At 38.5% G+C, this 72089-nt stretch overlaps 1 protein-coding gene, 1 long non-coding RNA gene and 1 other non-coding gene across 6 annotated transcripts; 1 reads left to right on the top strand and 2 right to left on the bottom strand.

The window, feature by feature from the left end:
• The first annotated feature begins 28550 nt into the window (after window positions 1-28550).
• LOC110916650 lies at window positions 28551-34496 on the top strand. Of its 4 annotated transcripts, none has more exons than XR_004880873.1 (11): window positions 28551-29056; window positions 29213-29300; window positions 29372-29648; window positions 29723-30165; window positions 30262-30351; window positions 30461-30539; window positions 30610-30782; window positions 30946-31113; window positions 31253-33929; window positions 34019-34104; window positions 34177-34496. It is a non-coding gene; the product is annotated as an uncharacterized LOC110916650 (long non-coding RNA). The 4 variants fall into 4 exon arrangements; XR_004880874.1 differs by having other exon boundaries at window positions 28552-29300; window positions 29372-29415; window positions 29541-29648; XR_004880875.1 differs by having other exon boundaries at window positions 28552-29300; window positions 30012-30165.
• A 2070-nt stretch (window positions 34497-36566) lies between these two features.
• Window positions 36567-38189, bottom strand: LOC110916668 (transcription factor MYB52). The gene is made up of 2 exons (XM_022161366.2): window positions 37880-38189; window positions 36567-37366 (listed from the first exon to the last, which is right to left on the bottom strand). Exons 1-2 carry the CDS (start codon window positions 38022-38024, stop codon window positions 36669-36671), a joined length of 843 nt encoding a protein of 280 aa, XP_022017058.1. The 5' UTR covers window positions 38025-38189; the 3' UTR covers window positions 36567-36668.
• A 30174-nt stretch (window positions 38190-68363) lies between these two features.
• Window positions 68364-68470, bottom strand: LOC118490033. Its single transcript, XR_004888041.1, has one exon. It is a non-coding gene; the product is annotated as a small nucleolar RNA R71 (small nucleolar RNA).
• Window positions 68471-72089: the final 3619 nt, after the last annotated feature.

The following is a 72089-nucleotide window of genomic DNA, read 5'->3' as shown; positions in this document are numbered from 1 at the left end:
AGGATTACGAGTCGCAAGAAGGTTACGAGTCACAACTATGGTTTCGGCTCATCATGGTCCAGTTACGAGTCGCAACGGAACTCGCAACCATGGTTTCGGGTTATGCTGCTTGTGGTCTCGAGTCGAGACTATGGGTTTCGACTCGCAACAGTGTGTCGCAACCGATCATGTAACGGATTATAACAGTTTCCTTATTTCATTTAACACAATCCCGTAATTCCAGCAAACAGATTTGGCAGTTTCAATAACAGATCAATCATGGCAATTATCAGATCAATTACCAACATTTATCAATTTCATAACATGTTCATATGATCAACTCGTGTAATCAACATCAAGAACAGCCAATTTCTAATAATCAAACATGTAAATAACTAACTTATAGGCTAGCATGCAATCTAAAACATCACAGCCGGTTACAAGCACATGCAATTCAACCGATTTAACACTAAGAACATCGACTAATCAGCAACATATGATCCGGTTCTGTTCTATCATATCAACATATATCACCGAAAGTAAATATATAGATTCTGTTGTGTCTTGCTAGCATGCACCCTAATCGGTTTAACCTACACATAGAGTCATAACATCATACCAAATCATCATCAACATACCGAGCATATACAACACACATCAATGGGTAACATACTAACCGGAAGATAGGATCAAACACAAGAAAAGTGGGCCGAATGGAAGAGCAAGATCTCCGATCCTCTGAGTTATTCGCCGTCGGGTTCTAGGCAAGCCGAGAGAGAGAGATAGAGAGCAAGTAGGGTTTGTGTGTGTGTGTGTGATTTGTAACAACAATGAGAATCAAACCCTTACCAAAAGGTTTTGTGGTTGCGAGTGGGGAGTGGGCCGAGCCCACTCGGCTGCCTAATGGATCCGTATACAAGGTGTGGCCCAAAAAGGCTTGTGTGACCGGTTATAATGTGCGGTTTGGGTTTGGCTCGATTAACATGTAAACATATAACACACAATGCACATAATAACACACGTACTCACATAATTATATAATTAAGTTCACATAGTACGTAACATCACAATATTCGTTAACTCAAAGTGTCATATAAGCACACATAACGTTCCATTTAGGCAAGTCTAAAGTCCGAGTTGTCACATTATCCCCAACTAATTGGAAATTTCGTCCCGAAATTTGGTATGCACTCACTGAGGAAGCTAGGTAAACTGTATTGTTCACTGATTTTCCTGGGGTGTCACATCCTCCCCCCGTTGATCTGGAATTTCGTCCCGAAATTCCGAAGTAGTAGCTTCAGCGTCGGTAGTGGTTGCATTGGTTTCGAATAACTGGGGGTACTTTTCTGTCATCCTGTCTTCGCGTTCCCAGGTGTACTCTGGGCCACGTTTGGAATGCCAACGAACTCGAACAAGAGGGATTCTCTTGTTTTTGAGGACCTTTACATCCCGGTCCGTGATTTCAACTGGTTCCTCGGCGAACTGCAACCGCTCGTCGATAGTGAGTTCCTTAAAAGGAATGATGAGGTTTTCATCTGATAGGGACTTTTTTAAGTTCGATATATGAAAGACATTGTGAACTGCCCCGAGTTCAGCTGGTAGGTTCAACTTGTAGGCTACTTTGCCAATCTTTTCTATGATTTCGAACGGTCCGACATACCGCGGATTTAGTTTGCCCCGTTTGCCAAAACGAACCACACCCTTCCAGGGTGAGACTTTTAGTAAAACCCGGTCCCCGACCTGAAATTCCAAAGGCTTTCTACGCTTGTCCGCGTAGGCTTTCTGACGGTCGCGTGCTGCCGCCATGCGTTGTCGTATTTGTGCAATCTTTTCTGTGGCGTCCACTACAATCTCTGGACCCGTGATCTGACTATCCCCCACCTCTGCCCAACAGAGAGGTGACCGGCATTTACGCCCGTACAATGCCTCGAATGGTGCGGCTTGAATGCTGGTGTGATAACTGTTATTGTACGAAAACTCCACCAAAGGGAGGTGCTTTTCCCAGCCGTTGCCGAAATCGATAACGCATGCCCGAAGCATGTCTTCTAGAGTTTGGATCGTTCGCTCAGACTGCCCATCCGTCTGAGGATGATATGCTGTACTCATGTCTAACCGTGAGCCGAAAGATTTGTGCATTGCTTGCCAAAGCTCTGACGTGAATCGTGCATCGCGATCCGAAATGATGGATGTGGGCACCCCGTGCCTCGAAACAACTTCTTTAAGATAGACGTCTGCGAGAGTGGAGAACTTGTCCGTTTCCTTTATAGGTAGGAAGTGTGCAGACTTGGTGAGTCGATCCACGATCACCCATATGGTATCATTCCCACGCTGGGATCTAGGTAGGCCTGTAACGAAATCCATGGAAATTTCTTCCCATTTCCACTGTGGTATCTTAGGCTGCTGAAGTAGGCCAGCTGGTTTCTGATATTCAACCTTGACTCTTGCACAGGTCAAGCATTTTCCAACATACGTAGCGATGTGGGCCTTCATACTAGGCCACCAATATGTAGTGCTGATGTCGTGGTACATTTTGTCCGACCCTGGATGTACCGAGTAGCGAGACTTGTGGGCTTCGTCCATCACAAGCTCTCGTAGACCGCCATAAAGTGGGACCCAAATACGCCCCGTTACATAGTAGGCGCCGTCCGCCTTCTGTTCCATTTGCTGTCGTGAGCCGCGTAAGGCTTCAGCCTTAATGTTTTCTGGTTTCAATGCTTCTACCTGAGCAGTTCGTATCTGTGCCGGAAGGCTAGACTGAATCGTAAGCTGTAGCGCTCGCACGCGCCGTGGTAGAGTGTCCTTTCGACTGAGGGCGTCCGCCACAACATTGGCTTTGCCTGGATGGTACTTGATAGCGCATTCGTAATCGTTAAGTAATTCAACCCATCTTCGTTGACGCATGTTCAAGTCCTTCTGCTTAAGGATATGCTCGAGACTCCTGTGATCGGTGTAAATCGTGCACCTGGTACCGTACAGGTAGTGTCGCCATATCTTAAGCGCGAAAACAACAGCTCCCAGCTCTAAATCGTGCGTCGTGTAGTTCCGTTCATGAACCTTGAGTTGACGAGAGGCGTAAGCGATAACCTTGTCGCGCTGCATTAATACACATCCAAGTCCCCGAATGGATGCATCACAATATACCACGAAGTCACCTGTGCCCTCTGGCAATGAGAGGATAGGTGCACTGCAAAGTCTATCCTTTAGGTGCTGAAAAGCAGTCTCCTGGGGCTCTCCCCAGCGATAGGTGACACCCTTCTGTGTCAGTAGCGTGAGCGGCTGCGCAATCTTTGAGAAATCCTTGATAAACCGTCTGTAGTAACCCGCCAAACCCAAGAATTGGCGTATTTCTGTCGGCGTACGCGGTGCAGGCCAGTTCCTGATCGAGTCCACCTTGGATGGATCAACATGGATCCCATCCCTGTTTACCACATGGCCTAAGAAGTGGACTTCACGAAGCCAGAAGTCGCATTTAGAAAGCTTGGCGTACAGCTGTTCCTTCCGAAGGAGTTCCAAAATAAGGCGAAGATGCTGCTCGTGTTCCTCCTGACTCTTGGAGTAAATCAGAATGTCGTCGATGAAAACTATGACAAACTTGTCGAGATAGGGTTTGCACTGTGACACTCGAGGTTTTTCCGAACGAACACCTTGTAATATTTTGTGTATATAAATATTATTAAATGAAAACGTGATCCTTTATGCATTTTATGTGTTGTATGTATTATATATATATATAGATATGAGAGCCGAAACCACGACCCGAGACCACGACTCGCAACCACCCGGTTGCGAGTGGGCCACTCGGTCTCGAGTGGGCCTTTGAGCCGAAACCATTTGGGCCGAAACCCCTAGCCCAACTCGTGACCCCTTGGTATATAATCCCCACCTTTCCCCATTTCTCCCATTTGTTACCAAACAATCCACACATACACTCTTCTATTCTCTCCCACTAGAAAACCCCAACAACACCACTTTCCTTCTCCTTGATCTCGGTTCAAGCTTGGAGCATTTCGGACAAGACACTCGGTCAAGACCATCACTCGGACACTTCATCTTCTCTCATTTTCTTCCTTTCTTTCGGCTCATCCTCCTTCTTCACAACCGGTTAGTGTTGAGATTTATGTTTGTTGTATGAACTAGAAATGCTTGGTTAGAATGATTATGCATGACTCTTAGGTTGATTTGTAAAGTTTGACAATATTTGGTAACATGTTTAAGAAAATGGTAGTTTAAGAATGATAATGCCTAACCATACTATGCTTCATGGTTTCCTTGTAAAATAATGATGTTAAACTTAAGATTTCGGATATAATGTATGTCTTGCATGTTGATCTTGCTAAAACATGTGATTTTGGTTCATAAATATATGATTATGTTGATATGAAAACCCTAGAAAATGATGAACATAAGATGAACTTGTTTGAATATGACTTGAAGATGTAAAAAAAAAAAAAAAGGCAAAGTTTGATCTATTTTTTACTATTAGTCAAATGGGGAAAAGTGTTAGTGAAACCTTATTGGTTGTTTCCTAATCTGGGTCTGAATACATGGTACAATTTCGGACTGTTGCATCTGCATCATCACGTGAACGTGAAAGGGACAGCTTACGACTCGCAACCGCGTCGTTGCGACTCGCAACCAAGGCAAGACAACTCGAGACCACGTAGTTGCGACTCGCAACCACTGCATGACTACTCGAAACCACAAGATTGCGACTCGAGACTACGTCAGTTGCGACTCGCAACCACAGCATGATGACTCGAGACCACGGTTACGACTCGCAACCATAACGTGACAAGCCGAAACCACCTGGTTGCGACTCAAGACCAGCTGGTTGCGAGTGGGCTGTTCATTTTGGTTGTTGGGCCATTCTGTTAAATAAACTATGTGTTGCTGTTGACTGCTTAATTATTTAGGCCGGCCCATTAACCCACTGTTTACTTATATGCTTGATACGTGTTAGTTATGTGTAAGTTTTACGTGAATGCTTGTATACCGAACCTGACCTATACCGGTAACCATGTTAGGACGTGGTGACCAACGTGATTGACAAGTAACCTAAACCTACCGAGCAACCCAAGGTGAGTTCACAACTTAAAAGCATGCGTCCCGGTGGTTTGGGACACGAGACTAACAACCCTATCCCCTGGTAAAAGGGGATACCATTTACATACTTTCCCTAGTTATTGGGAACAAAACTTACTTTTCCTTCCCTGGTATTGGGAAACCTTTTGGACAATCCTATCCCCTGGTAAAAGGGGATACCATTTACATACCTTCCCTAGTTATTGGGAACGAAACTTACTTTTCCTTCCCGGGTATTGGGAAACCTTTTGGTTAATTACTGTTTATACGGATTGCAACTAACGGCACTAAACGAAACTCTATCACTCAAGTCCCTACTACAAATACCGATTAGTCGCCGGGTTAGGCGAGCGGGTTATTAGTTGATAGCGCTATTTAGGTGTTTACCAGCCTCACACCGTGCCCTGGTTTGGGACGGGCGTGAACTAATAGACTCAGAAATCCGTCAATGATGATAGAACATTGACATCGGGGCATCCTGCGGATACGCAACGGTTACCTAGTGTTCGGTATTGGAAAAACAGTTTAGTCGCTAACTTTTGGGGTAGCTCCCCAGGGCAAGTATAAACGGATAAATTAACCGGTGAAACAAAGTTTTTGGTAATTAAAACTGGACAACTAGTGAACTCACTCAGCATTATTGTTGACTCCTTACTGCATGCTTTGCAGGTAACCAATGATTCAGGAGCTGCTACTTGGGGAAGTGTAGTGTTCGTCAAACCCGTGTGTTGGGATAACTGTTTTGATCAATGAACTGTCTTTAAAACTATTTTGGTTTATGCTTCCGCTGTTTTGTTAAACTAATTACCGAATCTAAACTCTAATGTTGTTAATTACTTCGGATATTAAATATTTCTACTATTAATTAAATGCTCAGTATAATTGGTGGCTGGATCCTGGTCAGTCACGCCCTCGAAGCGGGTGTTATCCGCAGGTGGATTTTGGGGGTGTGACAGATTGGTATCAGAGCCATTGGTTATAGTGAACTTGGTTTTAAAAAAAAGGGGTAAATCTTTTTGGAGAAAACCAGACTATAACCCGTGACTTGTGACGACACTACGCTCCAAGTGCAAGGCTCAACACTTTTGACCTCATAGCTCGGACCAGTGTTTACTTGTTTGCTTACTTTATGTTTCCTGATTCGCTATACGTACTAGTATGCCTAACTAGTGAAAGCCCACATACGATATTGCATGTGATTGCACGTTAGCACACCAACATGAATTCATGTACACTTTCTCGTATCATGTGATTGATAGGGTGGTAATTCCCTAAACCTCCATGACTTACACTACTTGATACTCTTTGAAATCTACTCGAGTGTGGGGAACCATTTGACATGAGTTAAGAGGAGCTGAGATGAACATGCAAATCACAATATTATTGTGGGTGCACACATAATAATATAGTGGGGTGGATGTGAGTCCCAGTGAGGCTTAACAAGTGAAAAAGGGGTTCCGTTTCGTTATCTGTATGATGAGAGACACAACAGTTCATAGGAGCCGTAGCAATGATTGCCTCCTACTCGAACACGATCTTTTCACTTCTCCCTGCACCCCTTTCGAACCTCGATGCTATCGAGTATTACCTGAACACCCATATGAACGCCTAGCGAACTGTGTAGAACATTAGGTGCTTGTACGAACATCCTTGGGATGGATGTTGAAACGACAATGATTGGTCTATATCCTTCTCACCTTTCTTCGCTTGCTGGAACTTAACGTGTTGACGTCTTAAATCCCGAAGTGTGATCACTTCTGCAACACTATCTCAACATACCGTGTATTACTCAGTCAAGAGGGTAGACGTAGTACCCTACTGGCTTCAGCATTTGAACGACCCTAGTCACCGACAACGAGCATCAGCGAATTGACTCCAAACGAACCCTTAACCCTAGTCAGCGGCTCATAGGAGCCAGCTCTTACGAATCGGTCGTGCCATAAGCAATGACAATTGACAATGGTGCGGAAATGCGTGACGGCCAGCTCAATAAGTACACCTTGGGACGCGGCACGAAAACGTGACAAGACGGACTTGTCAGTGAAGGATCGTAGCGCACCATTTCAAGCAACGACATCAGAAACAACAGTCGCGACAACATCAAGGTCAACAACCAGGGGAATGATGAAAGTAATGGGAATCCTCGCAACCGTAACAACAACATTGGAAATGATGCTCGTGGAAGGGCATTTAGGATTGGCGCAGGCGACGCCAGGCATAGTACCAACATGGTAGCTTGTATGGGTAGTTGTTTGCTTCATCTCTATTCTGCTTGACCCTGATACTTCTTGAAACCGAACCAGATGTGGAATCGACTGATGGCAAGTCAAATAGAATCTCAAGAGTTCGTCAGGATGTAAACACGACCTTGTGGGACGAGTGTCCGATGTCGACCTTCCTTCTACCACACTCGATGGTTACAACGCAGTAGTTAATGTGAATTGGTTACCCAGGAATCACGCGAATATACCCAGTGAGGAGAAAACTTTGTGTGGAGAATCGGCATTTGTTCTAAAGCATCAGAGTAGTTCAATAGTTAGCGCCATTTCAGCTGTGAAGGCCAGAAGTGTCTACAGAGGGATTACTCCGCTGTGTTAGCAACCGCTACGGATGTTAAGGCTAAGGAAAAGTGGATCGAGGATCCACCAGTTGTTCGTTGTTTCTCTCGGCATGCTATCCGAGGAACATTCAGTTTTTCTTCCGAAAATTTGTTAAGCGGAATCTCAGTTTGATCTCGCGTCTGAGGCAGCCCTGATTACATGTACTTTTACCATTTTGCGCCAGGAAGATCGCAAGATCTATCAAAGCAACTACAGGAACCGTTGGACAGGAGTTTTGTAAGGTCTAGTTCTTCGCTTTGGGGGAGCCCCACTTATCCTAGGGAAGATGGGCCTTTTCGTGTGTATACTGACTATTAAGAACTCATCAAGGTGACAGCCCATAACCATTTGTCTCGATCCCGTATTGACAACCTGTTGACCAGTTACATGGGTCATGCTCCTATGTGAAGATTGAGTAGCGAACGAACTAACATCAGATGGAAGTCCAAAGGGAGGATGTTCCTAAAACGGCATAGTGAACGCAATGAGGCCATTTCCAGGAGACACCGGATGAATTATTCCATGACCTTTTGGGATGAACAACCCACCAGCTGCTTTATGGATCACACTGCAACTGTGTTTATCTAGTACGTTTTGAATCACTTCTAGGAGAAAGGGGCACCTTGAACAACCCTTGTATTCCATTGTAGAGCTTCTAGGGGAGGAGCGTCTACGTGCGAAGTCTACCTAAGTATGACTTCAGGATTCGGGAAGTACACATTTTCTTTTTATCAAACAACGAAGTGGGAATACACATGGATCTCGCTAAGATCCATTTGGTTAGGAACTGATCAACATCAAAGATCCCTTCGAGGATACAGGAGTTTCTTGGTCCCACTAGATACTATCGCAGCTTAATCACAAGATTTTCGAAGGTCGCACAGCTTAAGTCTCGTTGGCACAGCGGGGTGTTGTGTTCGTGAAAGACCAAAACAGGAGGACGTCTTTTCAGCTTTCGAATCCCAAACTTTGTAATGCACTGAGCATCATCTTCACCCTAGGGTACGGGTAATCTAGCGGTATACCATGATGCTTCGAATTAGGATCCCAGTTACACACGGATGCAACGCGAGAAGGTTATTGCTTACGCCTCTCGACAACTTAGGACGCACGAAAGGAACTACACAACGCTTGATTTGAAACTGGGAGCAGTGATCTTCGCACTTAAGTTATGACGGCATTACCTATACGGAACCAAGTGCGCCGTCTACACCGACCGCAGAAGTTTAGAACACATATTCAAGCAGAAGGAACTGAATATGCGACAGCGACGATGGGTCGGACTGCTGAATGATTACGAGTGCTCTATCAGGTATCCCCCGGGCAAGGCCAATGTAGTGGCAGACGCCCTCAGTCGGAAGGACGCTACGCCTAAGCGCGTAAGAGCTTTACAACTCACGATCCATTCTAGTCTACCTTCGCAAATACGAGCTGCTCAGATAGAAGCACTGAAACCAGAGAACGTTAGAGCTGAAGCCCTATGCGGGTCAAGGCAACGCTTAGAACAGAAGGAAGACGGTGCTTATTATGTAACGGGACGCATTTGGGTCCCACTCTATGGCGACTTACGAGAACTTACGATGGATGAAGCGCACAAACCTCGCTACTCAGTACACCCTGGTTCGGATAAGATGTACCACGATATTAAGACTACGTATTGGTGGCCTAGCATGAAGGCCCACATAGCAACTTACGTCAGCAAGTGTTTGACTTGTGCGCGAGTCAAGACGGAATATCAGAAACCCTCAGGCCTACTCCAACAACCAGAGATACCACAATGGAAATGGGAGCAAATTTCCATGGGTTTCGTTACTGGCCTACCTAGATCACAGCGCGGAAATGATACTATCTGGGTGATCGTGGATCGACTAACGAAATCCGCACACTTATTGGCAATCAAAGACAACAGATAAATTCTCCACTCTGGCGAAGATATACCTCAAAGAAGTTGTTTCGAGGCACGGAGTGCCCACCTCTATCATCTCTGATCGAGATACACGTTTTACTTCGGAACTGTCGCAAGCAATGCACAAGTCTTTTGGCTCACGTTTAGATATGAGCACAGCGTATCACCCACAGACGGACGGGCAGTCCGAACGCACTATTCAAACATTAGAAGACATGCTTCGCGCTTGTGTAAACGACTTGGCAATAGCTGGGAAAGGCATCTGCCACTCGTGGAATTCTCGTATAATAACAGCTACCACACCAGCATTAAAGCTGCTCCGTTTGAGGCATTGTACGGACGTAAATGCCGGTCACCTCTTTGTTGGGCAGAGGTGGGGGATAGTCAAATCACTGGTCCAGAACATGTGGTAGACACTACTGAGCGGATTGCTCAAATACGACAACGCATGGCGGCCGCTCGTGACCGTCAGAAGGCTTACGCCGATAAGGGCAGGAAACCACTTGAGCTCCAGGTTGGGGAGCGGGTATTACTCAAAGTTTCACCCTGGAAGGGTGTGGTTCGTTTTGGTAAACGAGGCAAACTCAACCCACGGTACGTTGGACCTTTCGAAATCTTTGAGAAAATAGGCAAGGTGGCCTACAGACTGAACTTACCAGCAGAACTCGGTGCAGTTCACAACGTTTTCCATGTGTCGGATCTGAAGAAGTGTCTGTCAGATGAGGCGCACGTAGTTCCTCTGAAGGAACTCACGATCGACGAACAGTTGAAATTCGTCGAAGAACCTGTCGAAAATCACGGACCGGGATGTTAAGGTCCTCAAGAGCACTAGAATACCTCTTGTTCGAGTTCGTTGGAACTCACGTCGCGGCCCAGAGGTTACCTGGGAGCGGGAGGGCCAGATGAGGTCCAAGTATCCCCAGTTATTCCCAAACGAAAACCCCAGCACTGAAGCTACAACCGAATTTCGGGACGAAATTCCAAACTAATGGGGGGATGATGTGACACCCCGTTAAAACACGCTAGCTTGGCAGTGGCTGCTTCAACTTTCGGGACGAAAGTTCTTAAAACTTGGGGATAATGTGACACTCGAGGTTTTTCCGAACGAACACCTTGTAATATTTTGTGTATATAAATATTATTAAATGAAAACGTGATCCTTTATGCATTTTATGTGTTGTATGTATTATATATATATATAGATATGAGAGCCGAAACCACGACCCGAGACCACGACTCGCAACCACCCGGTTGCGAGTGGGCCACTCGGTCTCGAGTGGGCCTTTGAGCCGAAACCATTTGGGCCGAAACCCCTAGCCCAACTCGTGACCCCTTGGTATATAATCCCCACCTTTCCCCATTTCTCCCATTTGTTACCAAACAATCCACACATACACTCTTCTATTCTCTCCCACTAGAAAACCCCAACAACACCACTTTCCTTCTCCTTGATCTCGGTTCAAGCTTGGAGCATTTCGGACAAGACACTCGGTCAAGACCATCACTCGGACACTTCATCTTCTCTCATTTTCTTCCTTTCTTTCGGCTCATCCTCCTTCTTCACAACCGGTTAGTGTTGAGATTTATGTTTGTTGTATGAACTAGAAATGCTTGGTTAGAATGATTATGCATGACTCTTAGGTTGATTTGTAAAGTTTGACAATATTTGGTAACATGTTTAAGAAAATGGTAGTTTAAGAATGATAATGCCTAACCATACTATGCTTCATGGTTTCCTTGTAAAATAATGATGTTAAACTTAAGATTTCGGATATAATGTATGTCTTGCATGTTGATCTTGCTAAAACATGTGATTTTGGTTCATAAATATATGATTATGTTGATATGAAAACCCTAGAAAATGATGAACATAAGATGAACTTGTTTGAATATGACTTGAAGATGTAAAAAAAAAAAAAAAAAGGCAAAGTTTGATCTATTTTTTACTATTAGTCAAATGGGGAAAAGTGTTAGTGAAACCTTATTGGTTGTTTCCTAATCTGGGTCTGAATACATGGTACAATTTCGGACTGTTGCATCTGCATCATCACGTGAACGTGAAAGGGACAGCTTACGACTCGCAACCGCGTCGTTGCGACTCGCAACCAAGGCAAGACAACTCGAGACCACGTAGTTGCGACTCGCAACCACTGCATGACTACTCGAAACCACAAGATTGCGACTCGAGACTACGTCAGTTGCGACTCGCAACCACAGCATGATGACTCGAGACCACGGTTACGACTCGCAACCATAACGTGACAAGCCGAAACCACCTGGTTGCGACTCAAGACCAGCTGGTTGCGAGTGGGCTGTTCATTTTGGTTGTTGGGCCATTCTGTTAAATAAACTATGTGTTGCTGTTGACTGCTTAATTATTTAGGCCGGCCCATTAACCCACTGTTTACTTATATGCTTGATACGTGTTAGTTATGTGTAAGTTTTACGTGAATGCTTGTATACCGAACCTGACCTATACCGGTAACCATGTTAGGACGTGGTGACCAACGTGATTGACAAGTAACCTAAACCTACCGAGCAACCCAAGGTGAGTTCACAACTTAAAAGCATGCGTCCCGGTGGTTTGGGACACGAGACTAACAACCCTATCCCCTGGTAAAAGGGGATACCATTTACATACTTTCCCTAGTTATTGGGAACAAAACTTACTTTTCCTTCCCTGGTATTGGGAAACCTTTTGGACAATCCTATCCCCTGGTAAAAGGGGATACCATTTACATACCTTCCCTAGTTATTGGGAACGAAACTTACTTTTCCTTCCCGGGTATTGGGAAACCTTTTGGTTAATTACTGTTTATACGGATTGCAACTAACGGCACTAAACGAAACTCTATCACTCAAGTCCCTACTACAAATACCGATTAGTCGCCGGGTTAGGCGAGCGGGTTATTAGTTGATAGCGCTATTTAGGTGTTTACCAGCCTCACACCGTGCCCTGGTTTGGGACGGGCGTGAACTAATAGACTCAGAAATCCGTCAATGATGATAGAACATTGACATCGGGGCATCCTGCGGATACGCAACGGTTACCTAGTGTTCGGTATTGGAAAAACAGTTTAGTCGCTAACTTTTGGGGTAGCTCCCCAGGGCAAGTATAAACGGATAAATTAACCGGTGAAACAAAGTTTTTGGTAATTAAAACTGGACAACTAGTGAACTCACTCAGCATTATTGTTGACTCCTTACTGCATGCTTTGCAGGTAACCAATGATTCAGGAGCTGCTACTTGGGGAAGTGTAGTGTTCGTCAAACCCGTGTGTTGGGATAACTGTTTTGATCAATGAACTGTCTTTAAAACTATTTTGGTTTATGCTTCCGCTGTTTTGTTAAACTAATTACCGAATCTAAACTCTAATGTTGTTAATTACTTCGGATATTAAATATTTCTACTATTAATTAAATGCTCAGTATAATTGGTGGCTGGATCCTGGTCAGTCACGCCCTCGAAGCGGGTGTTATCCGCAGGTGGATTTTGGGGGTGTGACATGCACACCCTGTTCATAAGATCCATAAATACAGCAGGCGCGTTCGTTAACCCAAACGGCATGACAAGAAACTCGTAGTGACCATAACGAATTCTGAAGGCTGTCTTGGAGATGTCCTCATCCCGGACTCTCAGCTGATGGTACCCCGACCTCAAATCTATCTTCGAATAGTAACACGACCCTTGCAACTGGTCGAATAAGTCGTCGATGCGCGGAAGAGGATAACGGTTCTTCACCGTCACCTTGTTGAGTTCACGGTAGTCGATGCACATCCTGAACGTACCGTCCTTCTTTTTCACGAAAAGTACTGGAGCTCCCCAAGGCGAAGAGCTTGGACGAATGAAACCCTTTTCCAAGAGCTCTTGTAGCTGCTTTGACAGTTCCTCCAATTCTGATGGAGCTAGACGATATGGTGCGCGAGCTATAGATGCTGCTCCTGGAGCGAGCTCGATTTGAAATTCGACCTGACGATGAGGCGGTAAGCCAGGTAAGTCTTCAGGAAACACCTGAGGAAAGTCGCGTACAACTGGTATATCCTCCAATTTCTTTTCCTTCGTCGATGCATCCGAAACAAGAGCCAAGATGGCTGTGTGACCCTTACGTAAGCATTTCTGAGCCTTCAAGAAAGAGATGATGCCGACCACTGCACCACTCTTGTCACCTTGAACTTCTAGAGGTTCTTGACCAGAACGAGGGATACGAATTATCTTCTCACTGCATAGAATTTCTGCCTGGTGTTGGGACAACCAATCCATCCCAATCACGACGTCGAAGCTTCCCAAAGCTATGGGAATGAGGTCGATAGAGAAAGCTTGACCAGCTAGGAAAAGATCACAACCCTGAACTACGTGCGTGGCTTCTAGACTTTTACCGTTAGCTAATTCTACTACATGTTTGGTGGGTAAAAGTGTTGGTGCACGTTGTAGCAATTGACACATTTTCACAGACATATAGCTTGTATCCGCACCCGAATCAAACAAAACAGTAACGTAAAGATTGTCGAGGAGAAACTTACCCATAACCACATTGGGGTCGTTCACTGCGTCTCCTCTTCCCAAAACGAAAGCTCGACCTCTTGCCTCGTTGCCATTATTGTTGTTGTTCCCGCCGTTGTTATGCCCATTGCCCTGGTTGTTGTTGTTGTTGCGGTTCTGGTTCTGGTTCAACTGAGGGCAATCGCGTTTGTAATGACCTTCAGCCCCACACTGGAAACATCCCCGGTTTCCACGCTGTGGCTGCTGTTGCTGCGGCTGGTTCTGTGGAGCTGGTTGCTGAGGCTGCTGATTCTGATTCGCAGGCCGTGAACTCCTAGAGTCTTTGGCCTCGTGACCCATCTTAAGACACCTTTGACAACGACCCTTGCTACACGGGCCATTGTGATGTCTGTGGCAATTGTAACACTTAGGTTGACTTCCCTGATATCTCCTCTGTCTGTGACCACCAGAGGATTGCTGACTGGGACTCTGATAGTGGTCAACCTTCTGCTGCTGAGCTTGTGGCTGAACAGTCGCTGAACCCCTGCTGGAATCTCCATCCCATTTTCTTTTGCTTTCGCTAGTAGTAGCAGGAGTAGCTGAAGGAGTGACTGTAGCAGTAGCGTTAACACGCTTAGGCAGTTTATTCTGATCCAGTGCCTGGTCGGTGATACGGTGAGCGAGACGCTGAATTTCCTGGATGTTGTCAAGATTAGCCGAGGTAACATGGCTCTGGATCTCTGGCGCCAATCCCTTGAGATACATCTCAATGCGCTTGTATGGAGGGTCCACCATAGTTGGACACAGAACGGCCAGCTCATTCGACCGTTTCGTATACGCTTCGATCTCTGACCCAACCATTTTCAGATTATACAGCTCGTCTTCCAGCTTGTGAATGTCTTCACGCGTGCAATACTCACGCTTGATGAGTTCCTTGAAATCGTTCCATGGGGTGGCGTTAGCAGCTGCCAACCCCAGAATTTGCACCTGCGCGTTCCACCAGGTTAGCGCGAGTCCTTCCAAGGTGCCGGTGGCAAACTTGACCTTGCGAGCCTCAGGGCACTCGCACATTTCGAATACTGATTCTAGCTTTTCAAACCAATGGAGGAGTCCCATTGCCCCCTCGGTGCCACTGAAAGAATTTGGACGACAGTCCATGAAGTTCTTGAATGTGCAGACAGGCTGCTGCGCGTGTTGACCTATTGTGTACGAATAGGACGAAGTTAAATACGAGTGTTAATGTAGGATCTAAAGATCCTAGTGTGTGCCTATACTGCAGGATATACTACCTGCTTGAGCTGCTGCAACTGCCGCAGCAACTTGAGCTTGAACAAGAGCCTCTAGCTGGGCTTGTGTCATGTTGATTCGTCCAGACATGATCTTCATAGTAAAAAGTAACGTAAATGAGAGTGGTTCGCGAGTAGGGCGATGACAGAAAAGTGTAAGCGCGTAGGGATTCTCATGCTATAGTATCATGTGTATCTAAACGTAATGCGAGCAAAGTTCTAAGCAGTTCTAGCAAACAGGCAATAAACATAAACCTTATTACCTGGGATGTCGAGTCTTGCACGTGGAGCGAAGCGTCGTTGTGGATCGTTGAGAGCACTGTTCTGGTTATAGTCTGGTTTTAATAAAACGTTTTCCCATATTAAAACCAAGTTCTCTATAACCAATGGCTCTGATACCAATCTGTCACACCCCCAAAATCCACCCGCGGAGTACCACCGCTTGGGAGCGTGACTGACCAGGATCAAGCCACCAATCATATCAAACATAGCATTTAATAATAAAAGTAATTAATGTAAATCATCATGACATGATTGATGTTTCAAAACCAAACATCGTTTAAATAGCGGAAGCATAGTATGTAATCTCAAAATAGTTATAAGTTCAGATGAAGTTCATGATCCGTATACCACAACGACCTGCTCCTCCCTGTGCAAGCTCCATAATGTACCTAAGGTCCTGCAAGGCATGCAGCAAATAATCAACAAACTAGTTGAGCGAGTTCACAGAAAGTAAGTTCATATCATAGTGCATAAGTATAACCAGTGGGGGCTTCCCATACTAGTGTGTACTAAAGGTGGGGGCTTCCCAAACCTTGTGTTTATATTACTGGTGGGGGCTTCCCACGTTTATCCTTACTAATGAGGGCTTCTCATCAGTGGTACTTACTAGACTAACTTCCGACCATGTGTTCTTCTTTACCGAGAACAGGAATACGTACTGGGTCACGTAGGCTTTACGTGACGTGCCCTTCCCCGAGGACAGTGGTACGCGTGGGGGCTACGTAGGCTTTACGCAGCGTGTCCTTCCGACCCGGAAGACAGTAGAAGGTATTGGGTTACGTAGGCTTTACGTAACGTGTCCTCCCGACCCGGGAGACAAATGGCAAATACTGGGTTACGTAGGCTTTACGTAACGTGTCCTGACTATCCTGAGGACGATGGTCTATAGTCTAGTGAATGCGTAAGTACGAGTAACTCTTTCAATATCAACATATCCAACCCAATTCCCAACCCGGGAATCCCATGCCTTGGCTGTGTGAACTCACCTTGGTTTGCTCGGCAGATACACAAAGAGTACAGGTAGCAAGTAAATGGTCAACCACGTCCTATCATGGTTTATACAAGTCAGGTTTGACTAAGGTAAAACACATATGTATCGCATAAGCTAACACGTTTCTAACACGAATATATCATGGTAATCTTAGACAGTCAAGCAATACAACTCGTACGGTTTAAACAGGTAGGCTCAATATTAACCGGCCCAAGTAATCATAGCAGCCCAAACATCAATTGTGAAAACAGTCCAAATAGCAGTCCAGTACATAAGTCCAATCACGTGGCCCAATCGATTGGACCCGTGACAGTGTAGGCCCAAAGACAATGTGCGTGTAAAACTGATCTCGAGTCGCAACGGGCGATCTCGAGTCGCAACAGAGGATTACGAGTCGCAAGAAGGTTACAAGTCGCAACTATGGTTTCGGCTCATCATGGTCCAGTTACGAGTCGCAACGGAACTCGCAACCATGGTTTCGGGTTATGCTGCTTGTGGTCTCGAGTCGAGACTATGGGTTTCGACTCGCAACAGTGTGTCGCAACCGATCATGTAACGGATTATAACAGTTTCCTTATTTCATTTAACACAATCCCGTAATTCCAGCAAACAGATTTGGCAGTTTCAATAACAGATCAATCATGGCAATTATCAGATCAATTACCAACATTTATCAATTTCATAACATGTTCATATGATCAACTCGTGTAATCAACATCAAGAACAGCCAATTTCTAATAATCAAACATGTAAATAACTAACTTATAGGCTAGCATGCAATCTAAAACATCACAGCCGGTTACAAGCACATGCAATTCAACCGATTTAACACTAAGAACATCGACTAATCAACAACATATGATCCGGTTCTGTTCTATCATATCAACATATATCACCGAAAGTAAATATATAGATTCTGTTGTGTCTTGCTAGCATGCACCCTAATCGGTTTAACCTACACATAGAGTCATAACATCATACCAAATCATCATCAACATACCGAGCATATACAACACACATCAATGGGTAACATACTAACCGGAAGATAGGATCAAACACAAGAAAAGTGGGCCGAATGGAAGAGCAAGATCTCCGATCCTCTGAGTTATTCGCCGTCGGGTTCTAGGCAAGCCGAGAGAGAGAGATAGAGAGCAAGTAGGGTTTGTGTGTGTGTGTGTGATTTGTAACAACAATGAGAATCAAACCCTTACCAAAAGGTTTTGTGGTTGCGAGTGGGGAGTGGGCCGAGCCCACTCGGCTGCCTAATGGATCCGTATACAAGGTGTGGCCCAAAAAGGCTTGTGTGACCGGTTATAATGTGCGGTTTGGGTTTGGCTCGATTAACATGTAAACATATAACACACAATGCACATAATAACACACGTACTCACATAATTATATAATTAAGTTCACATAGTACGTAACATCACAATATTCGTTAACTCAAAGTGTCATATAAGCACACATAACGTTACATTTAGGCAAGTCTAAAGTCCGAGTTGTCACAGTATGGCCAAGATCATTCCCTCTTTTCCAAGAAATGATCCTAACGGTTTGTGAAAAAACTATATAAGGCCATGCCCTCATTCCATTTTCCTCACATTTGATCTGAGATTTCTCTAAGTGGTTGTGATTATTCACTACCTACCTGAGAAAACTTGGAATCAAATCTATTTGGAACCTTTGTAAGTCCACTTTCATTCTTTTATGCGTTTTTAGCATGAAAGTCAAACTCTGTTTGACTTTCTACTTTGACCACGAGTTGGTCAACAAGAAATTCGTTTGAACTTTGCAACGTGAGCGTAATCACGATGCTTATAGTCCTTAGCGACTATACCTACTGATTACCACATTGACTAGGCGTAGTGACGAGTCGTAGTTTCGGTCAAAATGCGCATTTAAGCGTATTTTGCAACCAAACTACTCTTGGGTATCTAAACACTTTGTTTTGGTATAAAAAAAACCTGTTTTCTAACTTAGTTAAGCATGTTCTAACATGCTTAGCTCGTCACTTTTAGTTTAGTGCTTGTTTAGAGTCGTAAGTCAAGCGGTCTAAACCACCGCTTAGACTTTCGAACTCGGCCCGTTTGGTTGATCATTAGGATCCGACCAAGCATGTTTAGTGACCATAGTTGTATAGGGAATAACCTTCCTAGGTTATACCTTATGGTCACCTAGTTTAAGTAGTTGCATGATAGGTAGTTTATATGCCTTAGGTAAATGACCAAAATGCCCTTTTCATGCATAATTGGATTTTCAGCATATGTAACCCAAACATTTGTCACATAACTGATTATGCAACACAGTTAAACATGTTAGGGCATATAATACTTGTCATAGGACTAACGTCTCGAACGCGTTTTTACGCAAACAACGCGTTAAAGTAGCGTAAGCTACCTAAACGGGTCGTAACGGGTCGAAAGCACTTAGGTTAGGTTCCAATTTAGAATGTAGGCTTTGTTAAACCATATCACATGAGTTCCTACACTCATTTAGTTTACGAGACCTCATTCTGTCCGATCTTCCGATTTAGGTATCAATTTATTTACTAGTGATTCGATTATTAGGTGCTGCTTGAGTTTCCTTGGTTTGATTGAGCTTGTTGTGTTCTTTAAATTGAGGATACTTTGCACTTCAATGTGAGTACATAGTTCCCCTATTTTACTATTTTCAATTGTTTTGGGGTGATTCATATGTATTAAAACGATTTCAAGGTTTTAAACGATGGTTTCAAAAACGATTTAAATGGTTTATATTAAACTAATAACGATTTCGATAATGTGAACGAACTTGTTGGTTGTAGTTACATAACGAATGACATTCATTAATTTTGACCGAACCGACCAGTATTAGGTTATGGTACCATAGGATATGACAAATCCCGTTATCAGACTACACCCATGGTTATGTGTGGGGGTTATGTAGGTAACGACCGAATCTGATGATTGTTAACTTACCCTTTGGTGGTTTGTTAATGCGAGAAGCGAGATAGTCGAGTCCCGAAGGTTTGAATGTTATTAGCGAGACGACCATAAGTAGTTTCACAATTAAAACGAAAACGATTTTGGGACGAGTTAAACGATTTGATATGACTTAAACGAGATAAACGAGTTGGATAAACGATTGATTTTGGGTAGTGATTAGATAATGGGACGGGTGTAGCATGATAAAAGCATGGTAGATACGCTGCTGGTACATCTTATATATAAGTGCTTTTATCATATTACAATTCGTATCATTATTTAGTTCACTTGGGATACGATTTTGAAACGATGTCACACAACGAGGTTTTCGAAATGATATAAACCATACGAGTTTTATTAACGAGTTTTTACGAGATATCTTACGAATTACTTTACTAAAACAAATGTTTTTGGGTTAAGAATCATGGCTACGAGATTTTATAAACCATAACCAACTTGGCTTGAGTTGGTTAATCATGTTGCAATACACTTTTCAAATGAGGTTTGTATTTGACTCTTGTGGTCTAACGAGGTACTGCAACATATAAACGAGCCATGAATTCGATACTCTCCTAAAACCTATGTGCTCGCCAACATTTCTTTGCTGACTTTATTTTTACATATGTTTCAGGTGGTATTGCTTGATGTTGATTGCTAGGAAGCTTGTGTCACATAGGACCTGGACGAGGCCTTAGTGACTTAAAAACAATTATAAACAATGTGTAGTTGTTTGTTTTGGTTTAAAGACAATGTACATTACACAATAATTCAATAAAACAAAACATTTGGTTACCATGGTTGTAGAACAATAATTCTGTTACAACACTCCCCGACGTTTCCGCCACGGTTTGTTGTTTTAACGTGGTCGGGGTGTGACAGTACAGTGATCTCGATGAAGAAGAAAGAGTAGTAAAAGTGAAGTGAAAGTAACTTGTGAGATCATACCTGCAACCTTCTATTTATTACCGTTTTTTGGCAGGAAATTGAAGTGATGAAGAGAATAACAGAAAGCATTTTCCGTTGGTGTTTATGCCCTTTTCTGTCAATCACTAACGTCACATCCATGCACACGGTTCGTGAGCGTGATCGACGGCTGGGGAGATGCCACGTGGAAAGTGGGTTTGTGTTGATCCTTCTCCAAGTTAGTGCTATCATCGTGACCTAGATGAGCGTTTAGGATTATGCCACGTCACCTTTCAGTTGCAACCGAATGGTTGTGCACGATGAGCATTTGGAAAGCCTTCTAGAAAATCTACAGTTGTAAACCTTTATGTTTTTGCCACGTGTCTATTCTGTTATAACAGAAAAGACACTTTTGTTTAAGTCTTGATTTTAGGCGCGCGGAGATGTTTTAGGTTTTTATCTTCAAGTCTAACTGTACCCTTGCGCGACCCCGCGCAAGGGTGTTAGTTGAACGTTTGTTTCTCCTTTTCTCCAGCGCATGGTTATCGAAGACTGTTTTCTTTTATATCTTTGTTTAGAACTATTGTGCAGCCACGCAGGGTCTTTATTCAAGATGTTTTTTTGGGATAAGGTTGTGACATGGTCCAATACGCCTGCGCAAGGTTTTTGGGACCATACCCCGTCAGATGTGGAAGCGAATAACCCGTTGTTTGAAGAGGGCGTGGATGCAAGAATGAAGAAGGGTTTTACATCGTTGCAAAAAGTTACATCAACTATTAAACAACTTGTAACTGGTAACCTCCATACGAGAACAACAAGTATTTACATATGGCGGAAAGTACTTCCCACGAGTGTCTAGATTATTTCTGCGAAACGGTAGGTAAAATATACGCTCCCGAGTTCTTACATAGACCAACAAGTCACGACATGGCGCTTTTGTAGTAAGCTCATGTGGACAAACATCACCTTCCTAGTATGATCGGTAGCCTTGATTGCACCCATTTCGTTTGGCGAATGTGCCCCATAGAGTTTCGGGGCCAATATACGAGAGGAGATCACCAATACTCAATACCTGACAATTATGATCGAAGCGGCGGCCTCTCAAGATTTGTGGGTTTGGCATGCTTTTTGCAGTCCTCCAAGTGCACAAAACAACATCAATGTGCTTCAGCAATCTCCATTATTTCTTACTGAACAAAATGGAACTGCACCAAAATGTCCATTTTACATTAACAACCACTTATACAAACGTGGTTACTATCTTGCAGATGGAATCTACCCTACATGGTCCGTGTTTGTCAAATCATTTCGATACCCTCACTTAATAGACAAAAAGAAGTTCAAGAAGCAACACAAGGAGGAAAGAAAATACATGGAAATGGGGTATATAATGAATCGACCAATGCGTGCTAGGACTGTGAAAAAAATTAGGTATGTGGTGTATACTTGTATTGTCACACCCCCAAAATCCACACGCGGAGTATCACCGCATAGAGGCGTGACTGACCAGGATCAAGCCACCAATCATATTGAACAATGTATTTAAAGTAAGTAAAAAAAATCTAACCACACAATATAATTGGTGTTCAAAACAAGTTAACCAAGTAAGTGATCAGCGGAAGCATAAAGTGTAAAACCAAAACATGAGTTTAATTGTTTGAATGTTTAACATGGAACTCAACAGTCCATGTCCCACAACGACCCTGCCCTCCATGCAAGCTCCTGCTAGTACCTAACGACCTGCAAGGCATGTAACAACGAGTCAACAACAAAGTTGAGCGAGTTCACAGTTGGTTGTTTAGTTATAGTATTCGTTTCGTAAATCAAATATTCGTTTTGTAAACCATGTATCGTATTAATTCGTATCGCGGTCTTCCAGACATGTGTGCGAAGATTAGTGGGGGCTTTCCATGTGTTACTAGACCGAGTGTATCGACTGCTACGAAAATGTAAGAGGTGCCCTAAGTCAATGTCTATCAGCATTGACCCTTTGCCCATAGCCCATTAGTACACGCCCGTTCGAACGACACGGTGTGAGGTTTGTTAAACCTAAAAGCGCTATTAACTAATGACCCGCTCGTCATAGGCCTCGGCGATTAAGTCGATATAAATGAGGGACTTCATGATAGAGATTTGGTCCAGTGTGTATTCTTGGCATCCTACCCACGGAGGATGGTTGTAATTACCGTTTAGTTCATTTACCCATTCCCAACCCTTGGGAATCCCATGCCTTGGAAAGAGTGTGAACTCACCTTTGGTTGCTCGGTTGAACTCTTAAAATAGCTAACGGTCAGGGTTGGTCAATCACGTCCTAGTATGATTACCATTTAGTCAATTAGTGGTTTCAAATAGAGCACAAAGTTCCTACACGTATTCTAACATGTTGAACATAAAATATTATAATGTATATATGTACACATGCATGCAATGTGTCGCTATTAGAATTAGCGACCACATATTCGTCACAAATCACAAATAAATCTTGTCACAAAATTTCAGCTTTTAAGTGCATTTTCGGACAATTTGCGGTGCGTTAATCGGGACCGTTCGGGCACCGAATAGTTCCCGAAGAATTACAGAACGTTTCAATCGAACGAAAAACCATTGCATTAAAATTTGGTGACCAAATTCCTTACGGATTTTTCGTGAAAAATCTTGCGCCAAACCATGATCAGATTTGACATAATCTGGTCAGGTTTGCCGAAAAATTTATTTAAAAATATACGTTTATCCGATTGATGAAATTCCAGTTGGAGGTTTGCATGGCCACTTAAGATCATCTACGGTAAAAATTTCAAGTCTAAACTGTAAACACATATTAAGTTATGGCACGAAACGTGAGCTGCTTTTTCTGCAGAAAATGACAGCTTGGAGCAGTTTTGCGATTAAATTCGTTAAAAATACTTAGACCTGTCCGAACAATATGAAATCACTGTGGTTTGAAAGCTACTTTCGAATACTTGATTTTAGGCTCAGAAAACATAGAGTTTCGATAAGTTTAAGTTCCAAAAGAGACTCCGGAAGTTGGCGTATTTTCTGCAGAAAACGCAACTTTAATTGCTGAAACAAAATAATTTGTTTAAAATAGCAAACGACGTCCAAAAACCATGATTCCAGCGCCATTAGAAGCGTATTTTGAAATAACACGTTATAGACTCAAGAAAACCAAATTTTCGTTAAGTTATGGCCCGGTTACAGCCGATTACAGTCGGCTGTAACTGTTTGGCAGCTTACCGTTTTCATTACCCGAACCCCGTAAACACTCCTTTAGTGAACCCGATCAGTTGCGAGATTAATCATATTAGTTTACAGATTATCTATGTCCAGTTTAACACTATAATTTGCTAAATTATCAAGTATTTCAATCCTATACTATCATACCTCCACATAAACATATTCATGTCACAACGCATAATATCTCTTGTTAAACCCTTCCCCACAACTGACCTAACACAGCCCCTAACCCACGAGATACACCCTTAATATTCAAATTTAACATACAGCCATGCACACCCACATCGACAACCCCGACATACGAGCTGATCGAACTATAATCACACTTACAAGCAGCCAATGCACCAACAGAACGATATGATCATGTAACACAAAAACCATAGTTTATGTTATAAATCTCATATGTTTTTGTTTAAGAATGTTATGAGTAAATTCTCATGGTGATTTTGAAAAGAAAAAGATATGTTTTACTAAACATGGCAAAATCCATATTTTAAAGGAAATATGGCCAATTTTTCTTAGAAATCATATCTTATAAAAACTATCATTTTTGACAAAATCTTTACTAGATTAAAAAGATTTGAAAGAATGGTTTTTATAAAAGCAAAACTAGATATAAATATATATTTTTGAGAAAATACATATTTAGTGATCTTAACAACTTATGTGATATGTGTTATTTGATTGTATTAGTTATATATATGGAAGTTAGGAACTTGAATACAATGACACAAATAAACACAAGACACATTACAACTAAAGTCTTACAAGACTACACATAAATACACCTTAAAAGCAAATTACGGACGGTCCGAATATTCGGATACAACTTATGGACAAATCGGACTTACGGACAAATAAACGGACTATATAAGTGTTTCGGACTATAATATGTAATATATCAAAGACTTGGTAAACTATGTTTTCTAAACCGAACAAGTAACCATATATTTTCTACAAGTATACAAAATATATTACTTATGGTTTATCTTAAAAAGGTATTGTTTTTTTGAAATGTATATATATATATATATATATATATATATATATATATTTCCTAACATCTAAAATATATTATTTTAGCAAAAGACTAAAATTATATTTTAGAACTAGTCTTAAAAATAGTTTATTTTTAAGATGATTTTTATACCTTCTACCAAGCATAGATTATATATTCTTATGGAATATATCTTAAAATATATGTATATACATTTTAAGGATACAAGATCACGTATAATGAACACGAGGATATACGTATTCCTATACGCACAGCTATATACTCACTCATATCACCAACACTTGGTGAAAACACAATTATACAAGTACAAAACAACTCACAAGATACAAGAATATATATATTTGGCAAAATATATATTAAACAGTTATCAATTAATACATCTAAGACACAGTTCAACGAATAACAAATACATACAAGTCTTAACACATATTATGTATATATATATATATATATATATATATATATATATATATATATATATATATATATATATATATATATATATATATATATCCTAACATCTAAAATATACTATTTTAGCGAAAGACTAAAATTATATTTTTAGAACTAGTCTTAAAAATAGTTTATTTTTAAGATGATTTTTATACCTTCTACAAAGCATAGATTATATATTCTTATGGAATATATCTTAAAATATATGTATATACATTTTAAGGATACAAGATCACGTATAATGAACACGAGGATATACGTATTCCTATACGCACAACTATATACGTGTCATATCACCAACACTTGGTGAAAACACAATTATACAAGTACAAAACAACTCACAAGATACAAGAATATATATATTTGGCAAAATATATATTAAACAGTTATCAATTAATACATCTAAGACACAGTTCAATGAATAACAAATACATACAAGTCTTAACACATATTCAAGATAAAAGACTTGTACATGAGTCATTACAAAGACCGAAGTGTCTAACAAATATAGGACGTTTGTAGGTCGTGACACTGTTCAAGACGACCGCACGTTAGATCATAGTTACTTATAATTCACGGACGCAATTCTGTGAGTTCATGTCCCCTATTGATTTTAAATGCTTTACAATTTTACAACTATCGGGGAAAATACATGTTCATAGTATGATATGTCATGGAATGAAACACCTTAGATCATGTGCGAATAGGGTTATACAACTAAGCACCATTAATCCAGTTTGGACCTAGGTACAAGGGGTTAGATCTAATGGGTTTTGGGGAGCCCCACTCTTAGTCATGGACCCATACAGAAGAGTGCGTTTGTGTCCCAGTCGATGGTAGTCGACTCGTCTAGGTTTAGATTGCTTCCTATTCCGTCACAGATATTAATGTCCTTGCAAAACATTAATGATCAACGATTTCATTGACGCTTTACATACTACATCTTTACATACTGGTTCTCATCTTATACAACTCACATTTTACAGATACATTTTATATAACCCACATTTTACAGATACATCTTATACAACTAAACCACATGAACTCGCCAACTTTTGTTGATGTTTTAAACTAAACATGTATTTCAAGGAATTAGTGGACCATGCAGATATTTCAGACAAGAAAGCAATTATCAAGACTCCAAGCAACCATTTGAAGGGTTTACCCGTTATATACCGCCTCTTTGCGGTGATATAGTGGTCAAAGCCTTAACATTTTAGAACTTACATTTTGCTATGACAACTTATTTTCATTTGATGGTTTGTAATCAGTACATTTAACGTATGTTGTGTTCTTTTGAAACAATTACGGCAATGGCATTGGAGCATGTTTTATTCATTTAGTATGTTCACTTATATATTATGCAATGAGAACCGATCAGATCACACATCGCGCTTCCGCTACGAGCGGATGTGACATATGGATCCTCTTGCATTGATACGTAGTGACTAGTGGATAGAGGAAGAGGGGGAAGTGGGCTAAGTGGTACCACTGGTCGCACCGACATTCGGGGTTTGGTGTGGTTTCTCCTTGGTTGTGCCTGTTGTTCCACTAGTTGGTGGGGTAGTAGTGGGGCGTCATCCTATGGAGGGAGGAATTTTAGGAGGTTCACGGGAAGGTGTGTGTGGGTGTCCGGAAGATTGGTGTTCGGGGTATTATAAATGGTAAATTGGTTGTTATATATGTTCCATTCGTCTGGACCATGACATGGGGAACCATGTTATGATCTGGTATCACTGGATAACTCAATGGAGTGGTGCTCTGTTCCGGAGTTTGGCATCTATGGGTCTGAATCATCGGCCCCTTGCCTTGCCCTCGTCGTATTGGAGGCATTCTCCTGACAAATAAAAAACCGGTAACTATATAGATAAGAGTAGTCCTAGAGTCTAGACTTGGAGTTTTCTTAAGGATTCTGCGATTGTGAGTTTAGACATAGAAGGCTAGTGTCTAAATCCCTCAAATTTTGGCTCTGATAATAACCCATCACACCCCAATTTCCGGTAGTCCCGGTCGGTGGTTTTATGCGTGACGATTGATAACAGTTTCACAGTATTCAATGGAAGTAAAGAGATAAAGTAATAATGTAAAAGTTTGAAATTTATGAAAAAAATTATAAAAAGTGTTTGATACAATATCCCATAAGTAGGATCGGATATAAAGCGAGCTTAGGATATCACAGACCTTTAAGCAATGAAGTCGCAAATTCCGAAAAAAAACTGTTTCTTTGACCGAACCATTCGAGCCTATATTCAGGATTCATTACTTGTGGTTTAGTCTTTTGGAAATACGCCAGCTTTCACTGGTAAATACAATTAACCGACTCATTTTAAAACCATTTTCATAAATCATTTGATATATAATATGATAAACCGTGTGTTAATCATTTAGTCTTTCTTGGGATAGATTTCTTGTCACCAGTTTTTCATGCTTGTCAATACAGTTGGGTACAAGAAATCTATGCCGTAGTGTGATCATGGTACACACCACCTTTAATATTACGTCTTCATGGAGTATACCTACTACCCCCATTGTTTAATGTTACTCAAGCAATACAAATTAAACCAGATTCTTATATTTATGAAAGCATTTGTCCACTTATATAATACCCGCTCCACGTGGCTAATACCATATCCCAAGTTTTCAAATAAAAATAGGCTAAGAGTATTTACCTTTGCTAGCAATTAAACTATTAAATAAGTCTTTGAAGCAAAGCCGTAATTCAAGTTGTATAACATGCATGATTATCTGGAAGGCTTATGATTAATGACTGCAAGGAACACTTGAGAGCAGCTCTTAATCTCCAGAGAAGCTCCAAAGACGTGTTTTAGAGTGAGAGTGAAGGTATGAGTGAAAATGGATACTATAACATGCTATTTATACTAAGCAAAATGCTCTCAAATCATGAAAAGTGTTGCCAAAGATCGTTAGGAGCTAATTAGTGTCACAACACATGGAGGAAGGAGAGTTAGAGTTGCATAAACTGGAGCTAGGTGGCAGCCTTCTCAGGCCAGCTGCCATTTTACTGTCAGTGGCACCCCCTTACGGACCGTAAGAGTAGTGCCTTACGGTTTGTAAGGACCCTTGGCGCGTTCTAGTTTTGAAACACCCTTGCCGTCCGTAAGGGACCACTAGCACTTGAAAAATTGGAATTTTACATGTTTAGTCATTTGTCATTATTCCTTTCTCCATTTTTGACGTATTTGGTCCCTCTCCTTCTACAAGTCGAAACTAAATGGAGAGTTTTGATACTTGTCATGTTAAAATTTGATAAAATTATACGGGATGTTACAGTTAGAGAAGTTTAATTTAGGGAGTATATTTATATTTGTATTTATCTATCTCTTATATTAAAGCAAAATAATGTTGACCATTTGACCATGATGTGGCAATGGTCTTTGGCCAGAGAAATGGGTTTTAGGCGCCATATCTCAATTCTCTCAATTCTCCTTACCGCTCACAATTCCTTCATTCTTCTTTCATACGCTCCTTGGATTATATATGGAAAGTTGATTAATTCATCAATTACCGGAAGATCATATGGAAGCGTTTCCAATCTTTTGCAATTAGTCAAAAGGGGTATTTTCTACCTTGAAACCCTAATATGTTCATAGGTGAGAGTCAGAGACGCCGATTTGGGCAAGAGAGAGATAATCATAGCGAGAGAGATATGACTGTTATACAAACTAATCAGATTCGCCAACGATTTACGAGTGCCGAGATCGAGAGGTAAGAAGATTTGAAACTCATTGGTGGAAAAGATTGTTTCAGTGTTGATGTAGTCGGCATTAGGGATCTCAAGGTGAGTTTATATTGTCTAACAATTATGATAATCTAAGAACGAGTGGCTGTAGGATACTAAGAACGTTCTTCCACCACAAGGTGAGTTTATCTTACAGTTATTTTCTTTTTTAGTTCTCTGACGAATTCGATTTTGAGATTAGGGTTTATTTTTGTTCATATTATGTTATTTGAGTTGATAAGATGACAAAGAACTATAACACTACGACTTTCATGGGTGGTGATTTCCATATTTAGGATGACGGTTCACTTTTAGGCTCTCTCGAAGGACGGTTCTGTTGGCAAGAGAGTAAATGAAGGTTTTTGGATTTCTATTGAACTTGAGGTAATAGTTGCGTTACTTTTTTTTTTCTAAATTATGCCTTTCTTAAAGTTTTACACCTTGATGTTGCACAGGGAAGCAAGGTTTAGGTCGTTCTTGAATATCACAGGACTGTTCCGTAAGTATAAAGATCAGATTGAAACACATGAATAAGTTCGCCTGGACACGTTTTCTTAAAGCACTATTTTTTTTAGGATTTACATGATTATCTATTATTTGAAGCATCTTATTATTGTCTGAAAGAAGGGGAGCTCCATTGTATGGAAATTAGCAAGCGAGCGCTTCGGTCAGCAGATTTGGATGAGGTTCTGATGGCGAAAGGGAAAATTAGACACATGAACCCATTTCAAGGTTCTTTTTAACCTTGTTTTTAACTTCTTTTGATTATTATAGATTTATAATGCTAATGTATAAACACCATACAGATTGTTTGTGGCTTTGATTAACTTTCTCTGTTTGTTTGGCGGCCTAAAAATGGTGACTGAATCGTCTTTGACTCAAGAAATTGATAGAAGAAGACGCTCCAATTCGATTTGGATATAGGACCACTCTTCTTATGGATCAGTGGTGGTCCTGGTTGTTATGGCCCAGTGGTGGTCCTGGTTGTTCTTCTATAGCTTATAAAGTTGCTGAAGAAATTGGTCCTTTACATATTATGTTAAACTGTAAGCAGTTGTGTAATTACACTTAATCAAATTTGTATATCTGTTACAGTTTATGTTGACGCAACAGAACACCTTCCCGCTGACGATCCAAAACACCATCTGGTAGACGCACTATTGACAGACCCTCTGACAGAAAAAGACGCTTGCCTTGCCATCTTATCCTTCAAAACTTGCACATAAGTGTCCTTTGGATGTCTTAGCAAGTGAGTGATTTTTTTTTGTTTATTGTTTGGGCATATAGACACTCTGGTACATAGCTAGCTGATTTACTTAGTTACTTTGCACCCTTACAATTTTAGATTCATTGGTGGAGCCTTTGCAATAAACGGTAACTTCAGGCCATTGTAAAGCAAGAAGTTGTGGTTGACCTGAATCTCCAATAAACTTTAGTAAGCACATCAAAACGTATGTTAAACAACAAAGAATGTTGAAGCATGGGGGGGGGGGGGGCAGGGCTTGTAACAGGCTAAGTGACATGTTGCATCTGTATTTTTATAGGAGGAACCAAAGAATGATGACGTAGCAGCTGAAAATGAAACTGATTTGGACGGTGACATTTTCGATGAAATGCGTGAAGGTTTGTATACGGTTTAAAGTTTTAATCATCAACATAAGTACTTACGTTAATTTTAAATGTTCATCTACAGGAGGATGATGCTGAACCAACCTCTAAAGAAGAAGAAGAAGGGAGCGACGATGATGATAGTGATGGCTCAGACGAAGAAGTGATGGTTCTAAAGAGGAGGATGAACCTAAAACCAACAGGATCCAAAACATTATTTGTTGGCAATCTAAGTTACTATGTTGAAGAAAATGATTTGTATGTACATCTTATTTATGAGTTTTGCCACTTTACCGTTATTGACCGTTTCATTTAATTGATAAATTTTAACTAATTCGGTCTGGATGAGGTTTTTTTCCGCTCTTGTCATAGAGGGAAAAAATGGCAATTTGAATTTCTGTTTTGTTTTTAAATTTGTCAGTAGTCCCGAGTCTGTCATCAAACGATTTGAGCAACAGGAATATGCAGTAGATAGTAAAGGCGTTGTGGAATACATTAGAGCTCTTGTTGCCACTGATGTGATTTCTGAATATCTTGGTGATGACCAATCTGGAAAGCCTTCCACTCTTTCTACACTCTTTCTACACTGGTAACTTAAATCATTATCAAACTTTTCTTTATTGATTGCTCTGAAGAGTTGTTTATTGATCTTGGTACTGTTGGTTGTAATGAAGGTGTTAATATAACAGTCTTCTATGTTCATTATGTGGTTTATATTCTACTTTCAGTTGCAAGAATTGAAGGAACGCGCTTCGGGAAACTTGGATGAAACCTTTCTAAGCCCTCGTATATCTGAGAGGCAGCCATTGCATGTAATGATGGTAAGAGTTTACTTTAAATATTTGTCACAAGCTGCTGATTCAAAAGAAGTTGCTTTTTTGTAAGTGCCATTGCTAATGAGAAGTTAAATGCAGATAAAGAAGCTGCTGGTAGTAAAAAGAAAACAAGTATGCTGTTATAGACTATTATCTATACTAAAACATAAGGAATCAAAAAGTAATTTACTCAATATTTCAATTAGGTCAGAGCTATTCGTGTGAATACTAACTAAGAAAAAGAGTTACTAAACCGAAGACGTGTCTGCTTCTTGTAATAAGAACACGGTTTAATTACAGATTTCCAAGAATCTAGGACGATGGATAAGTCGAACATTGAATTATTATAATACATGAGCAGGTGAATCAATTTCAATTAAAAAGAGTAGTAAAAAGACCAAAATACCCTCAAAAGGTTAGTTTTGGCGAATTTTAAAGTGAAAGGTATAGTCTGCAGTTTAGATGAAACGTAAAGGTTGTTTGTCCAATTTTGTCTTTTTTATAGTATAAATGTGTTAAGCGGATGAACCCGCCAACCCGACCAGGTTTACCCGAACCCGACTTGCAAAGATATGTCATATGTGCTTTGCTGATTTAACTCTTTAAACTTTGGGAAAAAGGATCTGATGGCAGTAAAGGGAAGGTGTGTTTTCTTAATAGACTTTGGATCATTATATGAATGTTTGCTTAGTGATTACTAAATGTGAAGCCTGGATATCCGTATGTATCAAGTAAATAAATTGAAATGGAAAATTGCATGACCATTATCAAACATAGAATACAGGATAAAACCATAATAGGCTTGCAACTAGGTTTTCATAGTGGCATACTACGATTTGTCTGTATAATTTCAGAGGCTAGTAAATGGGTCGGACAAGTTGAATAACTGGTTATAATGAGCAATTTTTTTGGTACAGATCAGGTTGGATTGACCTAATACTAATTTACTTGTAAGTTAATTACTTGGATACATTTCTTGCTATTCCTGAATTGCCTTTGAGTTTAATTTTATTTTATTAGTTCGTCAAGATATTTTCAGTTATTTGACTAAAATGTGTCTATTAATTTTATGTTGTTTGGTGACACTAGGCAAGTGCCTAGATGATGCAGTTGTTGACTGTTGCATGTCTTAAATGCCCATCATTTTTTATTTGCACATGGAGATACTATTTTAAATTAGGATGTTGACTTTCTTTGTGGGGTCAAAGTAAATTTGACTATGACGTTTAGAATTCTGATTGAGAAACGGGTCCCTTAATTGGGTCTTCCACTGCAGCGCAGTGGTTGTTCCCATCTTGAGGCTTGGCCTGGGGTTTTACTCGGGTTCGAGTCTGAGTGGGGCGCAGTTTTACCTATTCCACGGAGTTTCTGCACATCAGGGGTGTGATACGCTTTCTAGCGGTGGTCGAGTAGTCGGCCTTTGGACATAACTCCGAAAGGGTGGGTTTACACGTGGAAAGCAGTTAGCCGTTCAAAAAAATAAAAAACAAAAACGGGTCCCTTAGTTGTAGAACTACAATTATAGCCCTTAATTGCACATCAGGGGTGTGCTACACTTTCTAATGGTTTTTGCTATATTGCGTTTAATTGATATGAAAGTGCTGAACCGATGAATGTCTGATTTAAATCCCTAGATGTCAATGTAAAGCATTGTCTCCTTCATCTCACTCTCTCAATCTCCGCAGGAGCTTCTAACTCAAATTAAAGGCAACCCCTCTTTCTCTTTCTCTCTCACTATCTCTTACACATTAGTTCATATTTTTAAATTATATAATTATATTTGAAGAAAATTAATGGCTACATTGAAAATTATAAAGAATACTGTAGATGAGGTTTTTTTACCGATCAAAATTTTAGTGCCCTTTACTAATATTGCACCTGTTACCAAAATCTATCTTGGTGGCCTTTACTGATCAAAATTTGTAATGGTGCCCTTTACTCGCAATTTTTAATATGTAGCTGTAAGTATGATTGTTAGTATGTAGCTTAAACAGATGTGTGAATGGACTTCAATGGTTAATTCTATTAGATTTAAGATTGGTTAAGCCGTAAATCCATTTTCTAAAATCTATAATTGCTTTTTAGGATTTTTGAACTTTTCAGGCGAGTTAAGAGGCGTTGCAAATATCGTTGACCATATGCGGCGTTGCCAGTGGTGGAGACCAATTGTGGCATTGGGGTAAGGATTCCATAAAAATTAATGTAAATGGTTGATTTGAGGTACCGTTTATGCACCAGGTTATAATGGATTCGTAGAATAATAGTAATAGTTGAAGAGGTAAAGGTTGGGAAATACATCAGAGTCCATCCTAATCGGTTCCTCACGTTTAAGGGTTTGGAATTTATATCTACTAATAGCACAATGGAAATGAACAGTGTATATAGTCGTGGTTTGTTCTGATTAGGCGATCATCCCCCTTTGAGACACGTGTTGTTCAGCTTTACCAACACCTCTTTGAAAGTCTCAGACGAGACTCAAGAGAAAAGCCTGTTACCATTTCTGTTGATGATGGGATCCGCCCAGGAACAAGTTTGGCAGATCTTGCAAAATCAAAACCCGTATTTAGGAAAGATGAGTCGATCACTGCTGGTATGTCATTAGCCAAAAAGTAGTCTTTTTTAGTATCGTATCTTACACTGTTTATTTCTTTTTGTGGCTTTCCTAACGGGAACTTCCAGCCAAGTGAGTGACGGTGTTGAGCCGTTGTCCTTATGAAGAGAAGTATCGCTCTACAGAAAAGATTACCAACTGTTGGTGTATTCAGGTATGCAGTTACTTCATTGACTAGCTTTTTAAGTACATTATTGTAATTTTGTTGTCTTTTATCGAACTGCAGGACTTTTGTTGTTAGTGGTGTACCACCAACAATAATGGGCATTGGCCTTGCTGTGGCAATTCCAGTTGCAGTTAAGGCTGTTGGGTTTCAAATGGATGATATTGACCTTTTCGAGATCAGAGAAGACATGGTCATTTGGAATCACAACACTTGACCACTAATTTTCTAGACACAACTTTTACTTTCTTCACTTTTTCTCATTGAGGTTTATGAGATTAAATGAAAGGTAGATTAGGAAGTTTTTTGTTAGAGCCAACTGCAGTTTAAGCTAGATAATGAGACAACTTGACCTGTTGTATAGAGTTTGCATATGTTACATATATATATATGGAGGATAAAGGTATTGCCTTTTTAATCAGCATCGTATTTCCAACGAAACTAAATGCAAATGCATCATGTGCAAATCATTATAATTCCATCTAGATGGAGTCTATTACCTTCGTAAAGTATGTTTGCAGACATCTAACTTTGTGTGCACTGATGACATCAAATAATTTTATTTAAAAAAGAGATTTGAGTATAGTTGCATAACATCGATTGTTATCATTAACTTGGCCAAACATAATTTATTTTCTGTTAGTTCGTTCTTTCATCTTCTTGGGCACATGATATTTTCTTGATATCTTCCTGGGCAAAGGATATTTGGTACACTGTCTATCATTTCCGATAATATTTCAACGTATATATAATTAAAATATTTATGTCAACAATGTTAAAGTAATTATTTTTATTATTAGCCACCAGTGTATCACACGGGTACTTAGACTAGTACTATCTAATAAATAAAACTCATAATGGACATAACATGATTCTAGTATCTTCTCAGTTTGTGAGTTTTCGTCTCTAATAAATAAAACTCATCAATAACATAAAAAAATATTTTTAGATATTTAATAAAAAGTTAATTATGAATTCTTATTATTTAGTTATGGATTTTTACTATATCATATTAACCAAAAGAATTAAATATAAATTGATTACGTAAATATTATAATTCCTAACCATTCTTATCAATTTTGAAAATAAATGTGTTAATTATATTTTTATTTCATTATGCTAAATTATCATCAAGTAAACCTAATATAATAAAATAAATTTCACATAACTTTTAAAAACTATGCTATATTATTATTATTATTATTATTATTATTATTATTATTATTATTATTATTATTATTATTATTATCAAGTAGACCTAATATAATAAAAAATATTTTATATAATTTTTAAAAATATTAAGGTTTCTATTTATATCTTCAAATATTACCAAATTCAAAATTATGTTCGTTAAATATAATGAAATGAAGAATAATGATAATAATTTGTTTCTTATGAGTGATTTCTTAAACCTTTTTAAATATTTAAAGTGATTGGATGAGTTAAAGCGATAAAAAATCAATGTTAAATAATAGAAAAGATAAGTGGTATTAACAGAAATCCAAGTTTTAGCTCTTAATCTTTTATATGCAAAAAAGATATATACATGTATTTATAATTGTAACATAGGCTAACTTAACTTTACTAAAATGATATTTAAAGAAACGAATACAATATAATTGAATTAACATTTATCAGTTACATACAAAAATTAATACTTAGTTGAAATAAAATGTTTGAAAAACTAGCTTAACAGAATTTATAATTGTCACGTTAAAGTTCATTTAAAGATATATCTTGACAATTGTATTGTTAAACATATTACATTATATTTTATTCACCTTGTATGATACACTGGTTTTTTCAACCCGTGAAATACACGTGTTCTTTAAACCCGACATTAATATGGAAAAAAAACCCTTTAATTATGTTTATATACAAGCGAAAATACAAACTATCAACCTACCGTAAGCCACAAACCACCTGAAAGCTGTTATATATGATTGGATTATGATGCATGTTTTAAAGGTAACTTTAAGCCTATGGACTAGTGCGTTGAACTCAATATTTCATAGAATAGCATGTTCTGTTGAACTTTCAGCATCATGCTAAGGACAGTTTATTTTCCTTAATAAACAAAAAGTTACACTTACATTTTGCTTAGAATGCTGGCTGTTACGTTTAGAAAATATAATCTTCTTTAATCATTATTGTAGGCACGAAACTTAACACAATCAATTCAATTTGTCTTATAAATTTCTGACTGTGAGTTGTACTTTGATGCTTGTAAGGGCAAAAAAAAAAACCCAGCGCACAAGGAGCGGTTTGTTGAGCCAAACTTGGCCTGATGTACGCATCTTTACTTTGCATTTTTGCCAGACTGTGTTTTCATGACTTGAACCTGCAACCTTCGGAGAAACATATGACAACAACCTTAGGGTTGCTCCAAAGTTGCATTTTAAATTCTATGCATAAGATTCCCATTTTGAAAAGCAAAATTTTAGTAAAGGAGATCGGTGAATTGAGTTATAAGATAGTTTTAACACACATATACATATATATGGTGCACATACACAAGAAACCCTAAATATTAAATACATATATAGCGTTGGTAATCAAGAACAAATTCCTACACCAAGAAAATCTATAAAAGGCACATCATTTTTCTTCTTGACTGCTTCTTCCTCTACTATATCTTGTTCGATAAATGTCAGTGTCGTCTTAACCGGCTTTGGAAGTTGGTTCTCGGGATGAACTACCTCCTTAGGCACTATATGCTCATTGCACTGATATCTGTATCTTCCGCTAGAACTTAGATGGTTTTGTAACCCAAAATGGTCTAATAAGTTTTGACGACTTGAAGTAGATGAATTTTTAATCTGTCCTTGTGCGGTCTTGAGCAAATATTTATGGTCTAACATGGTATTAGGATCCCTAAAACTCCAAGCTGAAGGAATGCCATCATTCTGTAACTGCAAACCAGCTGCGAAAGAGATTGAGGTAGAATACTTGTTGGAGTTCAAGAAGTCCCTTCCATGATTCATTTTCAGTTTACTACTACTTTGTAAATCATCTTCGTACCTTGTTTTTCCACAAAGTTTTGATTTTTCCCTTTGCTTTCTCGCCATAATAACGTGCCAGTGATTCTTGACTGCATTATCAGTTCGACCAGGAAATAACCGTGATATGAGAGCCCATCGGTTTCCATGTACGCGATGAGCTGCCAAAAGCTTTTCCTCTTCCTCATCTGTAAATGGCCTTCTGTTTATTCTAGGATCAAGCTGATTAAACCATCTTAGTCTACAACTCTTTCCTGCAAAATATCAAATTATATGTTTATTATTATTATAATATCAGTAAATGCTATAATTTTATAATATTAGTACCCAAAAAATGACTTTTAGAGCAAATTATTTAGGGTTTTGATCTGGAATCGGTTTGTAGTCGAAGAGAGTAAATAAATAGATGAATTAACTTTTTGATAATATACAACCTTCCACTTAATTGTTCAAGAAACTATGAAAATATATTAGCTAGCTAGCTATGTTTCGTAAAAACAAGAAAAAAGTAATCACGTACTCAAGTTAACAACACCTAGAAAATAATAATAATAATAATAATAAAATAATTGAAATGATCAATACACTTTATTTTGGTGATTCGGATGAGAATACATATCTTGATTAAACAGGTACTATTTGTTTAGTTAAGTTGTTGTAATCAATCAGAAGTTTTATTGAAACTAGCTGATCGGATATTTGGTCATGTGTACAAACAATAAGATAAAAGTAAAAAGAAGCTAGATCCCACAAACGTAAACTGACACCTGATCTTCCTTGAAGTTTTTCAGCGATGGAATTCCAATTCTGAGGTCCGTAAAGTTGAACGAGCTGCCTCAGCTTCTCGTCTTCGGCTGGCCTCCAGTGTCCTCTAGGACACATCCTCGAATCATCGCTTCTGGTTTCCTCCATAAATAACTGAAAACTATGATTGATAATGGAAGAAACAATACCCAGTTTTACTTGTTGGTTAATAATTAATCAGCATGGAAAAATTACTAAATGAAGATTTTTATAGGAAGAAAAATGAGATTTGTTGAGATGAGAATAATAAAGTAGGTTGGTTTAGGGTTATGGATGGGCGGTCACTTTTGTTGGTTTTGCACGAAACTGTCTATCAACTAGTTTTTAGGCTAAAAGAGAGAATTGCGTATGAAAATACACACAAAGAAAGAGCCGTTTCTTGTTTTCCTTTGGAATTTTATTTCTACTTGAAACAGTGCAATTCCCAACTATTTCTACAATCTCTTTTTCAACTTTAAGTTTAAGGTAGTTTTGAACTTTGTAATTGGTTTTTCTGCAAAGGAATTTAAAGGTCAAACAAATACAAAATTACTAGAAAATATAGATACCTTAGTTTCTCCTATAGGGTTTTGGTTTGGCTGAGAAACAAGTAAAAATTAGAATGCTAATTTTAGCATCCAACGTATCCGTTAGAAATATCTCACAAGGTTTGGTCGGTAATTAGTCCCTTACTAGTAAGAATTTACTGATGTGTACAAAGCAGGATCACTAGCTGAGTATTTCGTCAATGATATTTTTCTTATTAAAGATAATTAAACATGTCTTTTAAAAGAATTCTTATTACGACAAAAGATAAAATACAAATAATATTAACATACAAAACGTACAAATTGGGTGAAAATTAAAAAAAGGGCGGTGGCAATTTTGTAATTATGCGAATATCTTTTTTCTCATGCTAAAATCGTACAAACCTACAATCAACGTCCCTGATTCTGTTTTAAATTCTTCTATGATTTAATCAGATTGAGTAGCCCCATATCTAGGGTTTATTACGATTCTCTATCATCTCAAATCATACAAACCTACAAATCAACGTCCCTAATTATGTTCTATTGATCGCTCCGTTGTTTTATCATCAATGGCTGAAGAACATCTGAACTCTAATTTGGAAGGTTTGTGTTGTTTTTATTGTAGGAATCGATATAATTTTTACACCAGCTGATTGTTTTTTATCAGCTACAAATCAACGTCCCTAATGTAGAGTAATTTAACACTATGCATATAAACATGATTGTTTTTAGAGTATGTAGAGTAATTTTTCTTTGTATACCTACATTCATATACGTATTGCAATCTTACATCTGTAGGGTAATTTTTATAGAGTAATTTGTTTAGTTCTTCTTTTTATATAAGTAGAGTACTTGTGTCTAAAGTTTGGGTTAACATCATGAATATCAATAGAGTAATTATGTCTAGAGTAATTTTATGTGGACATTTTTTTCAACTATGTAGAGTAATTTTTACGGGGAACACTTGTGTTTATATAGTTAGAGGAATATACCATCAGTAGAGCAATTTATATAGAGTAATTTATGTATGTATAGATAGAGTAATTTATATAGTATAGGATTGTTGCATCAGTAGAGTAATTTATGTAGAGTTATTTTAGTTTTATGCATACCATTAGCATAATTATACATAAGTATAGTAATTTTTATTGATAAATTTATGTAGCGTTATTTTATACCTGTAGAGTAATTTCTAATTTATAGTGTAATTGTTTATTTGTTTTAATTTCAGATGTTGGAATAGAAGGTATAATTTCAGGTTTTCAACGTTTGTCGCCTTCTGTTTAAAGGGCTTTCAAACATAGTGTATCTTCTTCTATAACACCGGTTGTTGGCATGGTTTTCTCATCTTTGGATGCTGCATATGAGTTCTATCAAATTTATGCATATAAGTATTATACAGGTTCCAAGGAGGGTCATAAGCTGTTTAAGAAGTTTGATGAAGCTCTAGAAGTTGCTAAAGATGGAAAAAACCAAGAAAAGGTATGAATAGGCCCTCTATCTATACGGGTTGTCACACACATATTGCATTATCTTCTGATGATGGCGAATCGTATAATGTATACAGGTTTGTAGAAGAACATAATCATACTTTGATTTCTCAAGAGGATATGCAATTTGTTCCTTCATCAAGAAATTTAACGGTTATGAAACAAAAGAGGATATATTCTTTGTCAACATTAAACCTAGGTCCTGTAAATCATTTAACATTATGAGGACAGAATATGATGGTTTTGAAGAGGTTGGTGCAACTGCTGTGTACTGCAAGAATTTTAGAAGAGATTTAAACTGTTTTATCGGAGAATACGATGTTGAAATGATTGTTCAAAGATTGACCAATAAGAAAGAATATCTGTGGGATTTTTCATTTGAATATAACGTAGATTCAAGTGGTTGTTTGACAGGGTTATTTTGGGCAGACGAAGTTTCTAAACATAATTATTTGGCTTTTGATGATGTAATATCATTTGATGGAACTTTCAAAATGAACAAGTAAGTTTCTACTCTATTTTTTTTTATCATTTTTAATGTTATTATTAGTTTTTTTACTTATTTATTATTTATTTTTTTAGCAGATACAAAATGGTTTTTGTACTGTTCACTAGTATTGAAAATCATTTTCACAATATCAATATTAGAGCTAGTCTAATTGCAAAAGAAACTACCGAATCTTATGTGTGGTTGTTAACATGTTTTTTTGAATGCATTTGGTCATCAACCGAAGGTTGTAGTTACGGATCAAGATGTCGCTATGAAGGCAACAATTGAAACTGTTTTGACGGACAATAGACATCGATTATGTATGTGGCATATTATGAAGAAGGTAGCGGATAATGTGACACTTGTGTCACTTCAACCATCAAACAAATACCCAACCAATGAAATATTGTGTTTCATACTTGGGATTTGTATAAATATGTGTATCATTTGCACATATCAATTCTTGTTCGATTTCGGGCTCTAAATCGCTTTCTAGAAGGTTATACGCGCACTGATGCGTAAATATAACCAGTTTAATGCAACAAACACTCCGGAATAGTGACATAGGCTTAACATACCTCAATAACCTTTACACAACTTAGAAATAAGTTTTGGAAGGTTTGGTGTGCCGAAATCAAGTTAATTCACTTACAGGGACTAAAATTGACAAACTGCGAAAGTATGTCGATTCGTACTGTAACGAACATTCCGGAACTTGATCATAAGTTAAACATACCCTAAATATCCTTTACATAGCTTAGAAATAGGCTTTGAGGGGTTCGGTATGCTAAAATAAACTTATTTGATCAATAGAGACTAAAAGCGTCAAAAGTGCATAAGTTTGCATTTTCGCACATATCTTACGTCCTGAATACATCCGGACATCCAAAAATTTATGTAAGCATTAAAATATTTTATTTTAGTGTTTGGCATAAGAAAAATTCCATTCGTCGCGTAATTTGGATCGTTTTTGTGTTCATTACGATTTCCGTCGTAATTAACCGAACAACACAACCGTACGACCAAACGAACCGACATCCGAGATGTTTTTGAGCATATTTTAAGTTCCCTATACTTTAGCTTTATTTTAGTGCCTTGAAATGGGAAAGGGGCTTAAAAGTGTAAAAAAAAAAAAATCAAGTTTTACATGTGCAGGGACTATTTTTGAAATTTCTTACCAGATTCAATGAACCTAGTCCAATTTTGAAGTTTTGATGGTTTTAGCCCATGGTTTTGCAAACTATGGGCTAATATTTAATGGTTTTATAATACCATGCACTCATTCTAGGGGCTCCGATGGTTTTACAAAACCATGAGCACATGTGTACGGTTAAGATTAAAGCACGTTATTCGACGAACGATCTTAACGGTTCCATGAAATCTATAAATACCCACCATGTTTTCATTCATTTCTCACATTTGAATCTGATTCAAGCTCTCTAAGTGGAAGTATATGCTTCCTACCTGAGAGAGAATCGGATCAAATCTTGCGGGGACCTTCTGTAAGTATTCTTTCGTGCTTTTCTTTCGTTTTAACGTTAAAGTCAAACTGCGTTTGACTTTCTGCATTGACCAGTTTATGATCAATGCGAAGTTCGTTTGAACTTCATAACATGAGCATAATCACGATGGTTATAGTCCCTAGTGACTATACCTACTGATTACTACGTTATCTAGGCTCAGTGACGAGTCGTAGTTTCGGCCAAAATGCGTATTCTTGCGTATTTTGTAACCAAACTACTTTTGGGTATCAAGACCCTTTGTCTTGATACCAAACCTGTTTTTAAACTTTGTTAAGCCTGTTTTTAAACTTTGTTAAACCTGTTTTAACATGTTTAACTCGTCACTTTTAGAATTGTGCTTGTCTAGGGTCGTAAAGGTAAGCGATCTAGACAATCGCTTATGCTTTCGAACCCGACCCATTTGGTCGATCATTAGGATCCAACCAAACACATTAGGTGACCATAGTTGTATAGGGAATAACCTTCCGAGGTTATACCTTATGGTCACTTCGTTTAAGTAGTTGCTTGATAGGTAGTTTATATGCCTTAGGAAAATTACCAAAATACCCTTTTTGCGCCAAAATTCATTTTAAGCATAAGTAACATAACTTTTGACATCTAAACTGATTTGGCAACAATATTAAACATGTTAAGGCATATCTTACTTGTCATAGGGCTAGTTAGGCGGTTCGAACGCGTTTTACGCGAACGACGCGTTAAAGTAGCATAAGCTACCTAAACGGGTCGTAACGGGTCAAAAGCACTTAGGATAGGTTTCGTTTTAGTAAATAGGCTTTGTTAAACCACATTACATAAGTTCCCACACTTATTTGGTTTACTAACCCTCGTACTACCCGATCCTCCGATAGGTCCGTTTATTAATGTAGATACCTATATTAGGTGCCGTTTGAATCCGTGATCTTCAAGCTTTGCTTGGTGGATATCTAAAGTCTATTGAGCAATCTCAAGTGAGTACATAGTCCCCTCTTTTACTGTTTTTCAAACATTTTGGAGTGAAACACATGTGCCTACTTGTTACTTTCATGCTTTTCATGTTTTCATATCATATACTTGCTATGTTCATTAGTACACTATTAGTACATGATTTCATTATGTTTTTGCTATGTATGTCCATTATGTGCATACTTAGTACATCGTTTTACATGACATTTTATGCTACGTATGTTCTTTTAGCGCATACCTAGTACATTGTTTTACATTACCTTTTCATGCTATGTATGTTCATCATACTTAGTACATTTGTTTTACATCACATGCTATGTATGTTCATCATACATAGTACATTTGTTTTACATCACATGCTATGTATGTTCATCATACTTAGTACATTTGATTTACATTACCTTTTCATGCTATGTATGTTCACCATACTAATACATTGTTTTACATCACATCACATGCTATGTATGTTCATTTAGTCCATACTTAGTACATTCACATCACATGACATGCTTACATTTTGGTATGCCATTTGGTTTGTTTAAATGGGACAATATACATTCATTAACATTGATCACCCCGTTCGTTAGTAGGTAGTGGTACCATAGGAATTGACAACTCCCGTTCCTGACATCCTAGGTATGTTTGGATGGAAGGAATGACCGAATTCGATATACATTTACATAGATAGACCTTTAAATTCGTTTAGGGGTTTATCGCCACAGTCGCAAGGCTTGAATGTATGCATTTTCACAACACCGCATAGATGTTTGTATCAGTATAGCATGCATTTCCACAAAACATAACTTTGATTTAAACCAAGTTTTACTTCAATACTTTGTTTTGTGCATTTCACCTATGGTTTAGTTGATGCATTTCACTAGCCATACATATCATTTTGGCTACACATTACATGATTTACATTTGACACATAAACATCTTAGTACATTGGTTATACATTACATGATTTACATTTGACATATAAAGATTTTTGACATTGGTTATACATTACATGATTGACATTTGACATAAACATTTTGACATATTATTCAATACATTTGGCAATTGGATTAAACATAGACATTTTACATTGGTGGTTTGTTTGGGTAAGTGATTTAAGTAACGAGGCATGTGTAATATGATACAAGCATGGTGGATACGCCACTGGTACTTCCTATATATAAGTGTTTGTATGATATTACATATCGCAGCGTTGTTTAAATCATTTCAGTTTAGACATATAACGTATTTTTCACAATACATTGTTTTACAAACAACTTATTTTATATAAACTCATTTTTTACTTGGTTAGTCATTTAACCTTACATTACTCTTTTACATATCATCTACCTTATTATCGCTTTTCAAACGTTTTATAAAAGCAAACACTTAAACTGGATTCATGACAAGTTTTCATTAAACATTTTCTTAAACCTAAGTCATGAATCCTATTTTCACAAAACCTATGTACTCACCGACATTTTTATGCTGATGTATTTTCACATGTGTTTCAGGTACAATAGTTGATGATATTTGATGATGATATTGATGCATGCTCACGTAGGATTGGACGAGGCCTTAGTGACATTAAAAGATGCAAGACTGGTTAACTATGTTATATTTTTCTTTGTTGTTAAGACATTGTAATACATTTAATTCAATAAAACAAAATTTCAATTTTTTTCCATGTGTTATGAAACAATGATTATGTTACAACACTCCCCGAAGATTCCGCCACGTTTTGTTGTTTTACGTGGTCGGGGTGTGACAGAAAAGTTGGTATCAGAGCTCATGGTTATAGGGAATTAGGTTATTAGTAATGCTTTGTCCTAGTCTATAACCTTCCTAGGGCTCTAACGCGAGTTTACTTGCGTTTAGTCATAAAACAATACCGTCACCTATCCTTAGGCGACAACCACAATAAGAACATTAATTCCAAACCACTTTGAAAAGCAATCATCTGTTCTAGGATGATTGATTATAAGGTTTTGAACCCTCTAAGTCTTCAAATCTCATCAAAGTTTGGGTCTTATAATGTGAACACGTGCAAACTGGAAGGGTGAACGCCTGTACTCTGAGTTTTCTGTCTAAGGCTAGAGTGTTCATACAAATCCGCAGTATCGGACCAGTCACTCTTACCTGGGAACTCTTGGGGTGAGTGTTCACTTATAGGCAAGCATGTCTTCAGCGATACATTATTATGACCTGCTTGCTTTGATTTGTCACCGTCTCATTTGTTTTCCTTAGGTAACAAACAAATGATCGCAATTCGTATGCATTGCCTTTCTGTTTTGTTTATCCGATAACATTTCATTTGTTGCTTCCTATGTCTTTCATTTTCTTCTAGAATGTCTCTTCATCTCAACAACGGTCAAATGTCCGAGCAAACAGCCAAATTTGCCCAGCAAATAGGCGAAGTGATACTGAAGTCTGTGGATCTAGGCATTGCCATGTCTCGTCTAAAAAATGGAGCCACTCAAGAGTCACCGAAGGAAGCAGAAGTCAGGCCTGCACCAAAATCAAGAAAGCGTAAGGCTTCAAAGAAACCCGCAGCAGTTACACCTAATCAAGCGAGACCTAGCCAGGTAGTGACGCCACCAGCTAGGAAGCTGTACTTGGGAGCTGCCCCATGGTGCAAGCGATGCAACCGTCATCATTTAAACCTCATACCCTGCTCCAAGTGTACCTACTGTGGACGGTTGGGACATTTGATTAACATATGCCGCTTTGCTATCCAAAACAAAGCTGTTGCAAACCTTGCTGCTACCCAACTCCAAGTCAACCCTACTCAAGCTCGTTTCCTGTCTGGTACTTGCTACGACTGTGGTGAGACGAGCCATTTCAGGAACAAATGCTCGAAGATTGTCAATGCAAATCTAACCGTTGGATAAGCATTTGGCCGAGCAAAAGATGTTGCTGTCTTATGCCTTTGTTTCTTTTGTTTTCTTGTATTGTGAAACAATCTGTTCTGTTCATAAATAAAAGTCGTTGTTCGCAATTCTGATATACAAATGTAGTTACATGTGTATATGACATTTCCCTATGATACCTACATCAAGGAACTATGCTCTTTACAAACTACTCTTGTGATTCTCCCTTTCAAGTGGTCGCTCATGATTTCCTCGAAAATTTTAAGTACTCGTTTCATTCTAGGAGACAAAGTACAAGAAATAAAGCAAAATTTTGAGTAATCGTGCTTTTTGCGCATCTGTGCCTTTGAATCCTTGGTTAGATAAATAAGGGTATTTTCAAATCTCATACCCATTACGTTCTGATTTATTAACATGCATAACATAAGTTTTCAAAACAACCTTCATGATTTCAAAAACATTTTATATATAGTTCAAAAACATTTTTAATATAGTGTATTTACTTAACATATCAAATGTATGATTTCAAAAACATTGCCTATATTTTCAAAAACAACCTTCATGAATTCAAAATGTTATTAATACAGTATAATTACTTATATCAAGTGCATGATTTCAAAAGCATCATTCATGTTTTCGAAAACCTTATACATAGTTTCAAAATTCATCTCGCATGATTTTAAAACATTTTTATAAATATACCTACCTAATACACCTACTTTATGATTTCAAAAGTATTATATATAAGGTTTCCAAAAACATTGAACACATATTAGAACCCCATGCATAGTTTTCAAAGTATTTTCCTCATACATTGACTTAACCTTCAAATTCCGCTTCATATGTCGCCTTGGCATTTCTAGCATCTCAACTTCATAAGCATTTTTACTTCATGTTTTGACTTAAGCACATCCAGTGCAAGGTTTCAAAACATCTTCAATTCCCCAAAATCCATATGGGATCTTTTTATCTTCACAATTAGATCCTTGTGGATAATTGTCATTCAAATCAGAATCCTTAATTGGATTCCTTGTGTACCTTAATTCGAACATTTCGGTTCCTTACAATTGAAATCGAATTTCCTCTTTAAGATCTTTCTATCTTCATAGTTAGATTCTTGATAATGTTTAAAGTACCAAATGAAATCCACGGAATGGATTCCTAATGTGCTTTAAATACTTGTGCGCAATTAGCAAAATGATAACAAATTTAAAATCAAGTTAAACAATTATGTGATTATGTGTTTATGCATTTTGTGTTTTCTTTTATGCATTTTGTGTTTTTGTATACTCTGGATATTCGTTATCCAAATCCTCGTAGAACCTTTCATATCTTTATATGAGGGATTCGTAGTAGGATATTTCAAAAAGGTACTATCTTAAATCCTTATTGGGCTTCTACGTGATAGTCAAGACCCTTGGATTATATAGTACCATTCCATGATTCAAAAGAGACCCTTTGAGTGGTCTAGTCAAAAGGTTGATTCAGAATCTGGTTAAGAATGACATGTGATGATATAAGCTGAAAAGACTCCTTGGTGGTCTAGAGATCATTTATTGACTCAATTAAAAAGGACCACAGTATGGTCTAGTCACACTCATCACAGATTTGTTCATTTGGTTTCCCCTACACATTATAAAATACACTATGCAAACTATGCAAGGAATTACGTAATTATGGACGCGTACATAATTATGAAATTCAGTGCACATAAACCACGGTAAGACTTATTATGTGTAAGAACCAATAGTGACAACCATAACAAAATGTGAACAATGTAATAGAGGTACGGTGGACGCACCAATAACACTTTATATACTTGTATATAAGTGTCCCTCTCACATTTCAAGCATGATGTTATTTAAAGTTACTAGAAGTTCAGGACTCTAACCAGTGTTGTTCGATCTTTTCAACCTCATATTTCAAGCTCTCACAAGTTTCCGCTAAGATAAATTTTGGGACGAAATTTCCTGAAGTAGGGAAGATTGTGACACCTGTGTCACTTCAACCATCAAACAAATACCAAACCAATGAAATATTGTGTTTCATACTTGGGATTTGTATAAATATGTGTATCATTTGCACATATCAATTCTTGTTCGATTTCGGGCTCTAAATCGCTTTCTGGAAGGTTATACGCGCACTGATGCGTAAATATAACCAGTTTAATGCAACAAACACTCCGGAATAGTGACATAGGCTTAACATACCTCAAATAACCTTTACACAACTTAGAAATAAGTTTTGGAAGGTTTGGTGTGCCGAAATCAAGTTAATTCACTTACAGGGACTAAAATTGACAAACTGCGAAAGTATGCCGATTCGTACTGTAACGAACATTCCGGAACTTGATCATAAGTTAAACATACCCTAAATATCCCTTACATAGCTTAGAAATAGGCTTTGAGGGGTTCGGTATGCTAAAATAAACTTATTTGATCAATAGAGACTAAAAGCGTCAAAAGTGCATAAGTTTGCATTTTCGCACATATCTTACGTCCTGAATACATCCGGACATCCAAAAATTTATGTAAGCATTAAAATATTTTATTTTAGTGTTTGGCATAAGAAAAATTCCATTCGTCGCGTAATTTGGATCGTTTTTGTGTTCATTACGATTTCCGTCGTAATTAGAACAACACAACCGTACGACCAAACGAACCGACATACGAGATGTTTTTGAGCATATTTTAAGTTTCCTATACTTTAACTTTATTTTAGAGCCTTGAAATGGGGTTAACGGGGCTTAAAAGTGTAAAAAAATCAAGTTTTACAAGTGCAGGGACCATTTTTGAAATTTCTGACTAGATTCAATGAACCTAGTCCAATTTTGAAGTTTTGATGGTTTTAGCCCATGGTTTTGCAAACTATGGGCTGATATTTAATGGTTTTTATAATACCATGCACTCATTCTAGGGGCTCCGATGGTTTTACAAAACCATGAGCACATGTGTACGGTTAAGATTAAAGCACGTTATTCGACGAACGATCTTAACGGTTCCATGAAATCTATAAATACCCACCATGTTTTTATTCATTCCTCACATTTGAATCTGATTCAAGCTCTCTAAGTGGAAGTATATGCTTCCTACCTGAGAGAGAATCGGATCAAATCTTGCGGGGACCTTCTGTAAGTATTTTTTCGTGCTTTTCTTTCGTTTTAACGTTAAAGTCAAACTGCGTTTGACTTACTGCATTGACCAGTTTATGGTCAATGCGAAGTTCGTTTGAACTTCATAATGATGCGTGCAAGTGTGTATATGTTTTAGATGTATATTTTAAGCCCTTTTTACACTTTTTAGCCAAGTTTTAAATTTATAAAACACGATATTTACTAACACTAAACACACATATGGGCAAGTGCACCCATCGTGGACGTAGTATAGTGTTGGTAAGATACCGAGGTCGTCCAAGGACACAAGAGCTTTTAGTAACGGTTTATCCTCAACGTCTAATCAAATCAAAATGTTAGAAAAGATTTTAAAACTAAGAAAATAAAACTAACTAAATGCGGAAAAATAAAAATAAAAATAAAAACAGATAGACAAGATGAATCACTTGGATCCGACTCGTGTATAGTGTAACCTTTGATTATTTTCGCACTTTTGCACTTGTTTAAGAGATTATCTTAGTTATTGTAGTAGGCCCCTCTTTTGAAGGTGACGTTACCCTCAACCCAGTAGTTTGAGTCAACAAGGATACAATCCTAAAGGGTCGGATTGTTGAAAGATAATTAATTAAGTTATTAATGCAAATTATGGTAGGCCCCTCTTTTGAAGGTGACGTTACCCTCGACTAAGTAGTCTGAGTCAGCAGGGATACAGTCCTAAGTAGCCGGGTTATAGTATTAATAGTAGTTTAACTTATGAGGGGGTCAAAGAGTTTGGATCCCCGCCATCCAATACCTTTGGGTATTGAAGGAGATCCTACTAAATTTGACCCAGGTCCCTTGCAGGACCTCTAAACGCTGAACAAGGGCAAGACTCTTACCAAACCGTTCCCTTAACCCCCGACCAGGTAGCCAACATACCTCCATATAGACCGTGGAGATATGAATGGTGAAAATCTTTTATTTTATATAGACAGTAAAATAATGTCAAGACACCACGGACAAACGATAAGGAAGAATCACCTTCAACATAAGAAACTAGTTATTAAAGTCATTAATACAAAACCAAATAAAAAGTGCAAAAGATTAAAAATAAAAAGTATTACACTAGACACTTGTCTTCACCAAGTGATGTAAGAGACTTAGGCAAACATGGCCTTTGATTGTCAAGAACTCTTACGATCAATCTTGGATCCCGAGACGACTCACACACTCTATGATGGACAATGGATGATGGTGGTGGATGATGGTGTTGTGATGGTGGTGGGTGGTGGGTGAAGTGTGAGAGAGGTGGTGTGCCAAGGGATGAGTTGAAATGGCTCCACGCACTCCTATTTATAGGCTGAACAGAAGCCTGGGCACGGCCCCTTGCCCGCTGGGCACGGCCCCGTGTCCGTCTGACACTCTCTCTCTTCATTAATTATAATTCGCAATTACAATAAATGCGCCTGCAGTACTCTGACCATGCCCCGTGTCCGCTCGGCACGGCCCCGTGGTGGGCAATAGAAGCTTCTATTAGTTTGTCTTTTCTGCTGCTTCTTGGGCACGGCCCCGTGCTCGCTGAGCACGGGGCGTGTTCAGTCTTCTGCCTTCTTTGTTTTGCTTGAGAGGATGCTGTCGAGGGGTCGGGCAATCCACTTTTGTCCCTTTTCTTGTATTTATGTTAGATTTTGCTGTCTTTTTGCTTCTTTTGTTAATTTGAGCTCATTTAATCCTGAAAATACAAAAGGAAGACAAAAGCACACTTTTTCCAACATTAGTACTAAAAAAGGGTTAGTTTTATGCCACAATTGATATAATTTATATGTTTCATTTTGCGCGTATCAATAACGTGAGCGTAATCACGATGGTTATAGTCCCTAGTGACTATACCTACTGATTACCACGTTATCTAGGTTCAGTGACGAGTCGTAGTTTCGGCCAAAATGCGTTTTCTTGCGTATTTTGTAACCAAACTACTTTTGGGTATCAAGACCCTTTGTCTTGATACCAAACCTGTTTTTAAACTTTGTTAAACGTGTTTTAACATGTTTAACTAGTCACTTTTAGAATTGTGCTTGTCTAGGGTCGTAAAGGTAAGCGATCTAAACAATCGCTTATGCTTTCGAACCCGACCCATTTGGTCGATCATTAGGATCCGACCAAACACTTTAGGTGACCATAGTTGTATAGGGAATAACCTTCCGAGGTTATACCTTATGGTCACTTCGTTTAAGTAGTTGTATGATAGGTAGTATATATGCCTTAGGAAAATTACCAAAATACCCTTTTTGCGCCAAAATTCATTTTAAGCATAAGTAACATAACTTTTGACATCTAAACTGATTTGGCAACAATATTAAACATGTTAAGGCATATCTTACTTGTCATAGGGCTAGTTAGGCGGTCCGAACGCGTTTTATGCGAACGACGTGTTAAAGTAGCATAAGTTACCTAAAAACGGGTCGTAACGGGTCAAAAGCACTTAGGATAGGTTTCGTTTTGGTATATAGGCTTTGTTAAACCATATTACATAAGTTCCCACACTTATTTGGCTTACAAACTCTCGTACTACCCGATCCTCCGATAGGTCCGTTTATTAATGTAGATACCTATATTAGGTGCCGTTTGAATCCGTGGTCTTCTAGCTTTGCTTGGTGGATATCTATAGTCTACTGAGCAATCTCAAGTGAGTACATAGTCCCCTCTTTTACTGTTTTTCAAACATTTTGGGGTGAAACACATGTGCCTACTTGTTACTTTCATGCTTTTCATGTTTTCATATCATATACTTGCTATGTTCATTAGTACACTATTAGTACATGATTTCGTTATGTTTTTGATATGTATGTCCATTATGTGCATACTTAGTACATCGTTTTACATGACATTATATGCTACGTATGTTCGTTTAGCGCATACTTAGTACATTGTTTTACTTTACCTTTTCATGCTATGTATGTTCATCATACTTAGTACATTTGTTTTACATCACAAGCTATGTATGTTTATCATACATAGTACATTTGTTTTACATCACATTCTATGTATGTTCATCATACTTAGTACATTTGATTTGCATTACCTTTTCATGCTATGTATGTTCAGCATACTAGTACATTGTTTTACATCACATCACATGCTATGTATGTTCATTTAGTCCATACTTAGTACTTTCACATCACATCACATGCTTACATTTTGGTATGACATTTGGTTTGTTTAAATGGGACAATATACATTCATTACCATTGATCACGCCGTTCGTTAGTAGGTAGTGGTACCATAGGAATTGACAACTCCCGTTCCTGACATCCTAGGTATGTTTGGATGGAAGGAATGACCGAATTCGATATACATTTACACAGATAGAGCTTTAAATTCGTTTAGGGGTTTATCGCCACAGTCGCAAGGCTTGAATGTATGCATTCACAACACCGCACAGATGTTTGTATCAGTATAGCATGCATTTCCACAAAACATAACTTTGATTTAAACCAAGTTTTACTTCAATACTTTGTTTTGTGCATTTCACCTATGGTTTAATTGATGCATTTCACTAGCCATACATATCATTTTGGTTACACATTACATGATTTACATATGACACATAAACATCTTAGTACATTGGTTATACATTACATGATTTACATTTGACACATAAACATTTTTTGACATTGGTTATACAGTACATGATTGACATTTGACATAAACATTTTGACATATTATTCAATACATTTGGCAATTGGATTAAACATAGACATTTTACATTGGTGGTTTGTTTGGGTAAGTGATTTAAGTAACGAGGCATGTGTAATATGATACAAGCATGGTGGATACGCCGCTGGTACTTCCTATATATAACTGTTTGTATGATATTACATATCGCAGCGTTGTTTAAATCATTTCAGTTTAGACAAATAACATATTTTTCACAATACATTCTTTTACAAACAACTTATTTTATACAAACTCATTTTTTACTTGGTTATTCATTTAACTTACATTACTCTTTTACATATCATCTACCTTATTATCGCTTTTCAAACGTTTTATAAAAGCAAACACTTAAACTGGATTCATGACAAGTTTTCATTAAACATTTCTAACCTAAGTCATGAATCCTATTTTCACAAAACCTATGTGCTCGCCGGCATTTTTATGTTGATGTATTTTCACATGTGTTTCAGGTACAATAGTTGATGATATTTGATGATGATATTGATGCATGCTCACGTAGGATTGGACGAGGCCGTAGTGACATTAAAAGATGCAAGACTAGTTAACTATGTTATATTTTTCTTTGTTGTTAAGACATTGTAATACATTTAATTCAATAAAACAAAATTTCAATTTTTTTCCATGTGTTACGAAACAACGATTCTGTTACAACACTCCCCGACGATTCCGCCATGTTTTGTTGTTTTACATGGTCGGGGTGTGACAGATAAGGTTAGTTTGAGCAACTTATTTAGAGTAATTACATTTATTATTGTAGAGTAATTAAGTAATTTTTTTCTAGTAGAATTAAGTGTAGAATGATTATGTTCATAGGGTAATTATGTAGTTATTGTTTTATATAAGTAGAGTAATTATGTCTAAAGTTTTGGTTTAATATCATGAATATCAGTAGGGTAATTATGTAGTTCTTTTTTTATATAAGTAGAGTAGTTATGTCTAAAGTTTTGGTTTAATATCATGAATATCAATAGAGTAATTAAGTAGTTCTTGTTTTTATATAAGTAGAGTAATTATATGACACATGTGTCACTGTGACCGTCAAATAAATGCCAAACCAATGAAATGTTGTGTTTCATACTTGGGATTTGTAAAAATATGTGTATCATTTGCACATATCAATTCTTGTTCGATTTCGGGCCTTAAATCGGTTTCTGGAAGGTTATACGCGATCTGATGCGTAAATATAACCAGTTTAATGCAACAAACACTCCGGAATAGTGACATAGGCTTAACATACCTTAAATAACCTTTGCATAACTTAGAAATAAGTTTTGGATGGTTTGGTATGCCGAAATCAAGTTTATTCGCTTACAGGGATTAAATTCGACAAACTGCGAAAGTATGCCGATTTGTACTGTAACGAACAATCCGGAACTTGATCATAAGTTAAACACGCCTTAAATATCCTTTACATAGCTTAGAAATAGGCTTTGAGGGGTTTGGTGTGCTAAAATAAACTTTATGCTCATTCAGGGACTAAAAGCGTTAAAAAGTGCATAAGTTTGCATTTTCGCGCATATCTTACGTTCTGAATATATCCGGACATCCAAAAATTTATGTAAGCGTTAAAATATTTTATTTTAGTGTTTGGCATGATAAAATTTCATTCGTCGCTTAATTTGGATCGTTTTTGCGTTCGTTACGACTTCCGTTGTAATTAACCGAACAACGCAACCGTACGACCAAACGAGCCGACATCCGAGTTATTTTTTAGCACATTTTAAGTTCCCTATACTTTAACTTCATTTTAGAGCTTTGAGATGGGGTTAACGGGGCTTAAACGTGTCAAAAAATGCATCGAAAACCAAGTTTGGGGCTTCAGGGGCTAAATCTGTCATTTTGGAAAGTTGCTGGTCTGCAGGTCCCTTACGGGCCGTACGGACCTTTGCTTACAGTCCCCGTAAGCAATGCCCAGCATATCAGAATTGCAGAAACATTGAATCTGGTCATTCCCTCTTGTTCCAATGGTTTTGATCCTTGGTTTTTCATGCTATGGGCTGGTTTGTGTGGAGAACAAGTCCCCCAATCATTCTCTAACACTTGTAAGGCCAAGATCATTCTGTCTTTACCAAGAAATGATCCTAACGGTTTTGCGAAAAATATATATAGCATGGCCCTCATTCCATTTTCTGCACATTTGGTCTGAGATTTCTCTAAGTGGTTGTGATTATTCACTACCTACCTGAGAATACTTGGAACCAAATCTATTTTGACCCTTTGTAAGTCCTCTTTCGTTCTTTTATCGCTTTTCTAGGTTAAAAGTCAAACTTTGTTTGACTTTCAGCTTTAACCACGAGATGGTCAACGAGAAGTTCGTTTGAACTTCGTAACGTGAGCGTAATCACGATGGTTATAGTCCTTTGTGACTATACCTACTGATTACCGCGTTGACTAGGCATAGTGACGAGTCGTAGTTTCGGTCAAAATGCGCATTTAAGCGTATTTTGCAACCAAACTACTCTTGGTATCAAAACACTTTGTTTTGATATCAAAAACCTGTTTTCTAACTTAGTTAAGCATGTTTTAACATGCTTAGCTCGTCACTTTTAGTTTAGTGCTTGTTTAGAGTCGTAAGTCAAGCGGTCTAAACCACCGCTTAGACTTTCAAACTCGACCCGTTTGGTCGATCATTAGGATCCGACCAAGCATGATTAGTGACCATAGTTGTATGGGGAATAACCTTTCGAGGTTATACCTTATGGTCACCGAGTTTAAGTAGTTGTATGATAGGTAGTTTATATGCCTTAGGTAAATTACCAAAATGCCCTTTTATGCATAATTGGATTTTAAACATATGTAACCTAAACATTTGTCACCTAACTGATTATGCAACATAATTAAACATGTTTAGGCATATAATACTTGTCATAGGACTAGTTAGACGTCTCGAACGCGTTTTACGCGAACGACACGTTAAAATAGCGTAAGCTACCTAAACGGGTCGTAACGGGTCGAAAGCACTTAGGTTAGGTTTCAATTTAGGATGTAGGCTTTGTTAAACCATATCACATGAGTTCCAACACTCATTTGGTTTACAAGACCTCATTCTATCCGATCTCCCGATTTAGGTCCGGTTGTTTACATAGTTACCTATATAGGGTGCCGTTTGATTTCCGTGATCCCTCTAGCTTTGCTTGGTTGTTCTCCAAGACTTCTAAGCACCCTCAATTGAGTACATAGTCCCCTCTTTTACTGTTTTCAAACTGTTTTGGGGTGGAACACATGTGCCTACTTGTTACTTTCATGTCTTTATATCATATACTTGCTATGTTCATTAGTACATATATAGTACATGATTTCATTATGTTTTGCTATGTATGTTCTCTTAACATGCTAGCACATTGATTTCCGTATATTACATTTTGTCGCATATGCTCATCCAGCATATGGACACATTTTTTACATATTTGAACCGTTTGTAACCATTGACTATGTGAACCGTTTGTAATCGTTGATTATGTGAACCGTTTGTGACCACTTGACCATGTGAACCGTTTGTAACCGTTGATTATGTGAACCGTTTGTGACCACTTGACTATGTGAACCGTTGACTATGTGAACCGTTTGTAACCGTTGATTGACATGAACCGTTTAAAATCTATTTGAACCGTTGGGTTAGGGAAGTGATTAGGTAACGGGGCGGGTGTAATGTGTTAAAAGCATGGTGGATACGCCGCTGGTACTTCCTATATATAAGTGCTTTTAATACATTATATGTCGTTGCGTTATCTAGATCACTTGGGCAAGGTTATCGAAACAAAGTTATATTACAAGGTTTTTCTAACGATATATATATATACTATTCGAGTTTCTATTTCAAAAACGATTTACAATCTGGTTTTAATTAAACAAATGTTTTGGAGTTAAGAATCATGGCTACGAGATTTTATAAACTGTAACCAATTTGATTTGAGTTGGTTAATTATGTCGCAATACTATACTTTTCAAAACAAGGTTTTTAAATAAGTATTGCAACATGTAAAACGAGCCATGAATCTGAAACTCATACAAAACCTATGTACTCGCCGACATTTTTATGCTGACGTACCTATTTTCACATGTGTTTCAGGTACAATAGTTGATGATGCTTGATGATGATATTGTGTACTCTCACATAGGATTGGACGAGGCCTTAGTGACATTAAAAGATACAAGACTATTTGTATATGTTTTGTTTCAAATTCCAATGTAATACAATACACTTAATTCAATAAAACGAAACTGTTTAATCCATGGTTGTGAAACAATGATTCTGTTACAACACTCCCCGACATTTCCGCCACGTTTGTTGTTTTACGTGGTCGGGGTGTGACAAATTATGTTTAATGTTTTGGTTTAATATCATGAGTATCAGTAGAATAATTATATCTAGAGAAGTTCTATGTAGATCTTTGTTCAACTATGTAGAGTAATTTTTATGGGGACACTTGTGTTCATATCTTTATAGGCATATAACATCAATAGAGTAATTTTTATAGAGTAATTTATCTAGTTCTTGTTTTATATCAATAGAGTAATTATTTATTATTGTAAAGTAATTATGTAATTGTTGTAGTAGAATGAAGTGTTGAGTAATTATGTTCATAGGGTAATTAGTAAGTAATGTAGAGTAATTAAGTAACTATTGTAGTAAAATTAAGTAAGTGTGCAGTAATTAATTGATCATTTATTTCTTTACAGGTTGGGTTGGTATTGTGCAATGATGATACTTTTAAACGACGTGTTTGCAATATTGTGTGGACAGATGCAATTGAGCCTGAAACGTTTGAGAAGGAATGACAAGAAATAATCCATGACTTTGGTCTTTTACAGAATATTTGGTTAGAAACTATGTTTGACTTAAGATCAATGTGGATTCCAGTGTTTTATGGTGATGAGCCTATGTCAGGGCTTATGCGTACTACTTCAAGTTCTGAAAGTGAAAATCAATTTTTTGGTCTTGTTTCAAAATCGCAATTGACTCCCGTAGAATTTGTTACTCATTTTGATACGGCAATTGAAGCTCAAAGATATAATCATTGGAAAAACGATCATGATACGCGTAATACTGAACCTTATTTTTCGACCGATTCTCTTCTTAAGCGACATGCTGCTAAGTTGTATACTAGAGCCATATTTTTTTACGTTCAAGAAGAAATCCTTGCTAGTTTTGAGAAATGTTTTTCAGTTAACGTCAAAGAAGAAGGAGAGTATGCAAGGTTCTTTATTAGAGATATTTCGGCTTTTGGAAATGGTTTCTTTGAGGAATTTTTTTTTTGTTGATTTCTTATGCATAGAATAATTTTATATATATGTAGAGTAAGTATATGAAATATAACAACCAACAATTGATCTATTAGTTGAGTAATTTTATTTAAATTTATGGTAATTATCTGAAATTTAGAAATACCAACAACTGATGTATTAATAGAGTAATTATATCTATATGCAGGGTAATTATACGAAATCTCATAACAACACCAACTGTGATTCTATCAGTAGAGTAATTGTAAATATGTGTAGGGTAATTTTAAGAAATACAATAACACCAACAGAGAATATACCAGTAGATTAATTGTTTTCATATGTAGTGTAATTATCCTTTTTTTTTAATTTTGACAGGTATTAGCTAAAGTTAATGATGAATTTTCTACTTCGTGTTCTTGTAAAAGATTTGAGCAATATGGGTAATTATGTTGACATGTTTTCCTTGTCATTATAATGTTTGAAATTGAGGAAATTCCTGAAAAGTACATTTTGAGGCGTTGGAGAAGGGAAGCAGTTACAATAGAGCCAATTGTTCTTTTCTTGCTGAAGATAGTTTGAATGTCAACATTGATATGGCAAATCAGGTTGTTCGTGAGATTATGTTTGCTAGCGAATGCCTTTGTAATTGTTATTTTACAAATAATGAAGAACTGGTCAAAATTAGAGATCAACTGAAAGGAATGATTGAAAAGGCAAATGAGAGTAGTAACACGGGTCCGGTTTTGAAGAAAAAAGATATGACGGCTTCTTCTTGGATATAATCAACCATCAACATCATCTATTAAACTTCCTCCTTATATTAGAAACAATGTGTAATGTACGAAACTTTCAAAACCCTAACGAAATAAATGTCATAAATAGTGCGACATATTATTATGTCGGATATTCAATGTCAAGAGCGTAGGTCAACTTTTAACCCAACATAATCAAGGTATAATATGAAAGGTACTAAATAATAATATTAATAATTATAATCTTATAGAAAAATGCAAGTGAATCATATACTAAGAATTAAAGTTGGTAAAGCATGCTTCTGTTTATGTTATACCGAAAGAAGAAAAAAAAATAATAAATAAAATTAACTAAAATAAATAATTTATTAAATAAGCCAATTAAATAAGAAAGAATCCAATTTACATTTATCAATACTTATCCTTTCCAATACTGATCAAATATGGCGCCCTATTCATCTTTTCAAAATTTCATTGACGTAGATTACGGGATTTCGTATCCCTTTCCAACAATGTAATGCTACTTTTTAAATCGATTGCAATCAAGCCTACAAAACCCTTTCAAAAGCTAGCCCTCCACTGCCGTTAAACCATTCTGTAAATCTTTAAAGCGCGCCGACATGACACCGCTGGTCACTAGTTAGAACCGACCAACTTGCTCATCCCGTTGGCAGTTCGTGTGTTCAAGACTGCAAAATACCGCGATCAGTTTCTGGTAAGATTCGTTGTTAATTCGGCAGTCTCCCACTTTGTTGCTCCATAGTTTGACCGACGTTTTATTTTATTTATTTATTTACTTTTTTGTCGCCACTGCTGGGTTCATTTAGTCGTCTCCGTTCGTACCGGATCCACACTAATAACTCTGAGCCACCATTGCATACCCACCGACTCGTGGTCTAAAGATCTCTAGCGAAGCTGCTTCACCGCACTGGTCGTCTATTCGTTTCTACATAAGGTATCGAAACTAACCAGTTATTCTTTCTTAATGGCTCTGTGTAATACAACGCATGTAGGTTTAACCGGATAAAACAATAAACTTTGGCCGCCTAATTAAAGGAAAATAAGACGCAATATGCCAATATTAAAACACCAGAAACAAACTAAAACTCTAATACACTTACTGATAACCTTCTTTTTGTTGAGTGTTTACACTTTACTTTGCACTTATGGTATCACCCAATGTCTCCTAAATGATCTTGATTCTTTTGTTTTTTTTAAATGTTTCAAAAGTGATTATAAAATTTCTGTATGTTTATGTAAACCCAAGACTTGTTTAACACTTTAGATTTGATTATGAGGTCATATGGGTGTTCACTGTCAACTCTAGTAGAAAACACCCACATATGATAAGATAATGATTTCTTTTCATTTTAAAGTTTGATTATGGTAAAGGGGAAAATTAGAATAATATATTAATATATGATTATGTGTTTTGGCATATTAATGTAGATATAACAGTATCTTTGAGTGATTCATAAATTAGCATATATATAGATATATATGCTCATTAAGAACGGGTGTTGGTTCCTTTCTTTATGAAACTTTATATTAACAGTTATATATATTATATATATCATCCCAAATAATTTCTTTTCAACACGATCAAATCTATAATTTTAAATTCATAACTACACGTGTAAACTAACCGTAACGGTTTCGGAACAATTTTAACCGGAGCCGATATATATTAGGTTACTATATTATTCAAGAGAGACGCTAGAGTCATACTAGTCGGAATCTACGGTTATCGCTATTTGCTATATAAGGTACGGATTTTGTGGTGTCTTACTCTTAGCATAATTGTTTTAATTCATGATATCGTATTCGTTCGTGATTGCTACTTGAACCGTTGAGTTTTCTACGTTCTCTAATTATCGTTACATACATCATATCGAATTATTGTCCTTGTCACGCATGCGATAAGTTACACATTTATACTCATTGTCGCATGTTCCCATGAGTTTTATTATTTATTATTTTCATTGGCTAGATGTGACATACCCTTAGTGTATCATTAGTGTATTTTGCCTTGACTTGAGTAAATCATTTTATTGACCTCAATACCCGAGCATATCCACCTATGGGGACATAGGGCGTCATCATAGGCACAGTTGACGTGCACCATCCGTGGCGGTGCGAAAGGCCCACGGCGTCTCTATATTGTATTGTGTGCTAAGTGATTGCACTTATTGATTATTGAGAGGCGTATGGATCGATCCTAGGAGTGTAAGTGTAAGTGTTAGTGGTAGTGGGATAGGTGTGAGTGCCCACATCCCCTCTACATAATGGTGCATTGGAACTGCAGCTAATGTACAAAGTGTTAGTGTTTATTGTTAGTGGCTCACATGGGTATTTCTAATATACCTTTATGGTATTCATCAGTGATCATTCAGCGTATTGTATTGTTTGCATCATTAAAGTGCTTAGTGTATTGCTTCTATCATTTATGTGTTAGTGCTATTGTTTCTCCGTTACTGGGCAATTTTTGGCTCAACCGTTTTTTTTTTTTTTTTTTTTGTTTTCTTTTATTATGTCTTAAACAGATACTCAGGGAAATCACGGAAATGTGTGAAGAGTGAAAATAAAAAAAAAGCTAGGGTTGGAACAAGGAGTTTAATAAAACCTTTTATTCAATAAATTTAGACACTTAAGTTTTTCTATTGAGACCGTTATGTCATTTTGAGGATTTTTGTTTTTAAACCTATGGAATTTATGTTTTAATTAAGTCATTAATTATCTCTGATTACCGAATTGTGTAACACGTCAGCCCTAATCGGGGCGGGGTGTTACAGTTATGGTATCAGAGCTTAGGCTCTATCCTGTAGAAAACATTAACTAAATAATTAAGACACGTGAGGAATGGGTAGACATTGGGTTAGGTATTCCGTTATGTGATTAGTCCTTATTATTTGTTTCATCTAAATTCTTAATGTGTTTTCTTTAGATGCTTCCTCGTCGTGAGACACGCAACTCTGGTCGTCGTAATGGTGGTGGACCAAATGAGCCTGATCCAAATATCGTAGCTGCTATCACTCAGGCTTTTACTGCTATGTTGCCTGCACTTGTTCAGGCCGTACGTGGTCCTAATCCGAATCCGAATCCTAATCCAAACCCTAACCCCAATCCTAATCCAAACCCTAACCCCAATCCAAATCCAAATCCGAACCCTAATCCAAACCCAAACCCAAACGATGTAATTGGGGATTGGCTAGATAAGTTCATAAAACAGAAACCGAGATCTTTCACAAAGGCAACCACTCCAATTGTAGCAAGGGATTGGATTGCTCATATCGAGAAAATATTTCGGGCGTTAGGAGTTGGCGATGAATTTAAATCGAGACTAGCATCGTATAAACTAGAAGAAGATGCGCAAACTTGGTGGGAAGGTGTATTGGAGGAAAGAGGAGGAGACCCATTTGTCGAGAATTTACCTTGGGCAGATTTTCGTACTATCTTCTTCGAGAAATATTTTAACAGCGTGGATAAGAGTTCTTACACACGAGAGTATCACAATATCCGCCACAGGAATGACGAGCCACTTTCTGACTTCACTGATCGATTTTATCGACTAGTTGGATTTCTTGGGTCAGCTGCTGGAACCCCAGAGGAACAAGCAGAGAAATATCAATGGGCAGTTTGTGATCGGATTTGTAGAGCAATAATCCAATCAACGTTCCCCACTGTTGCAGAGGCCGCTAAGGCTGCCAAAAAGGTTGATATGGAGAACAAAGAATTTCTGGGTGGTTCCAATAATAATAGGAAGAGAAACAGAGACGAATACCGCACTCTGTTCACTAGTGAGTCGTCTCAAGCACCTACTCGAAATAATCAAAACAATATGGGGAATAGGTCATCAGGGAAGAATACTAGACCATGGCATGGAAGGAACCAAAATCAGGGTCAAATCAAACCCTACCAGCCACCAACCGAAGCTCAACCCGTCAACCAGAAAGGTAACCCGAACCCTACCCAGCCTCCAGTGTGTAACCATTGCAACAAGCGTCACCCAGGCATCTGTCGTCGACTTACTGGGGCTTGCCTTAAGTGTGGAGATATGGGGCATAAGATTAATGAGTGCCCAAAGGCTGGTAATCGACCAACTGATACCACTAGGGGAGCTACTGTGCCACCTACTACTGGAGGGCGTGTTTTCTCATTGACTGCAGGGGAAGCTGCTAATGCTCCAGGTACCGTCTCTGATAAATGTTCCTTTTAGTATTATTATTTTGCTTGCTTCGTTGTTTATGGCTTTCATACAATCGTTTGTGTCTTATTGTTTATCGATTCACTAGGTACTGTTTCGGGTAGTATTTATTTGGGTGAGCGTGACTTGTATGTGTTATTTGATACTGGGGCAACCCACTCGATAGTCTCACAACTAATTGCCCGACATCTTAAAATTTCGCCTTCTCTATTGGATGAAGCTTTAGTTATTTCTACACCAATGGGAAATTCTTCGGTTATTACTCACATCTATAAATATTGCCCGCTTGTGATCGGAAATGTTATTCGTATAGCGAATCTTTATCCCATGCACATGGGAGATTTTGATGTCATACTAGGCATGGATTGGTTATCCACGCATCGAGCTACCATTGATTGTCACTCCAAACGAGTCATTTTTGGTGATATTCTGAATCCTGAATGTATTTATCAAGGATCTAAACCTCGAAAATCCATTAAAATTATCTCTGCTCTTAAAGCTCAAAAACTTATATCCCATGGATGCGAGGGATTCTTAGCTGCTATTAAAGATACCTCAGTGGATACACCACGTGTCAAAGACGTTCCTATTGTTCGAGACTTCTCTGATGTCTTTCCAGAAGAATTGCCAGGGTTACCACCTGAACGTGAAGTAGAGTTCACTATTGATTTGATTCCCGGAGCTGAACCTATTTCTAAAGCACCCTACCGTATGGCCCCATTGGAGTTGAAGGAATTGAAAGAACAGCTGCAAGAACTTTTGGAACTTGGATTCATTAGACCTAGTGTTTCACCTTGGGGAGCACCGGTTTTGTTTGTGAAGAAGAAAGATGGTAGCATGTGTTTATGCATCGATTACCGGGAGTTGAATAAGATCACTATTCGTAATCGCTACCCCTTACCGCGTATTGATGACCTTTTTGACCAACTCCAAGGAGCGAAGTTTTTTTCAAAGATTGATCTCAGATCAGGGTACCATCAGTTGAGGGTCAAAGATCAAGATGTCCATAAGACAGCATTTCGTACCCGGTACGGTCACTATGAGTTTCTAGTGATGCCTTTTGGTCTGACAAATGCTCCTGCTGTTTTCATGGATCTTATGAACCGAGTATTTCATGAGTACTTGGATCGGTTCGTGATCGTATTCATCGATGACATCTTGGTGTTTTCTGAAAGTAGAGGAGAGCATGAGGACCATCTTCGCACTGTTCTAGGAACTTTACGCCAGGAGAAGTTATACGCAAAATTTTCTAAGTGCGACTTTTGGCTTGAAAAAGTGGCGTTTCTAGGCCACATTGTATCAGCGGAAGGTATCACAATGGATCCATCAAAGGTGGAAGCTATCACTAAATGGCCCAGACCAACTTCAGTTACCGAAGTTCGAAGTTTTCTTGGTCTAGCGGGTTATTATCGACGTTTCGTAGAGGGATTTTCTATTTTGGCCTTACCTCTCAGTCAACTCTTGAGGAAAGGGGTAAAATTTACTTGGAACGATGATCGGGAAAAGAGTTTTGAGGCACTGAAGCAGAAGCTAGTATCTGCTCCTATTCTTACTCTACCTTCTGGCACAGGCGGATTCGATATATACAGTGATGCATCAAAGAAAGGGCTTGGTTGTGTTCTCCTGCAGCATGGAAAGGTTATTGCTTATGCCTCGCGTCAGCTTAAACCCTACGAGGTGAATTATCCAACGCATGATCCAGAGTTACCAGCAGTTGTTTTTGCACTCAAGATTTGGAGGCATTATTTGTATGGGGAGACATGTAACATATTCACCGACCATAAGAGCCTCAAGTATGTTTTCACTCAGAAGGAGCTTAACATGAGGCAGAGGAGATGGTTAGAGCTACTCAAGGATTATGATGCCAACATTCAGTACCACCCCGGTAAAGCAAATGTTGTTGCAGATGCACTAAGTAGGAAGAATTCTGGGGGTTTGGCATGCTTGACTGTTCAGCCTCAAATTCAATCAGACTTGAGACGCATGGAGATTGGTATACAGGTTGGTGAGTCTGGTGGTTATTTGGCCAGACTGAAGATCGAACCGAACCTTATCACTCAGATAAAGGAAGCTCAAAAAGAAGATGGTGAGCTTTGGGCGGTCTTACAAAATTTGGGAGTAGGAAAACAAACTGAATTTCGAGTGGATGAACATGGAACAATATGGTGTGGAAGCGTTTATGTGTGCCAGATGATTCCGCTCTTTGTGAATCATTACTGACTGAGGCACACAGTTCACCTTATTCTATACACCCTGGATCCACAAAGATGTATATGGATTTGAGGCAACATTTTTGGTGGAGCGGTATGAAAGAAGATGTAGCTAGACATGTGAGCCAGTGTTTGATCTGTTAGCAAGTGAAGATTGAACATCAACGGGCTAGTGGATTATTACAGCCTTTAGATATTCCTGTCTGGAAGTGGGATGATATTTCTATGGACTTTGTAACTGGTCTACCAAGAACCCGTATGAAGAATGATGCTATTTGGGTTGTGGTAGATAGACTTACAAAATCTGCTCATTTCTTACCCATTCAAAAAGGGTACTTGGTGAGTAAGCTATCAGAAATATTCCTTCGTGAGATTGTTCGATTACATGGTACTCCATCTTCTATAGTGTGTGATAGAGATCCACGTTTCACATCACGGTTCTGGAAGGGTTTCCAAAATGCTTGGGATACGAAGATACGATTTAGCACTGCTTTCCATCCGCAAACCGATGGACAGTCTGAACGTACAATTCAGACTTTAGAGGATATGCTTAGATCATGTGCACTTGAGTGGACGGGAAACTGGGATGAATACTTGTGCTTGGTGGAGTTTGCCTACAACAATAGTTGGCAAGCTAGTATTGATATGGGACCTTTTGAATTGTTATACGGGCGTAAATGTCGAGCTCCCACATGTTGGGACGAGGTCGGAGAAAAGATGATTGAGGGTCCTGAATTAGTACAGATCACGAATGAAAAGGTTGCTATTGCTCGTGAGAAACTTAAGGAAGCCCAGAGTAGACAGAAGAGTTATGCTGATTGATGTGTGTAAAATGCAACATATAAATCACATCAATTAAGGCATAAAACTAACCCTTTTTAAGTACTAATGTTGGAAAAAAGAGTGTTTTTGTCTTCCTTTTGTATTTTCAGGATTAAATGAGCTCAAAATCACAAAAGAAGCAAAAAGACAACTAATTCTAGCATAAATACAAGAAAAGGAACAAAAGTGGACTGCCCAGACCCTCAACGGCACCTCCCAAGGCAAAGGAGAAGAAACAGAGTCTGAACACGCCCCGTGTCCAGCGAACACGGGGGCGTGCCCAGGAAGCAGCAGAAAAGACAAACCAGTAGAAGCTTCCATTGCCCACCACGGGGCCGTGTCCAGCGGGCACGGGGGCGTGGTGAAAGTACAGCAGGCGCATTAATTGTAATTCGCAATTACAATTAATGAAGAGAGAGAATGTCAGACGGGCACGGGGCCGTGTCCAGCGGACACGGGGCCGTGTCCAGCCTTCTGTTCAGCCTATAAATAGAGGAGCTTGGTTTCATTCTCTCTCATCCCTTGGCACACCACCTCTCTCACACTTCATCCACCACCCACCACCACCATAACACCATCATCCACCACCATCATCCATTGTCCATCGTAGAGTGTGTGAGTTGTCTCGGGATCCAAGATTGATCGTAAGAGTTCTTGACAATCAAGGCCATGTTTGCCTAAGTCTCTTACATCACTTGGTGAAGACAAGTGTTTAGTATAATACTTTTTATTTTTAATCTTTTGCACTTTTTATTTGGTTTTGTATTAATGACTTTAATAACTAGTTACTTATGTTGAAGGTGATCTTTCCTTATCGTTTGTCCGTGGTGTCTTGGCATTATTTTACTGTCTATATAAAATAAAAGATTTTCACCATTCATATCTCCACGGTCTATATGGAGATATGTTGGCTACCTGGTCGGGGGTTAAGGGAACGGTTTGGTAAGGGTCTTGCCCTTGTTCAGCGTTTAGAGGTCCTGCTTGGGACCTGGGTCAAATTTAGTAGGATCTCCTTCAATGCCCATAGGTATTGGATGGCGGGGATCCAAACTCTTTGACCCCCTCATAAGTTAACTACTATTAATACTATAACCCGGCTATAGACTGTATCCCTGCTGACTCAGACTACTTAGCCGAGGGTAACGTCACCGCCAAAAGCGGGGCCTACCACAATTTGCATTAATAACTTAATTCATTATCTTTCAATAATCCGACCCTTTAGGATTGTATCCTTGCTGACTCAAACTACTGGGTTGAGGGTAATGTCGCCTTCAAAAGAGGGGCCTACTACAATAACTAAGATAATCTCTTAAACAAGTGCAAAAGTGCGAAAATAATCAAAGGTTATACTAATACACGTGTCGGATCCAAGTGATTCATCTTGTCTATCTGTTTTTATTTGATTTTATTTTTCAGCATTTAGTTAGTTTTTATTTTTCTTAGTTTAAAACATTTTTCTAACCTTTTGATTTGATTAGACGTTGAGGATAAACCGGTATTAAAAGCTCTTGTGTCCTTGGACGACCTCGGTATCTTACCAACACTATACTACGTCCTCGATGGGTGCACTTGCCCATATGTGTGTTTAGTGTTAGTGAATATCGTGTTTTATAAATTTAAAACTTGGCTAAAAGTGTAAAAAGGGCTTAAATACTCATCAAAATTATAACACACTTCACGCACATCAAGTTTTTGGCGCCGTTGCCGGGGACACAAGGATTTTAAGAAAGTTAGGAATCAACGGCCTACTCATATTTTTATTTTTCTTTAATTTTTTTTAGGAATTTTCTTAGTTTTTCAGCTTCTGCAGAGCTCAGCACGGGGCCGTGCCTGGTCGGACACGGGCCGTGCTCAGCATCGTTACTGGCAGTTTTTTGTTTTTCAAGTTACAGAAGGCTGACCACGGGGCCGTGCCGGTGCAACACGGGGCCGTGTCCAACTTCCAGTAACTGGGATCTGAAAAACAAATCACTGTAACTCCGACCACGGGGCCGTGTTCGTTCAACACGGGGCCGTGGTGAACCTTCTGACCAACATTCTTTTCTGTTTTTATTGTAGGACTTGGAACCCGACGCCAACCTCACGTAGTGTATGAGCTCCAGTTCCAATAAAGACATAAAAGAACCATTAGAAGAACCCGAACGCTTTCTCAGAAAAAGGTTAAAAGCCAAAAACCAAGAGAAGGTTTCGGGTGATCCACCTCCAATGGCGGACCAACGTACCCTTATGGATTATCTACGGCCCACCGTAGGTAATCTAGGCGCCGCTATCAATGCTCCGAATGTCGAAGCCAATAACTTCGAGCTTCGACCGCATTTGATACAAATGCTCCAAAACTCCGCAACCTTCCACGGGCTTGCGGACGAGGATCCCCATCTACGTATAACTAATTTCTTAGAAATATGTGATACCTTTCGGATCAATGGAGCATCAAACGACGCCATCCGCCTCCGTATGTTTCCATTCTCACTAAAAGACCGAGCAAAAGCTTGGCTCAACGCCCTCCCAGCTGGTTCGGTAAACACCTGGGATGAACTAGCCCAAAAATTTCTATATAAGTATTTCCCTCCTGCTAAAACTGCTAAATTAATGGCTAAAATTAATACATACTCACAAGAGGACGGGGAATCCTTATATGAAACTTGGGAAAGGTTCAAGGAGCTATTACGCAAGTGTCCCCATCACGGCCTCGCAATATGGCAACAAGTATCCACTTTCTACAATGGATTGTTGCCACACACTAGGCAGACACTTGATTCTAGCTCCGGGGGACTTCTAGGTAACCGACGCCCACATGAAATATATAATCAGATTGAGGAAATTGCTCAAACCAATTTTCAATGGCACACCCCCCGGGGAAATAAGTCTATCGCCCCGGGCGCCCATAAGGTCGACGAAAGCACTTCTTTACAAGCCCAAATCGAGGCCCTTTCTTCAAAAATAAAAAAAATTAGAAATGACAAAAACAGTCTCGGTTATGGCTTGTGAAGGGTGTGGTGGGTCACATGAAAATTGGAGTTGCATGAAAGAAACGGACGATCAACAAGAAATGGTAAACTACATTGATAATAGACCTAAGCCGTCGGGTCCTCCAACGGGAACTTACAACCAAGGATGGCGAAACCACCCAAACCTTGGTTGGAGGGAACCCGGCAATAGTAGTAACAACAAACCCAACGAACAAACTTTCAGCAATCAAGAAATTAGTCACAAAATTTCACTCAACAACAAGGTGGACGAGAAAGGCTCGAAGATACTATATCTCGCCTCGTCTCTGACACTGATAAAAAAAACTCGGAAAGATTTCTACAATTAGAGTCTAATTTTAGGAATCAACAAGCTAGCATTCAAAACATAGAAAAACAAATAAATCAAATAGCTCAAAACTTTTCCGAGAGACCGCAAGGCGCATTACCTAGCAATACCGAAACAAACCCAAAGGCGCAAGTTCACCTCATCACACTACGAAACCGCACCGTAGGGCCTGCAGAAGTACCGCCACCTACGGAAGAAACAATGCCAACACCTCTGCAGGAAAAGAACTCTCCTCCATCACCAGAGCCTACCAAGGCTCCTCGAGTTCCGTACCCCGGTAGGTTAATTCGTCAAAAGACCAATGAGCAATTCGCAAAGTTCGAAAGTCTGTTAAAACAATTGCATGTCAATATTCCTTTTATCGAAGTCCTAACCCAAATGCCCAAATACTCTAAATTTATGAGGGACTTCCTTACCCATAAAAAGAAAATTGAAAATTTGCAATTAGTTAATTTAGGCGAAGAATGCTCTGCCCTCGTACTCAATAAACTCCCCCAAAAGAAAATCGATCCCGGAAGTTTCACGATTCCATGCTCAATGGGGGAATCACCCGTTCGCAATGCCTTGGCCGACCTAGGGGCTAGCATTAACCTCATGCCCTCGTCAATGTTCAAAAGGCTTGGCTTGGGAACCACGAGCCCTACAAAAATAAGCATACAACTCGCTGATCGATCCGTTAAGTTCCCACAAGGTGTCATCGAGAATGTCTTGGTAAGGGTAAGCAGATTCGTTTATCCAGTTGACTTTGTCATACTCGATATGGAGGAAGACACCGAGGTCCCCCTTATACTAGGGAGACCTTTCCTTGCCACAGCACAAGCAGTGGTAGACATGAATGACGGGACACTCACTTTGAGGTATGGGGATGATGAGGTGAAGTTCGGAGTTGGGAAGAGAATAGAGGACGACGACCCAGTCAATTACATGAAGGTTATTGATTCAAGCCTGGATGCCGCTCTCCGACGGTGTAACATGGGAAGCCAGGCATCCCACTCAGAAGATATATAACCTCGACTCGGGTCTAGCCAAGGACCCTTATAAACGTGGCGCACCACGGAGGCATTCCGCGGAACTATCCTTAGTTTAGTTTAATCTTTTAGTTTTTGCAGAATAAAACACACTCATGGTGGTAATGGATGAAAAAGGGAACGAGAAAAATGAAACCATGCAAGAAGAACAGAGCAACCCGACAAAAAATCTCCATCACAGAAGGCTCAACACGGGCCGTGCCCAACCAACACGGCCCCGTGCTGAGCCCCCTGCAGAAAATCACCCAGTTCAGGTAACTGGACACGGGCCGTGTTCAGCGGACACGCCCCCGTGTCCAGGCTTCTGTTTCTATTCTCTAATTTTTGTTACTGGCACTTGACCACGGGGCCGTGCCCGGTCAACACGGGGCCGTGTCCAGGATGCCAGTAACACAAAACTTTGCTTTTAAACCCACTTTTACACATTCTAATCAACCAAAAACTTTATTTTTGGACACATTGAGGACAATGTGTAATTTAAGTGTGGGGGGGATGTTAAAACCTTGAAATTTTGCAAAATCCTAAAACACAAGCCTTACACAAAACTCTATTGGAACCGCTAAACATCCCAAATTTTTTCAAAAAAAAAAAACTTTTTCATTTTTTTTATTATTTACTTGTCTTAGTTTAAGTTGGGAATAACAAGTTCTAAAAAGGTTATATTTTTACAAGTTTACAACCGATAGCGTCATGATAAAAAGAACCAACACAAGAAAATTATGAAACGGCATGACAAGCTTAGTTAAAAATTCGATTATATATACTTGATCACATAAAAACCCATTCCCACAAAAGTGAGTTTTGAGCCTTTATTGAGCATAAAAATATACACATCTTTAGATTAAATGCTCATTTTTCGTTTCTTGTGTGAATAGCCGCTTGGTTCTTACAAATCTAGAACTTGCCACGACGATACATTCCCGGTCCTTACCAACTTAAACCCAAGTAAGTAAATGATGGAGGCATTAGGACTAACCATTTTCTTTCAAAACCATTATTTTTTATTTTTTTTATCACCTACCCAAAATCCCCCTAGATAGCCCCTTTGAGCCTAAACCTTTCATTTCATTACCCCAAAAACCCTTTTTACCCACCAAAAACCTTTTTATTTTTCACCCTTTATTTTAGTAACAAGCTCGGTTTTTCGTAAACTCGCATTTTTATGTGATAAAAAAAAATTATATGGTGAAGTCAAAAACAAACAAAAGCTATATAAAAGCTTGTTTGGAGAAATACTTCAAAATAAAAAGTCACTAAAAACAAGGTATTTTACGAAAACCGACGCTTTTTACGATTTTAGCCCTTTTTACTAACCGCTAACCCAACCACCCACCTTTAACCCAAGCCTAACCCTTCACCCAAAAGTCCTCTTGATATTTACAAAGGTAAAAAGTTAAAAAGGAGGAGGATTGATTACTTGGCAAGCCTATGGAAGGCGTAAGTTCCGTGCCGCTCTCGAGTGATTCACTAAAATATACACCTTCGGCCGAGTGTTGAGTGATCCCCCGTGAGGTATGTGAACTTGTATATTAATGGAATTTTGATAAGGCATGCTATGCCCAAATAAGTAATTTATCTTATGAAACGTTCAGAATCAATCATAACGAATAGGATTGTAAATAAATAAAAATAAAACTTACAAAGACCTTGGATTCCCACACTCTAGGACAAGCTAAAAACCTTCTCTTCTACCTATTCGATTTGGGAGTGTAAGCCACATTTAGAGAGTTTTGCTTGAGGACAAGCAAAAGTTCAAGTGTGGGGGTATTTGATGTGTGTAAAATGCAACATATAAATCACATCAATTAAGGCATAAAACTAACCCTTTTTAAGTACTAATGTTGGAAAAAGAGTGTTTTTGTCTTCCTTTTGTATTTTCAGGATTAAATGAGCTCAAAATCACAAAAGAAGCAAAAAGACAACTAATTCTAGCATAAATACAAGAAAAGGAACAAAAGTGGACTGC

This window comes from Helianthus annuus, chromosome 2 (assembly GCF_002127325.2).
Source record: "Helianthus annuus cultivar XRQ/B chromosome 2, HanXRQr2.0-SUNRISE, whole genome shotgun sequence".
Classification (NCBI taxonomy): Eukaryota; Viridiplantae; Streptophyta; class Magnoliopsida; order Asterales; family Asteraceae; genus Helianthus; species Helianthus annuus.
This window is presented reverse-complemented; position numbering and strand designations above follow the sequence as displayed.

What these genes read in the sequence shown, in the direction of transcription:
- LOC110916668 (XM_022161366.2), bottom strand. Translation starts at nt 38,024, where the DNA reads ATGGAGGAAACCAGAAGCGATGATTCGAGGATGTGTCCTAGAGGACAC. An exon ending in AAAACTTCAAGGAAGATCAG is followed by an intron (nt 37,367 to 37,879) that starts GTGTCAGTTTAC and finishes GATATTTTGCAG; the next exon opens with GAAAGAGTTGTAGACTAAGA.